Raw genomic sequence first — 72,089 nt, forward strand, 5'->3', positions numbered from 1 at the left:
TCCCTTGTTAAACAAGAAATCTACACAATCACGCTCTTTCTCTGGAAACGCACCCTCCGCCTGGAACTCCCTCCCTAAAGATCTACGTTGCAACCCCTCCTAACTCAGCTTCAAAAAAGACCTCAAGCTGCACCTTCTAAACAAATACTGGGGTCCTTAATACCTTGTCACTGGACACTAATTCTTAACCCTGCCCTGACTGAATAGGTTCCCTCTACTTATTGTCTCACCCCCTTTCCCCCATCCTTTCAATTCTCTCATTTATTACCACCTCCCCCCATTTTTATTTTTGGGGTAGTTCCCACCTACTCCCACCTGCTTTCCCCTTACCCTTCACTCTCCACAGTCGTCCTTCACTTTCACTCACTCCCACCTCTTCATTTACTAACTAACTATGCTATCTACCTGTCCTACTATCTGCGATCTGTTGTTTGACTAATGTTTTCCTAGTTAATTTACCTCATTTAAAAAGAATTCTGTTTAAAATGTTCAAATTGCCTTGTTTATTACCTCATTGTACAAATGTTATATTGCAATTTTACATTACCAAACCTTGTAAAGCGCTCTGATACTCTTGGGTCCAGCCAGTGCTATATAAAACCTTACAAAATAAATAAATAAAGCTAAACTAAGCACATAATTACAATTACATTCCTATTGCATTTATAACACATAAATGGAGAAAAGTGTAATAACAAGCAAAAGAACTGCAAAAACAGAAGAAAAGGTGGTCACACAGAAAAAAAGAGACCGGAAAAAAAGAAAGGTTTAGAAACAGCAAAATGAAACACTCAGAGAACTCAGCTACTGAAAAATGTAAGAAATGCAGAAAGAAGCAAAAGATGTGCAGAAAGAGACAAGAGGGGCGCAGAAAGAGGCAAAAGAAGTGCAGAAAGAGGAAGAAAGGTATAAAAAGAGGCAAGTAAGGTACGGAAACGAGTAAAAGGGGCATAGAAAGAGGCATGAGGAGTTGAAAAAGAAGTAAGAGAGGTACAAAAAGAAGGAAGAAAAGTGCAGAAAGAAGCAACAGTTTTACTGAAAGAGACAAGAGAAGTGCAGAAGGAAACAAGAGGAATGCAAAAAGAGTCAAGAGAAGTGCATAAAGAAGCAACAGAAATGTAGAAAGAGGCAACAGAAGTACAGAAAGGAGTAACAGGTGCAGAAAGACACAAGAGAAGTGCAGCAGAAAGATGCAAGACTGTGTTTTAATGAGTGCAAGGCTAATGCTTGGGTCATTGAAAGAGTGCATAGGTAGTGTCCGAGTGAATGGCTGAGTTTAAGAATACTGCCTGAGTTATTACAAGAATACATGAGTAGTGCCTAAGTGGAGAAGTACTGTTTAGGTGATTAGATGAGTGCATAAGTACTGTCTGACTGAGTTTATGACTTGAAGAATAATGTCTATGTGATAACATCAGTGCATAGGTTGTGCCTGAGTAAAACCATCACTGTAAGAAAAATGCCTGGGTAATGGAATGACTGCATAGGTACTACCTAAGAGAATAGTTTAGTGCAACAGTAGTGCTTGAGTTATTGTATAAGTCTACAGGTAGTATATCAGTGATTTCATGAATTCAGGAGTAGTGCATGGATGATTCTATGAATGCAGAGGTACTAACTGGATGGGTGGGTAGGTGCATTGATAGTGCATATGTGAATGCATGAGTGCAAGAGTAATATATGTCTCCTTAGTTTATTCCATGGCTGGTACTTGAGTACAAGAATGACTCAAAAAGTAATCTGTAGTTCCTTGTATGAGTGCAACAGTAGTACTTGAGGAAATGGACGTGTGCATAGATATTGTCGGAGTAAATTTTTGAGTGCAAAAGTAGTGCCCGGGCAATTGCAAAATTGGAGAGGTAATACTTGTTTTATTGAATGTATGTATAGGTAGTTTCTCCATAACTGTATGACTGCATGGGTAGTCCCTGAGTAAAAGGATGAATGTAAGGGTAATAGCAGGGTCATTGGTTAAGTGCATATGTAGTGCCTGACAGAATGGATGACTGAATAGGTACTGCCTAAGTTAATGGTTTAGTGCTAGAGTAGTGCCTGAATGATTGAATAAGTGCAGGGATACTGCCTGGTTGATTGGATCAGAGCATGGAACATACCTGAGAGAAACTATGAGTGCAAGGCTAAAGCATGGTTTATTGCATGAGTGTATGGGTAGAGCTTGAGATAATGGATGAGTGAATAGATACTGTCTGTAGGATTCTATCACTGCAGAGGTAGTAACTGGATGATTGTATGAGTGTATGGGAAGTTCCTGAGAGAACGTATGAGTGTTAGCGTGATGCCCGGACCATTGCATGAGTGCATCAGTAGTGTCTGAGTGAATACATGAGTGCATAGGTACTGCTGGAGTGAATGTTTGAGTGGATTAGTAGTGTCTGGGGGATTATATGATTTTCCTAGTGACATCATATGTAAAAGAAACATACAAATACATGTATACCAGTGTTTTATACATCTATCATCTTTATAGGTATAACACATGTGACAATACATGTGCAAGCAGACACATACTTGAGTCATAAGACTACAAAGTCCCTTAACCTTGACAGACTGCACTTTCCATTTCATAGAGACACCTAAAATTATGCGGCGTATTTGAAGTGTACATTTCCATAGACAATACGAGCTAACCTAATCACTAATCCTTCTAACAACAAGTCTTAAATCTCACTTTTGTGCTGCAGCTTCACTATTCAGCAACTACTGAGAGTGTTGGGCCTAGTAAATGCAAAGAAGCATGTTTTTCAAAGTGTCTGTTAAAAGTCTCACTATAGTCCTAAAAGCAAGCATGCATGTGTCTGTACCTTTTCCTAGTGGCATCATATGTAAAAGAAACACACAAATACATGTATACCAGTGTTTTATACCTCTACCATCTTAAACTCTCCGGTGCTCAGGACGGCCACCGGCCTTCCAACATCACGGTGGGCGTGTGCGGAGGACGGCCGGGGGCTACCCGAAACACGCCCACTCATTAATTCATCCGCACAGCGGGAGAATTCGCGCAACGTCGAAGGGGTTAATAGGTATAACACATGTGACAATACATGTGCAAGCAGACACATACTTGAGTAATAAGTTTACAAAGTCCATTAAACTTGACAGACTGCACTTTCCATTTTATAGAGACACCTAAAATTATGTGGCGTATTTGAAGTGTACATTTCCATAGACCAATACAAGCCAACCTAATCACTAATCCTTCTTCCAATAAGTCTTAAACCTTACTTTTCTGCTGCAGCTTCACTATTCAGCAACTACTGAGACAGTTGGGCCTAGCTAAATGCAAAGCAGCAAGTTTTTCAAAGTGTCTGTTAAAAGTCTCACTATACTCCTAAAACCATGCATGCATGTGTCTGTACCTTTTCCTAGTGGCATCATATGTCAAAGAAACATACAAATACATGTATACCAGTGTTTTTTTCCTCTACCATCTTTAAAGGTATAACACATGTGACAATACATGTGCAAGCAGACACATACTTGCGTCATAAGACTACAAAGTCCCTTAACCTTGACAGACTGCACTTTCCATTTCAAAGACACACCTAAAATTATGCGGCGTATTTGAAGTGTACATTTCCATAGACCAATATGAGCTACACATGTGAAAATACCAGTGCAAGTACAAATATACCTCAGTCACTACACCGTAATGCAATTTAAATTATGCAGCGTACTACATCTGCACCTTTCCACACACTCATACAAACTACCATAATCACTAATACATCTGCCAATCTACACATGTTACTTTGCACAAACTATTTCAAATATCATTTCAGTACAATAAAACAAAGTACAATAGACATCTGTACATTTGATAACATATTTCAAACATTACACTACAAGGAGAGAAGCACTGCCTCATAATAAATAACACACCGTATAAATTTATAACTCAACTTTGAAATAGTTTTGCAGAACATCAAGTATCACAAACGTATAAAAAGTTTTTCTTTTGTACACAATAAATGTCATGCAGCACTCTCAGCAAGGTGAAACCAGTAATGGCAAACTTTCCCTCTCTTTCTGCACCCAAATAAATGTAAGTAGCAAATCACATTGCTTCCTACATTATTTCAAATTGTGAAACACACTTCTATTGGTTAGACATATTAACCCTTTCTAACTATCTTCAAATAGTGCTCAAACTGGTCCTGTAAATTTCTGGAGTCATGACTCCTTCGCGATGCTCCTTACGGGGAGTTCAAAAACCTATTCCTAATAATACTAGTATACTTTTTCAACACACACTAATTCTACACATACAAATGACTTAGAAAACCTTAATTTAGTAACATATCACTTATATTTAAAGTTTCTATTTCACATTTTAAATCCACTGTAAAGTTTCAACCCTTCCCCCATTCTGCTGAATCCATAGTAACACTTTCTGCAATATTCAACTGTATTGGCAGGTCACAAGTTCACCATATTTTCAAGTTCAGCACACAAACGTACAAATGCAAACACCAGGTGTGGTTGGCTTTTGCAAAATATTACCTTATCCCATCTACTGTACCTTTCAAATGTTTTTTAATAACCAATCAGAAACATGCCTCTTTAGGAAAGTAACATGTATGCTATTTTTGAGTGTACAATGTTCATGAACAGCCAATCCCTTATCGGCTTTTTCAAAAATAGCATAATCTCCACCAATTTAGATACCTCTCATTCTACCAACTGACTAAATCAGCTACAGACATCTTTTCATTACTTCCAGACATCTCTTCAAGATGCTTACAGTATGGATTATAGGGCACAGCTATGTTTTCTGGTGCAAAAGGGTATGCTGAAAACAAAGGTATTGACAAAGACCGAGAGGATTAAAATGGCATCAATTGATACCTTTGGTTAAAACCTTTTTGCATCTCCAAACCCCTGACCTCATGATTGTGCACGGTGGTGACAATGACCTAGGCACATAGTGTGGAGTAGGTCTGGAAATGCTAATGAAGGATACCTTTGCACAATTGATGTTGCTTTTGCCTCAAACGGTCTTTGTAGACTCTAATATATGCCAGAAATGGAAGTGGTCAAATCAATTCTGTCCAAAGATTGAGAAAGCTAGAAATAAGGTCAATAAAGCTGTTTCTGCTTACCACAGAAACCATAGGATGGGTTCCATCTAGAACAACAATCTATGTTTTGATATGGATGACATCTACAGAAGTGATGGAGTACACTTCACAGATCAAGGGAACAGTGTCTTTCTCAACAACCTTAAGCGGACTTACATGTAGCTACAACAAACTCATAATGTAAACAAGGGCTCTTTTTAGAGCCACCCTTCAACACAATAATTAATCTTATTTTTTTTTTTAAACCTATGTACTCTTTTTTAATTTTTTGTGGATTCGCGAACCCGTCGCAAATCTGCAAAAGCACTTTTCAGGGTTAACTTTAAATTTTAAATTTTATATATTTTTACAAACTCTATCAAATGTAATCTTATTATTGACTTTAATCTCACTAACTCTATAATGCAAGTACACAAATGCAACACTACCTTCTAAATTACATACTATTAAAATATTTATTTGAGGTGGATCCGCGAATCCATCGTGACATTACAAGGGGGGGGCGCACTGAAAGCCGCGATGGTGTCGCGACTCCAAACACAACAAAATAAAATACCCCCCTTCTTATTACTCAAAGTCTGCCCTGGGGACCCCATCCACCTAGGCACAGACATTTTCTTTGTTTAAAAACCTGCTTGCCCCCTCCCCCATGGCATTTGTTTACCCCGGAAACCCCAGTCCCTCATGTTGGAGACCACAGGGGACCCCTAATGCCCCGCAATCCCTGCCATCTCCCCGCCTCCTGCGGGAGCCGGCATTGCTTTTGGACAAGGAGAGCTGCTAACATGCAGCTCCCTTGGACCAAAGCAATTCTGCTTTGCTTCATGGAAGTGAAAGCAGGTTTTGTGCAGTGTTTGCTATGGCAGGGTGGGAGCCAGATTGCTTTTCCACACGGGGAGCTGCATGTCAGCAGCTCCCCGTGTGGAAAAGCAATGCCGGCTCCCGCAGAAGGCGGGGAGCCGGCGAGACCGTGGGGGCATTGGAGCTCCCCCCATGGTCCCCAACGGATAGGGCCGGCCCTGGGGATGGGGTCCCCGGGGCTAGAAGTGGCCCCCTCCCCCAAAGAATTTTAAAAAATAAAGGACCCGGAGGATGGGGTCCCCGGGCCAATAGAGGCCTCAGGAGGGAGGCCACGCAGCCCCCTCCTTAAAAAAATAAATATATGTGGCCATGCCCCGGGGGATGAGGTCCCCGGGGCCAGAATTGGCCACGGAAAGGGGGCCCACGCGGCCCCCTTCCCGGTTCGATTTTTTTTTTTTTAAAGGGGTCAGGCCCTGGGGATGGGGTCCCCCGGGCCGAAAAAATAGGAAAAAGAAGGGGGGCAACACAGCCCCCCTTCTAAAAAATGTTTTTTTTAAAGAACAGCATCATGCCGGAGGCCCCGCCCCCTCCCTGCAACACTCTGCAAATGCGCCCTATGGCGTGTGTTAAGTTGGGGAATTAATTCCCCTTCAATACTGGGAGTCCCTGGGGGCCAACTAGCCCACCAGGTACCTTCAGTATGCGCCACAGGGCTGCCGTGCAGAGAGGTGGTCCGAGGCCACGCCCCTTTTTAACCTCTCTGCAACGCAGCTCTGTGGTGCTTACTGGAGGTACCTGGTGGGCTACTTGGCCACCAGGGACCTTCAGGATTCAAGGTGACTTAATAGGGATGTCATAGTTAGAAATTAGCATTTAAAAATCCTTTGCAATTCACTGAAGAAACCATAGGTTTCAGGTACGTAATAGTTAGAAATTAGCATTTAAAAAAACTTAATTAGCTGGACATTTCACTCCATGGAAATTCCACCTTTATAGTTAGTTCAGCTAACTATAACTTGCGCGTATAAAGAAATACCGAGATGAAATGTTAATACGCTTGCAGCGTGAAGAAGAGGTAATAAAAGAACAAAAGACGTTCAAGTTCCAGCGTGACAAGCTGGACTATGAACATGGCCAAGTGTTCACCTTCGCTAAGAAATTTGATACTGTTAAAGCATCTAGGAAAGTGGTACCCCTCTCTTCAGTAGCAGCTGATGTCAGCACAAGCTGACTTGTACCTACATTAGCCTCCGACCTAAACTCTGTTCCAGACAGTGAATCTGTCAACGAGCAAATGAGAACACAGAGGTTGGGGATTACCAAATTCTCCCTGGCACAGGAAGTCGATTGCCTGCGCCAGGACAGGAGGCAGACATTGTGCCCACGTGCACAAGGTGTAAACATCAACAAGACCACAACAGGAAGTGGGGAGAGAGACGACGATGCAGCAAACAGTGCAAAACAAACCAACAAAAAACGTACAAAGAAATGTAATCGCAAGTAGCACTGCAAGACAATGGAAGTGATGCGCTCACTGTTATCAATCTGTCTACAATGAATCTCACCGACGATGAACAAAAGATCTTGTCTCTTGGATTATCATATAGTCCAAAAAGTGACTTCAATTACCCACTAACATGTATTGACATGTTTAGATTCATACGCAACCTTAAATTACGCAAGTACCACCTGATGCAGGGTGTATCAAAAACAAAAGGAAATACCTACTGGTAATATACCCAGCCCCTCCATGTTAACAGCAGGTGATGCAGGTTTGTTGCAGGATCTAATTTGTCTACGGCAAGACATCGATGGTACAGATCTTGGAATCAGTCAGGAAACGCCAGCGTATACTGGGGCATTAAAAACACCTGGGGGGAGGAGCCTAGCGCGCAACCAAGATGGCCGCGTAGGCTTACGGCTCTCGAGGGCCTCCGCAACCTCCCACGTCTATCCTGACTAAATCCTGGTTAATTTGACGGGCTTTTGCTGATGAACTTGCGCTGAGGTGCCACCCGTTTACCAAATTCAGATCGGACGCCGGGAACCCGAATGGTTGCGCTCCGAAGTTTGCGGCCTGCTATTGCCTTGGTCCCGATCTCGAGTTGGTGAGGTGCCCGGGTACGAAGTGAACAACAGCGGCATGCTGGGCTTGACCTGCCACGTACCCCGCACTTTCACTTTCGTTTTCAAGTTTGTTTTCTGATACCGGCTGAGGGACTTTGGTGTTTCAGAGGAGCGCGGATGGCGGAGTGTCTGGCCTGACTTTCGGACTATACACGGGCTTCCTGTCTGCGACTGCTGTGTTCCATTGATTTAACTACCTGGTCCTTGTCCCTGGTGCTGGCGGGTGCCAGCCTTGGTGGCCTCCGGACGATGGCGGCGAGACTAGACGGAGACAAGTCGAAACCTAAGTCAACCCGGAGGGGAGCCTATACTCAGGTCAACAACATGGATCGTTATGCGCAGCCAAAGGGATCCCCTAGTGGCTCGAATAAATCGCCTGAGAGGTCCAAAGAGGTCTCGGGCCCATCGTCAGAATTGACCTTGCAGGACGTCATGGGCGCCATTGAGGAGATGAAGGCTGCTGTGGGCCAGCGGTTTGATACCCTGGCTCATAAACTGGACGCGGTCCTGATCGATGTGAATTTGGTCAGGGCAGACCTGTCCAAAACTAACGAACGGATCGACTCCTTGACTCAAGCGGCGTCGAGCCTAACTGTGGATGTGGCCGCCCTGCAGACGGAGGTCCGTAGGTTGCGGCTAGCCAGTGACCTGACGGATCGTCGACTTGAGGACTCCGAAAGCAGGGCTAGACGGAACAATGTTCGTATTATTGGAGTGCCGGAAAGATCGGAGGAATCTGCTGCTGATCTTTTTGTTGAGGATCTGGTGCTCAATCGTCTCGCGCCCAAGGGACTGAGCAAGTTCTTTGCGGTGGAGCGGGCCCACAGGATTCCGGGTGGTGCGCCCAAAGTGGGTGCTCCCCCGCGGCCTATAATCGCCCGACTCTTTAACTTTCGGGATAGGGATGCTATCCTTCAGGCGCCGAGGGTGGCCGGGCCGCTGAAGTTTGAGAACTCTAATGTCAGCTTTTACCCGGACTTCACGCAAGCGGTTCAAAAACAACGGCTGGGATTTTTGGGCGTCAAACGGCGCTTGAGGGACATGGAGCTGAAATACGCAATGTTATTCCCGGCTAGGCTGCGGGTTGAGTTCCGGGGTCGCTCACTCTTCTTCGACCGGCCGGAGGCGGTTGGAGACTGGTTGGATGCCCTGCCTCGGGGACAGGATCGAGACACTCGGATGGCGGAGAGCGGAGAGGATTTGGTGGAGCAGGACTAGAACTTGATTCCTGGTGATGGACTAGACTGGTGACGTTTTGTACCTTGGCTCAACTGGACACTAGTTAGACACAATATGCCCTTCAAATGCCTGGAGGTTGTGGGGAGATTATTGGGGCCCTTTCTTCCTTCTGGGGTTCTTTTCGTGGTATATGTTAGGGCGACAGGCACACTGCGAGTTGGGGGGGCTGTATGGGCTCAAGCAGGGGTGCAGGGAGGGGGGAGTTGTGGTTTGGGGATTGTGGGGGAGGGGGGTTGTTGGGGACTGTTTGTTTGTTTCGCAAGGCAATGTGAAGTTCTCTGCTGACTTGTCCGGGTTGTGCTTTCCAGGATGTGGGTATCATGCACGGGAGTGGGGTGGGGGGTAGGGGATTGAGAATCCTTTCGTGGAATGTGAATGGATTGGGGGACAGGATCAAGCGCGGGGTGGTGTTGCAGTTTTTGAAACGGATTTCGCCCGACATTGTTTTCCTGCAGGAGACACATTTGATTGGGAACTCCTTCCATGCCCTAAATAGGAGGGGCTATCGCCTTGCTGCTCACTCTGGTTTCACTTCTGGCTCTAGGGGAGTGGGCATTTTGGTTAGGGCCTCTCTTCCACTGGAGGTGGACGAGGTGCTTCACGATGATAGGGGGCGTTACGTGGCACTGGTGGGGAGATGGGAGGGTAGGACTGTTTCGCTCGTTGCTGTTTATGTGCCTCCGGGGTTACAGACGGCTACATTTGCTGATTTGGGGCGTCTGGTCCTGGGACTCCCTGGGGGGTTTCTGGTGTTGAGGGGTGACTTTAACGCTGTTGTATCCGGGTTGGAGGACTGTCGCCCCCCCAGGGATCTCCCTAGGGCTCAGGCCTGGTTGGGTGGCTTTCTGGACACTTTGGGGCTTGTGGATTGCTGGAGATTGATGCACCCGGGACAGGCGCAGTACACCTTTCACTCGGGGGCCCATGGGAGTCTCTCGGGACTCGATTACATGCTTATGCCGGCGATCCAAGCTGGGATGATTGGGGAGGTGCGTCATTTGGCCCGTGGTATTTCTGACCATTCCCCTATATGGTTGCAGCTGAAGGTTGTCCCTGAGACAGAGGGGAGAGTAGTGCCCATTAACCCCTGGTATTTACGTAACCCTAAGATCCGCGCGGAGATGGTCAAGTCCACCGATCACTACTTCCACGATAATGTGGGGTCGGTATCGTCGGCTGTCTCCCTGTGGGAGGGTTATAAAGCGGTGGTCAGGGGGCAGGCCTTGTCACTTATCTCCCATGTTAAGAGGTGCGGGAGAGCAGAGGTGGTTCGCCTGGAAGCTGACATAGCTGAAATGGAGGAGGACTTGGCGCGGGGGGTCACTGACGAGAAATTGCACGTTCTCAGCCTCAAACGATCAGATTATAGAGCGTTAGTCACGGATGCCGCTAAAGGGATGAGTAGAGAGCAGCAAGGACGACTGTATGATGTGGGGGATAAGGCCGGAAAGCTGATTGCTTGGTTGGATAAGAAGGAGAGAGCGAGCAGGGTGGTGCCCGTGGTGGAGAGAATGGATGGAGTCCGTGTGACTGACCCCGTGGAGATTGTTGACTGCTTCGCGGATTACTTCCGCGGGGTATACTGTCCGGTTTCTGTGCGTTCGGAGGAGGATTCTCATCTGTTGCTTAGAGACATCGCACTGCCAACCCTATCGGAGGCTGATGCAACACTGATGGAGGCGAAGTTGTCGTCAGATGAGATCGCTTTGGCCACTCGCTCGATCGCGTCTGGTAAGGCTGTGGGTCCCAATGGTCTTCCCATTGAACTATATAAGTTGCGTCCCGATAAGATAGCGCCGTATCTTCGGGACATGTTTTTCGCGGCACGTGCGGCGGGTTTCCTTCCCCCTGACCAACGTCTCGCCACTATAGTTGTGATACACAAAGAGGGGAAGCCGCGAGATCGCTGCGCCTCCTATAGGCCCATTTCGCTGTTGAACGCGGAACCCAAAATCCTGGCTAAGGTATTGGCTAATCGGCTGGTTCGGGCCGTGGGCGACCTGATTCATCAAGATCAGTCCGGTTTTATACCCCATCGGAATACCGCCCTGAATTTGAGGCGGTTGCACGGCGTGCTTGCTAGAGCGGAGTTTATACGTGAGCCGGCCATCTTGGCATCTTTAGATGCTACTATGGCGTTCAACACTTTGGAGTGGCCGTATATTTGGGCCGTGTTGGCGAAATTCGGGTTTGGCCCTGAGTTTATTGGTTGGGTAAAATTACTGTATACTGACCCATTGGCTCAGGTTGGGGTGAATGGTAGGGTGTCGGCTCCCTTCGCACTGGGGAGAGGTACGCGGCAGGGTTGTCCGTTATCACCCCTTCTTTTTGCACTTTCTTTGGAGCCTCTCGCCGCTTGGTTGCGTTGGGAGCCGTCGCTGCGGGGTATTAGATGGACGCCGGAGTTCGAGGACCGTGTCTCCCTTTACGCGGATGACATCCTTCTGTATCTTACCTCTCCCCGACAGTCGCTAATTGTATTGGTGGATGTATTGAATTCCTTTGGTCGCAACTCTGGCCTGGTTATCAACAGGGCCAAGTCATGTGTTTACGTCCTCTCGGGCGAGGCCCCCCTCCTACCGCGGGATTGCCCTATCCAAATTGCTACACTGGGGTTCAAATATTTGGGAATCTTTATCTCTCTGGATCCTGCGGTCCGCTATGAGCGAAACCTTCTCCCTCCCCTCCAGCGATTGAAGGCCGACGTCGCGAGGTGGCGACGACTGCCGCTCTCGCCGCTCGGACGGGCGGCATTGTTTAAAATGATGTCGCTACCTCGCTTCTTGTACGCTTTGCAAAACACTCTAGATGTCGTGCCAGCCCGTTATTTTCGTGAGGTGGAGGGTCTTCAGCGCCAACTGTTTTGGGACGGGCGGCCGCGGATCGCTCTCGCCAAGTTGACGCTCCCTTGGTACGATGGGGGATCGCCCTCCCCGATATTAAAAGATACTATTGGGCGTCTCAATTGGCGGCGGTGAACCACGGGATATACGGTCCTGCCTTAAATCCGGCCTTCGAGATGGATAAATTACTGCTCCCGGGTGGGGATTATAATAGGGCGCTGTATTCGGTGACCCCGGATGCGCGGTTGACAGGACCCACGCAGGTCGCGGTACGTGTGTGGCATGCGGCAAATGCTGCGATGGGGTGGAGGGATCGCTTGACTCGGGCGACGCCGTTGTACGCCTCCGGGCGGCTGGGTTGTTTGTGGAAAACGAAAGGCTTTGAGAAATGGGATATGATTGGTATATGTAAGGTGGGTGATCTTTGGGCAAAGGAGTCTTTCAAAACGTTTGAAATGCTTAAAACCGAATACAAATTAAATGATAGAGAGTATTTCCGGTATACACAAGTCTACCATGCGGTGTGTTCCGTCTTCCCGGACGCTGCTGCTATCCCCGAATATTCCCCGCTGGAGGATAGAGTGTTGGATGGCTATGTGCCTGACAGCACTATCTCTCTGATTTACAAAAAACTTATTAATGATCGCGCGGACTTGCTGATCCGTCTTCGGGAGGCATGGACGGGCGACGGCTTGGAACTGGACGATGAGGACTGGGTATCGGCGGTGGCCTCCCCGAAAGAGGTGGCGATCCCAGCCCGCTTACGATTTGTACAGCTGAAGATCCTCCATAGAGTGTATGTCACGGGGCCCGGTTTGCTACGTATGGGTTACTCGAGGGATGGAATGTGTAAGCGTGGATGTGGCCTGTCGGGCACCTTTCTTCATATCCTATGGGAATGTTTGGAGGTGGTGCGATTTTTGAACGGTATCCACGCCGTAATGGAGGAGGTCACGCACGTTGCTCTGTTGCCAGAGGCTAGGAGGTGTTTGTTGAATGTCTGGGAACCGAATGACTATAATGTGGCACAGACGCAGTGGGTGACTCTGGGATACATGGTGGCTAAGCGTAACATAGCACAGCTGTGGGGCTCCCCGAGGCCGCCCACGATCGCGGTATGGAAGGAGAATATGGACTGGTGTATGTTTAGGGAAAAGACGGTGTATGTGGCGAGAGGCAAGCCTGGGAAGTGGACGAAGGTATGGGGTCCATGGAATTCATATCGTGGACATATCTGCACCCCGCCTCTGCCGTTAGAGGTTGATATTGCTCTGTCCCCCTAGCCACGCATTCTGCGGGATTGTGTGAAGTGTGTTCCATGTTTTGTCTTCCCGTTGCCCCCCGCTGCCACTTCCTGTCAAGAACTGCTTCTGATACTCTACATTGTCCCGCGTCCTGGGAAGCGCACGCTGCTATTTCGGACTCTCATTGCCTTGAGTGTGTTTTGCATTTAACAGAAAATGAAACTGTTTTTTCCGATTGCTCTTGGCCTATGGCCACGGCCTGTTGCATGTGCTCACGAACTGCCGGGAGCTTCGCTTCTGGTTCATTTGAATGTGTGGCGTTTCATTGCGGGCCCTCGGGCCCAGTAGCGGCCGGCCTCGGTGGTTGTAGGCCCATGTATGTATTTTATTGTGTAATAAAGGTTTCTTTAAAAAAAAAAAAACAAAAAAAAACACCTTTTAAACCTAAGTCCAAGTTCTGTCCAATCATGTTAAGGGACAAACATTGACATGTTTAATGATAAAGTGACACAAGAACTGAAAACTCTTTACCAAAAACAAGCAAGAGCAACCAAGCATTATACCAAGCAGGACAATGCATATTTCCAACTAATGAAAAAATTGCAGGCTAATGATGACTTAATCATCCGTCAATCCGACAAAGGAGAGAACGTGGTGTTGTGGCCGCGCAATCTCTACATGGAAGAGGCGTTGATACAGCTTAACGACCGGGATTGCTACAGGCGCAGCATCATGTTAAATGTCAAAGCTTCCTGGAACAATTTCTACTCAAGTCTCATAGCTTGGAAAAGTGCAGGATTGTTGATTGCCTATGAGTTCAAATTTCTAAAAAATGACCATCCCGTTATGCCTGTGGTATATTTCATACCAAAAATACATAAAGATGTGAACAAACCACCTGGAAGGCATATAATATCTGCCTGCAACAGCATAATAGAACATACATCCAAGTATGTGGATTATCATTTGCAAGAACGTGTAAAGAATCTTCCTTCCTTTGTGCAAGATACCAGGGCTTTGTTAAGAAAATTTACTACAATCAAGTGGCAACCTGAATATCTTTTGATTTCGCTCGATGTTTCGTCTCTTTATACGAGCATCAATCATAGAGATGGAATGAAGGCGATCAAGCATTACCTTGACACTCGACCTATGTACTTTCACCAACACAATAAGACGTTACAGGCAATGATTACAGCTTGCTTAGAACATAATTACTTTCTCTTCCAGAACCAGGTATTCCAACAGGTGAGAGGCATGGCTATGGGGGCATGTTGGGATTTCTTAGTACAGTTGGGAATGTTTATACATAAAAAGGTTTTATTTGAAAAACTTTTTAACAGGCCGAAACGCGTAATGACGGTTGGTGCAGGGCACAAAGCAAAATAAAATAACAGCACCAGCAATTTGGGTCCGCTTCGTCTTTATCCTGACCTATAGGAGTGCATACGAGACGAGTAAAACGAATATATATATACATATACACACATTCACACACTGAAAAAACAAAAGGTAACTATACTCACGCCCCCGCCATGCACAGTTTTCTCATCAATAATTTCACTGCAAATGTTGCAGTGATATTATGAATGATGTCATAGAAAAGGTCATGAGTGATGTATTATGTTGGGTAATTAGCAGTGCATGAGGAGGGCATTAGTTCTAGTTACTTGAAATAACTTGGATAACTATAACTGCTGAATTTCTATGGTTTTGTGTGTGGAAAAAATCTGAACCTAACTATAACATCCCGGTAACCTGTGTTTTTTATTCAGTGAATTTATACGTTTTTTAATGTTATTTCTTAAGTATAACGTCCCTGTAACCTGGGTTTGTGAGTGGGTGTGTGATTGGTTGTGGGGGTGGGGGTGTGAGTGTGTGTGACTGTGAGGATCTGTGAGTGGGTGTTGGAGTGGCTGTGTGGGTGTATGAGTAGGTGTGTGTGGGTCTGTGAGTGAGTGTGTGACTGGTTTTGTGAGTGTGTGAATGAGTGGCTGTGTGGGTGTGTGAGGTGGATCCCCAGGTTCTCACGCTCTCAACAAAAACATTTTTGGACAATTTCTTGCCCATGAGGGGACCCTCAGAGTCCCCTCCATTAGTCTTATGAGGTCAGGGTACCTCAACCATGACCCCTTCGATCACCTACATTTTATTTTCTCTGCTTAACACAATGGTGACTGCAACTGTCCTCTCAGGTTGCAGCCAGCCAACCACGGCACTGCTGTTGGCGCATGGATCTATGTCACTAGATATACATATATCTTTTTACTTTAATAACTCCATAACTACTGAACCGATTTACACCAAATTATGAAAAGCACCCATTCTGGGCCATGATCTAGCTTTCTTTTAAATTTGGTGTCATTCGGTTCCGAGATTCGGGCTGTAGTCATGTCTAAAGTCCTTATAGGAAATTGCATGGGGAAAACAAGTTTTGGGACTCCCCATTTTCTCAGCCCCAGCTTGATGGATCACCCCAAAACTTTACAGAGAGCAGCCAAAAAGACTGGCACACTAGTTTTGAGAATTTCGTGAAGATTCATCGAAAGGTACCAAAGTTATTAGCAAAACAAAAAACACCTGCCCCCTAGAGCTGTATTGTGGGCACCCTGGGTGGGAACCGGGGCATCCCCTTAAAAACAGAAATGAAAAAATTCTGTCTCCTGCCAGCATCGCAATGGGTGCCTGGATGGGGAGCCAGCGGGGGCCTTAGGGCTCCCACCTCAGCCCCCAACATTGGCATATATTGTGGGTGGACAACGGGGTAAACTCTTTAAAAATTGAAAAATAAAAATTGTCAGCTTCCTCTGGCAGCTGGTATGAGCGCTGGCTGAGGAGCCGGCAGGGGCTGCACAGGCATTCAGGCTCGCCTTGCGGCCAACACCATCTGGTAATATTATGGGTGGGCACCGAGGCAAACAAAAAATAAGAAAATAATATACAAAGAATAATAATCCATGACCCAGGGAGAGTTTACCATATTTTTTAAGGCATTCCAAGCTGGAGCTGTATGCACTTCAGCTGGAGTGCAGGGACCTCTTGTTGTGGATTCGATGGTTGCACTTTGTAGTCTGAAAAATGTTTTTTAAAAGACTCAAAGGCCTGTTTAATGTTTTACTTTAAACAAAGCAGTACTGAAAATATAATCACTATTATTAAACATTGCAAAGTGTCAATTTATAAAATATATATTTGATTCTAGTTATTGTTGACTTTCTGACATAGCGAATAGGTCTGTTTTTATATATGCTGATGTACTGACCCCAATAAGCCTGCTGAACTTTTGACCTAGCCTTTGCTTTTTTAGTAAATTTCTGTGGTTGCTTACCGTAAAGTAAGATGTCCATGCTGTTCACCATTGGCCAGGCCCTGCGCCTAATCCCACTGGGTGAATTACCCAAGCCTGTCCCCAGCTGAAGGGTGTGTGCCTGCAGGGAGTTGGATGCAGGTCCTGGCCGTAGGCTAAGCCCTGCACCCAACCCCATGTTGCACACGGTGATGGAGATCTTACTTTACACTAAAAATCAAATAGAAATTTGCTGAAATTACAAAAGGCGAAAGTGACGCCATAGTTTGGAATGTTAATAATATGTTTCTTTACATTTAAAAAAAACCTCAGAAATGTATTGAGAAAACAAAGGTTAAAGAGATATTATAGTTAGGAGAAAATGTTGGTTGAAACATATTGTTTTAAACAAACAAAAGAACTGAAATTCACCAGTTATGGTCATCTCAAGTTACTATAACTTGTGCCTTCAAGTAACTATAAGATGTGATTTGGTCATGCACTGCTAATCACTACGTCACACATGACATGTTATATGACATCATTGATAACATGACTGCAACATCTGACATGACATCATTAATGAAAACACTGTGCATGGTGGGGGGCGCAAGTTATACTTACTTGAGGTAACTATAACTAAGCAGGGCCAAATTCACAGACTAGAAATCAGCTAAAGCCAAGACCTGAAAAAATGTAATAACTTTTTAACAGAGCAACTCTCAGACAGTCACCTCCTGAAGGAGGTGCTCAGGTGGAATAATCGGTCATTTGAGATCAAAGTAAACTTTGGTTTGCTGGAAGCAGCCCAGGACTGCTCACCGCGAGCACTCAAGCAAATCCCTTATCCATGAACCCTATTCCAGCCTGTGCTGCAAACTTTGTAAAAGTTACTTTTGTTCATGGATGCCAAGACTAGGGGATTGTAAATAGACCTCTAGAGAAAAACAACAGGGCACAGTTCGGTTAAACCTGTTTTTATCCCTAGTGTTTAATTACAGCCAGGTGAAAAGCCGACTATGGAGACACAAGCTCATTTGTGACTTCTAGCAAGATTCAAAACTTTTATTCTGAGCTAAAGATATGTCTGTTTGTGTAGCCAACAGGTAGCAGTTTACCCATTTGCCTTCAGAATCATTGGATGAGAATGAGCAAAACTGTTCCTAGTCCAGCAAGTTATAACTTACCAACTCATTTATAATTCTTTAGCCTTATCCAAAAGCCCTGAATATCCAGGAAAGGAACTCAAAAAAATCCCTCAAAGCATGAAATGATATCAAATTCAGTACATACCCTGGAGTTCCATTGTAGGACAGCAACAGTACATCACACCACATTGTTTGCTTTGAACTTATTCAGATAACAGTTCTAGGAAAAGGATGAGGTCTCAGCTCTGACCATGCACTTGAAACTCCCCTTCGCAGGGGTGGTCAACCACAATCCTCACTGTGCCCCAATCTCAAAAAACACTCTACAGCACATTCCTATATCAAAGACAACAATGGTAAGGACCAGAGTCCCAACTATAGGGCAACTTGAAAGGAGAATATCACACCTAGCATATAAATGGCGATTAAGTAAACCAATTACTGCACGGTCTTCACTACCGCGAAATCCCAATTCAAGTGGAATCGGTTATCTTTATGTGAGTCTTGCTGGTTCTTTTCCTTTTATCACTGTTTTTCCAATTTGTTCACCCCCTACTCTCTCATTTTTGGTTTTCTCTCTTTTGCTCTGCTGAAAAATAGTCCTGGTTCTCAAAAATGAGTGATGGTGTCTACCACCTGAAGGTACCAGCACAAATTAAGCAATGATGGGAAACAGGGGCTCCTCTGCACATAAATAGGACAATGGTGGTGGTGCTGCTAATGACAGGGATCATATGAGGAACAGATGGAGGGCCTTTTGAGGGGGCATTACGTGGCAACTATCTAGGGGAGGGTAATGGGGGAGAAGAGTTTGTGGATAGACACCTATTTGGGAGCTCTAAGCATTAGGAAAAGGGAGGTGTAAGGAGAGTATACAAGTGAGGCAGGAAGAGGGATCCTGGGACAATCGGTGCTGTTGGGCCCAAAAAGTAAGGGTGATATGCAAATAAGTTGTTGCCCAGTTTTCTGGAAAGAGTTTATATTGCCCAAGTGACTTATGACCCTCCGGGATGTTATCAGCATAGTGTTGGCCTGGAATGAGTGGATTTCTAATATTTGGTATATCCACTTAAATAGAGGAGAAGAGGTTTGCTGACAGGGACTGTACGGTGTGATAAACACTTCAAGACACAGCAATCAGCACATGTGATGCAACTGGTGAGTGAGAAACACTTGGGTTACCGTGATGTCCAACTCAGAAGCACAGATAAAAGGAGTGACAATGAGAAGGTACAAATGGGGAGGGACATTTGAAGATGTGGAGCAGGAGGACAGAACAGTTGGAGGGACCATAAGGTACAACTGACAGGAGGGGGGAAAGGGGTCACATGGAGGCACTGAGGTAAGCGATACCTGATGCCATGATGTGGGGTCAAATATCCCCAGTGCTGTTTGCTCTACCACCTTTGTCCTATATTATCCTTTCTGGGTACACTTCTGTATTTCTACCCCCAGTGGCCTTTCCCATTCAAGACCACTAGATCAATCTCCCCATATTTTTTGTTGCCCCTTGATCTCCGTCACTAGTGGATTCCTTGACTTTGCTAGTCTCTGGACTCTCCCAATGAATGCTGTACTCACAGCTAAACTTTAAGCCTCCTCAACACTCTAAAAGGAGATCACTGGGGGCAGGGATTCTTTTTTGAAAGGGCACATGCCTTACCCGCACGCAGGAAACAGATGGCTACTGACAATCTCCCTATAATCTATTCAGTCCAATATAAATGATGTCTCTGACTTGCCCTCGAGTAAGTGTGGCATCTATATACTTATGTGGGACATAACACGGCTGGGCCCTCGTGTGAAGCTCAAGAAGCATATTGTGTGTAGGCACCATGGACCTTTGAATAATTCTTCAATAGATCAGTGTGCATGAAGAAATTGTAGTATCTGAGAAAGGGTTAGTCCTGACACATTTAACCTGCCTGGGATTCCAGAGGCAGCCATTTTATTGTATTTGAGGTATCAGGACCGGATGTTGAATACAGGTAGACATCTGTAATCCTCTTATGACTGCTTGCTCACCAAGGAGCAAGCCCATGACTTGTTTGAGGTCTCGCATTTCAATCAAGGGAACAAGTGTCCTGCAAAACAATATGGTTTTGCTGTTTTTTCTCTTGCAAATCATTAATTTCTGCAGATTTTTAATACAAAAACAAAAGTTCCCCAAATCAGCTAAGTTTTAAAAATGTGTTTTGAACTCGGCAAGGGTGATCTTCACTAACTTTGCTCAATATGCCCCAAACGTTATGCACCCATCAACTTATAAACAATCAAATTGCAATTGTATTGTTATGGGCATAGGAGAGTTGGTAAATGATTCTTTTGTGCCTCCTTTTACATTACGGCACTATGCACCAACCGTTCCTCCCTCAAATGTCTTTTCACAGAAGAAGGCCACGCACATCCACTCATCCACTCTTGCGTATATGCTTTTGGTCGTATTGACTTGCATTTCTCTCCCACTTCCCCTCTTCACCACAAAATCAGGTTATTACCTCAACATTACTCACTCACTCGGAACAGTCCTCAGCTGTGTGAGCAACAACAGGCATGTTATCAAGCAGATTTAAAGCCTCTCCGTGCCATTGAGTTTACACTCTCTTCTATCCTCTTCAAATTATGTAAGGCTCATTGTTAAGGCTGTCCTGTGCAAATATTGTACAAATGAGTGCAACTCAAAAGTAAGGCTTTCAGTGGGATTCTAAAGATTTCAGCTGGAATAATGCATCACTAATGTAGGCCACTTTCCCAGCAGACTGCTTGAAAAATGACCGCCCACCCCCACACCTGAAAAAATCCGCAGCTCATGCCAGCAACTTCAACAATATTCTTTCTATGTAAGGTAAACAGAAAGTTGCGTAGCCTCCCAACTCTCCACATTAAGGCCAACTTCTTCCAGGATGATTTCCAATTTGGATTTAGATAGGGTTGCACCACCACTACAAATGGTTGAGAACACACTCCAGTTCATGGACTCTGGCAACTCCTACCTTTTTGTTTTCCTCAACCTTTCAGCAGCCTTCGATACAGTCAACCATAACTTTTTGATTATCATCTCGAAAGAATAAATGTGCATCGATGTAACAGTTCTAAATAGGCTTGCATTTTATCTGTCGAACTACTTCCAAAAAGTTAAAATAGGGAGCTCACTTTCTCGAAAAGTTGACCTTGTAGATGGGTATCACAAATATGCATTTTATTCCCAGAGCTATCTTATGATTTCCTCCCCAAACAACGTTTACTTGCTCGCTAACCACCACCTAAAAATAAAACCAACAATAAGAATTCCTTTTAACCTTACCAAAAAGGAAACCTATCAGTCCAAGCATGGATTGTCTCATTTTTTCACATTGGATAAAAACAGAATATTATGGTGTTTTGCTTCACTTATCAGATAATACAGAATCTGCCACACGGTAGCTCAACCCAACGAAGCAGGAAACATTCACACCAAACAAACAACACCTTTAGAAAAGGGTTTTATTTTACAAAATGCAAGGACTCTCTCTTTTAGAATAAGGCTTGGGGTTTTATTTTACACAATGCTCTCTAACAAAAAGGCTTTCTCAGATGCCAAATGCATAACATTCAAATACACAAAGATATATATATGTTTATATGCAAGCAATAATAACACAATGCCATGAATAAACTAGCAGCAAATAATATGAAACAACACTCAAGAAAAAATAATATGCTGGAAGTCCTGCAAGAGATCAGAACGATATATACACTGAATACATCAAATGATTACTTTGGATGTGCACCTAAACTCACTCACACATCACAAAGACAACACCGCAAATGATCAAAGCCACTGTCCAAACATCACAATGGCAATAATCAAAGCTTAACACTTCAAATGATCAAAGCCACTGGCCAAACATCACAATGGCAATAATCAAAACTCAATACTTCAAATGACCACAGCCACTGGAACCACACATCCCAATAGCACTAGTCAAAACTCAATACTTCACCTGGTGCAAACACTGCATCTTAGCACACTCCTGACCACGGGAATTAAACAGCGGGGGTTAAGAGCCTCAGCAACCAGGGTCCCGAAATGGACGCATCCGTCCCCGTTCGGAGTCCAAAATCTCGGTTTCTAAGTCAGCAATCCTCAGCTTTATAATCTCAAAACACACTAGAAGGTTTGAGAAAAACCTCCCACCGTGCCAGAGGAATCTTACCAGAACTGGCCAGCTTCCAAGCAAGCATTCCTTGGCAGGAAGGAGTTCTCACTCCCCCTTCTCCAATCTTGCATGTTCTAGCCTTTATCTTGACAAAGCTCAGAAAAGCCTTCCAGGGTACATTAAACAATCTCTCTCAAAACAATCCTTGAACGTGTTTAACACAAACAACTTGCAAGCGCTGCTGTGCATGCAGAAAAAGCTCAAGCAAGGCAGAGTCAGAAAACAGGATGACTTGAGGCCATGTCAAAACCAATAGTAAGAACTTCATAATACTCATCAATGTACAACACGATGCACATTTGTGCACAACTGCTTATAGATTCACATACTTCATCTCTTAATGTCCTATAGCATCATATACTTCATCTGTCAGTGTACAACACCGAGCACATTTGTGCATCACTGCTCACAACACTACTCTTCGAGACCAAAACGTACATTCCACATCTCTCTCTCCCTCTCATGCTTTCAAGTGCACATCCCACACCTTCTGTTCTTGGCAAGGCTGTCCTACTCCATGACAGCTCCCACTGAAAGACTGCAAGATTACAAGAAAGAAACGTTTAAGAGAAACAGGCATATGCAGGACATCGTACATTCAGACTAGGATAAAATAACACACCAAAGTCAATTAAAATAATGGTAGTCAAAGGTCATCACAGGGTGACAGACCACAAGAGTGCCTCTAGCACTACATATGGATAATGGCAAATCCTGGGTATTCATCCTCTACAACCGGCAAAGACAAATCTCTGCTGTGGCCATAAGGATGTACTAAAAACTAAAGCTACTTTGGGGCTTCAAGCAGTTCATCCCTGATCATGATTTACAGTCCATATTCCAGGCACTTGTCATCTTTAGCTTCAACTATAGGAGCTCACTTCTCTCTGCACTTCACAAATTTCACTTCCCTCCCTTAGAGCTATGCTGAACATGGCCACCCACTTTGTTTCTCGGTACAAGAAATTAAACCACATCTAGCCCTTAAATGGCACCCCTTTGAAGCAAAACCACATTTTGTGACTGCCTGCATCACTGTGAAAGACCTACACAACGCCCCCCCCCCCCCTAATCTGGCTAGGAAACTGAAAATTAATGAATCCCGACGGGGTCAACAAATGAAAAATTCCTCCACTTTGAGCCTATGATATTTAGCCATTCCCTTTGTGGCAGTGCAGAAATGATCTGGGACTCTATTCCTCTTTCTTTAAGCTCAATGCCAAGTTCGGCTACCATAACAATGAAATTCAAAGTCCTCCTTTTCCAAAGACACTTCAGTTAATGACCACTTCAAGCTCCATGGCTCAATTTCTGTTACTATAATATGATCATATTGTTCTGGTGCTTACTGGTCCTATTGTTTGATTATATATGCGATTCTAACTTCCATTGTTGTGACGGAAAATCCCTTTGCATGATATACGGCCATGTTCCCTTGTCTACAGTGCCAAACTGTGTGTGCAGCTGGTATCCTGCCTATTATTTTGGTCCTAGCATCACCCTAATCTATGTGTAAGGGCAGAAGCCTGGCCCGGTCCCTGATCATAATTGTAAGCAAAAACCCTAGGCAGTCATACGGTTCAATTAATTTAACAACTCATTGTGCAAACAACATCATATATTAGGAACTCAGTGCAAATACAATCTAGCTATATTAAAACATATCTAAATTTTATTGAATTTTTTTTTTTTTTAAAGAGTTTTACAAATACAGTACAACATATTTGCAACGTAACAGAGATCACAAAAATCACAAAAAGCATGGCTGACTGAGAACTGATCCATCCGGCGTAGCGTGAAATCACACATAGACCCGCATATCCTCACGTGATTCTGTGCTTGTAAAATTCAGAGTGGATACCATAGAGAACCGTTTCTGAGAACTAGATTCAACATTGGGCTTTGATCCATACAGACACAGAATCCATAGTCTTAGGTCTCCAAACTTCACATCTACTTCCCGACCTGCATCAGTCGCTTCGCATATACATAAAGACAAAGTTGTGGCACTCTTGAAGAAGGCGCTTTTAGTGCCGAAACGCGCATTGAGAAGACCTACCTTATAGCCGCTTTTTCATTATGTATATATGTATGAATTAATGTTGTACCTTACCCTTCACAAATCATCTGTATTTTTTTTGTTCTTTGTGATTTTTGTGATCTCTGTTACGTTGCAAATATGTTGTACTGTATTTGTAAAACTCTTTTTTTTAAATAAGTTAATTAAAATGTAGATATGTTTTAATATAGCTAGACTGTATTTGCACTGAGTTTCTAATATATGATGTTGTTTGCACGATGAGTTGTTAAATTAATTGAACCGCATGACTGCCTAGGGTTTTTGCTTACAATTATAATATTGCCCTGCCCTAGGAGTTCTAGCGCCATTGCAGGGGTCCTTGATACTTGAACCGGTCCCTGATCATGCAAGGTCATGGGCCTGTTCTACGACCTAAAGGGATGCACCAAGCATGCCCTCACAATGGGCAGAGAACTACTGTACCGGCATTGGGTATAGATCATAAAGTGGCTGTGTCAGCATACCATGTTTTGAGATTGATAATGTGACCAGTCCTCTGTATTTGTTTCACAAAGCTGTGGCTTGTAGGCTCCTCTTTAGTAAATTTCTGCAGGTATACTAATTCCCAGAACCTTGTGCCGAGATCCTGTGTGTATCTTGAATGCATGTGTAATGTGCATGTAGTACATGTGCAATAGTAAGACTCGATATGAGTGAGTCTGAGTACTGAAACCTGTAGGATCCATTTTGGATGCCCCTGGTTTGGCATGGCACAGGATGAGGACAGCTTCCCCAGACTGCAGAACACTAGTGCCTACATTCCTGAGGCTGGAGATCAGACGCTGAAGTGAGGAGGATGGAGACATTTTGAATTTCTAGGAAGATTTTGGTTAGCAATGAGCTGGTCATTACTTCTGCCTGTCAGTGTCTTTTGGTTTATGGTAGGAGTGAGGAGTGGTATTGCAATTTCTGTTGTGTAAGGTGAGGAATTGTATAATTGAGGCCCGCTCTTTTGTCTATCCCTGATTGCTGCTGCTTAGAGGCTGATGATAGCCAGATGCCGACTCTTCACAATTTATTGTACCCATGTTATGGGTGCTCTATTTGAGGCAGCCCTAGTGCTACCTGCTGCGAGAAGCATCACTTTACAAAAGGCCTAGTGGCTTGAGAAGGACACTTGAAAACAGATGACTGCAAACCAGTTCTCAAGGTTGAGACAGTAGATCCACTTCCTCTGTCTGGAAAAGGTCTATAAAAGTAGGACCCAAATCACTCCACTTTGTTTCAGTTTAAAGACCTTCATGAAAAAGGTATGGAGTTTTCTATAGGCTACTCAAAGGACTGCTGTGTGATTAGCAGTTGTGTTTGCTGGAGAAGATGAGTGTCCGCCTACTGTGATGAAGCTTGCCTGCTGAGAGAGCGAAGGAGCCTGCCTGGACCCACAGGAGGATAAACCTCTGTTGAAGGACAAGCCCAGCATGTCAGTGGACGGAGGGACACCTAGAGAAAGCTGATACCCTGACAGTGAAGCTAGGAGCAACCTCTTCTGCAGAGGGTCCACCACTCTCAGAACATCCTTGCGGGAACCACAAGAAGCCTGCATGAACACAGTGGCCCTGTCGAGCTGCAACTGACTTTGTGATTGTATCCTCCCAGTCAGGGCTGCGACTGTCTTGGCGATCATGTCTGCCCACTTGGTGTTGCAATTGCCTTCATAGTGGCCCAGTCATGACTGCAGCTACCTTGGTGATTGTGTTAGCCCACTTGCTGATGCTACTGCCCTGGTGATTGTATTGGCCCAGTCGGACTCCTACCTGATTCAGATAGGGCAGCAGCCCCAGCGGGCTGCATCCATCTCACAGCCCAGATAGGGCAGCAGCAATAGGGTCCAGAAATGTACGGAAGCAACAGGGCTGCCAATTGGCTTTGGACTGGACTGAGCCTGGGTGATCAGATTATATGAAACTCAGCAATGCCTGCTCATTGACTTCAAAGGACTTCCGAATACTTTCTCCAAATACCACAGCCTTAACTTGTTGGGGGGTTGGCTAAGCCGACAATCTTCGCTAATCGAGAGCAAGAGACTCTGACACTAACTTCCAACAAAACGAGGGCTTAAACATGCAGCAGGCATGAATTCATTGCATATTTAATTTGTGCGGCACCACATCTGCAACTGTGGCTGATTCTTATTGCTTTCAGAATTGCTGCACCTGAAGCCCGCAAGAGAACAGATTGTGTTCCATTTGTAACCTGTATTGATTGTGTGCTGCGTGATTCGAAGGAGTGGATTGAAAGGATGGATGATATAGCAAATGGGTTCTGCCCATTTAATCCCCTGGATTTTGAATACCCCGTTTTGGACTTTTACTGTCTCGCTAACACTCACTCACTGTAAATTCTGTGAAAATGGACTGAGACAGCAAACCACTGAAATCTGCCTTTCAACTAAGGAAAGGCCATCTCTGCACAGCGAGGTATAGGGCTCTGGGATGATAACATACAAACACATGAGCACAATCATGCGCACGGGCTGACAGAGTCATACCACCATCAAACTCAGCCCGGTTCCTGCACACAAGTAGCCTGACTCAGAACAGATCTTTCAGGGGTTGTTGCTGATGCGGTGAAGGCCTTATAATGTGAATGGGCATTGGCAGTGAACAGCTGTAATGATTACTGAAAACTCTGCTTGCTCTACTGACTTACACATTATGGGTGAAATCTGCACGAGAGCACAATGTTGCCGTAAGTTGGCCATGGGATAGCAGTCAGGTATCAATCTTAGAGTAAAAATATACCCCAAATGCAGACCCACAGTCACTTAAGTGATACGTGTTTCCTTATGGCACTTTGAGAATTGTCATATGTCCCTGGCTCAGCTCACCTCTGACCCCCTCCCACTGGCCCAATTAATTATCTTATTGGCCAATGTGAAGACATTCTGTTTATTATATAGTGTGATGTGAGACCTCACAATCTAATAACGTCACAACTCCTTCTTGTGTTTGCTTGTAAAATCTTATCATTTCTGCATCTGTTCTGATGATGCTACATTCAGGAAGCTGCCTCAGACAGTCGTATTTAATCTCAGCATTCTGTCTTGCGTGTCTATCCACAGCGCCGAGATACCTCTTCGGGGTGAGTCACGCTATAGTAAGCTATATTAACATAACATCCAGGGCTGTGATCAAGAGTCGCGAGAACCAGTCTGTGCGCGGCTGCCTTTTCACCGCACTCTGTTTACTGAAATCTCAAGGATTAAAGAATAACTTGACCTTGAGGGATTCAAGCACCTGACCTGCTGCTCATAGGAGACATCAGGGGCCACATTGTAACTCAATTGGTGGTTCTCGCGGTCACGGTCACTATTACAGGATTGCGGAAGCCATGTTGCAGGTGTCACTACTTACAAATGCACAATGTTAGCACTTTGCCCGAAACATACGTGTTGACCGCCAGCGCTGTGCGTGCGGGGAAATCAATGCGGGGCATGTTTGATTATCACAAACTCATCAAATGTAATTAATATATGGCATGCCTCCAAGAAGAGTGATACTTTTCTGTAACTAGCAAATTGCGAAAACTTTGAAAACTTTTTTAATGAAAACTTTGCACTTCTGTGGATTCTCTCATCAGGGATGCCAGTGCCGCGCTCCCCACGGATGACGCCGCCTATTTATGCGTGACATCGGCCGAGGCTTCTTGGCAGAGACGCGGTGGCAGCCGGGAAGTCGTGTCTGGCGTTCATTCTTTGGCTGCCTTTATTCCAGGCACCGCCTGCATTGGAGGTGAGCGTCGGGGTGGGCGCGCTGACTCAGACCAGACTAGGCTTGTCTAAAGGGGGCCACGAACCCACGGGTTACCCAGGGTCTTTTTACAGCGCTGTCTACATCCAAACGGGGCTGATTGCGCTGCACAACAGACGTAACAGGAAACAACCTGTCGTAAACCAAACCGATGCACAAGTATAAAGACTTAAAGAACCGGTTGTATAGGTTCCCAAGGATCTGCTATGGTTAGTAATTGAACCAATCTCTGCTGGAACAATCTTCATACAAACCGAAAACTCTCTTCGGGGCATATTTTCAAGCCAGGCGATAAAATTATCGCCGCTTTAGCGGCAGAAAACTGCCGCTAAAACGGCGATAATGGGCTTGATACTCAATTGGAATTCCATAGAGCATATTATCAAGCCCCTTACTTGAATGACAATAATATTACCGTCAGACATGCATAGTGCTTGGAAGTGGTGGGAGCGTCGTTCGTTTTCTAGATGTTATGCTGTAGTTTATAATTTACAAATTGATTTCTGGGCAAACAATAGGAGCCTCGACTTGACGTGGCTCATTTCCGCACCTCCCGCACCGGCAGGTGAGGGCGGCCGGAGACCAATGTTAGGTCCGAGAGGTGTGGAGGTATCCCGCTCCTGGTAATTTATTCAGAACTGTTTGTAAGGCTGCAGAGTTAAAGCAACTGTGCAGCCTTTCGGGAGCGTCCTAAATAAGCCCCCATTAACTAATGAGGATTATCATAGCGTTTGCACCGATCCCAAAAGCAAACAAGCATTGGCGAAACTAATAGGTCTCGCCTACTCGAGAGCCAATTGTCAGCGTTTGTTAAGCCATGGTCCCCCACCCTCCTCCCCGGTGTGTGTGTCAGCCGGGGCTGAGACAACTTCCCAGGCACACACACAGACAGTTTTTGAACTTATCGCAGCCGCACTCGAGTACTTCACAGGTCTTTAAAAGACCATTTACGTGTTAACGAGACTTTAATGTTTTTCACCCCTTCAACTCCAATCTGCCTATTGCTGGAAAAATGTGCCCCCCCCCCCCCCGTAATTTGTCTCTTGTTGCGCCCCTGCGTGCAGTGTTTGCAGTTTGCATTGTTAAGCCGCTTCCAACCCCAAGACTGAGAGTTCCGTACAATATTTGCTGCTGTTGCTCGGCCGTTTACAAGACTAAACAATGGATGTTTACATTTCAGATTTCAAACTCTAGCCTGTTAATGTGTACCAGCACAATCAAAGGCTGAATTTAAGAATAAACACTGGCCTACGCACACGCTATGCCTATTTCTACTTGTAATCCGTATACATTACATTGTAAAGATAAACAATAAAAGGACATAGTTCATTGAGCTCTTTAAATAATCGTAGTCGTTGTTGGTGTTCTTGTGTCCTTTAGTTCAAAGGATTTGCCCAGCCACCACGTGTTTTGTGGTGGGGAATTACCCAGTTGACCTCTTCAGGGCTGTCTGCAAAGGTATAATTTCTTGTGCGTTCTTCCCGCCGGTTCTACTTCCGTCCCGGCTGTTTTTGAGCTACTTCTTGTTATCTCTGCTGCTGATGTCTTCTGTCGATAGATCAATCTTCACTGTGTTCTCCTCGTATAATGATGCTCTCTATTTCTTGCGTTTCTCCCTCCAATGTAAATAACGGCGTCCAGTTACTTCCTTTATTCTAGGAATCGGAATAGCGTGTGCGTAGGCCAGTGTGTATATTGACAACTGTGGGCCTTTGGGGTCCACTTAGAGAGCTCAGGGTGTTTTCCCCCACCTAAAGCACCGCTCAAAGAGGATTAGTACTCAAATCACGCATACTCAAGAGGCGCCAACACCCCACAGCAAAGAACACCCCACCTGCAATTTTTGTTAAAAATAAGAACGACGCCAGAGCTGCTGACTGTAGAGCTGGGGAACCAGGTTCGAGTCTCGGCGTAGGCTCGAGCATCCTGTGATTCTGGGCAAATCTCCCCTTGCCTACCAACAAGGAATGTGTATTTTGAGTAAAGTAACTGGTGCTCAAGTAAAGCGCTCCAATACCTTGGGGTCAAGTTAGCGCTATATAAAGATGCAACAAAAAAAAATAGAGGCACACTGCCTCTGCCTTTTATCTCCGGCCAGTATGTGTGCTCTTGGGAGCAGGGCGACGACCTTGTGTTAACTGGCTAGTATGAAAACATATTCACAGAAAACCACAGCTAAACGATCTGACACCACCATGTTTGTGTTTGGAGCAAAACAATTACGTTTCCGTGTATTACTTGTGCGAAGCAGTCAATGCTCTGCTCCCGTGGTGAGGCACCGCTGTTTGGGTTGTTTTTCAGTTTGGACAAGATGAACTTTGAATAGTTTACAGAGAATCTCCGCCGCTCAACAACACTGCTGCCTTCACACATGTCCCAATACGCACGTTTACCGCGCCCTTTGCATAAATATTTTACTGCGCAGCAGATAAAGCTATGCTACAGTGGAAGGGCTACATTTTAAGCAACGTAAGTAAATAGCTTGATCTGTGGGTCGGGTCGAGATCGCTCTATTTAAAAATAATAATAACAAAATAAATAGTACTTCAATATATGGCGCAATGAATGGAATTCAATTTGTACCCGGTCCATGACCTCAGAACACAAAGGAAGTGACGCATGAAGTAACGCCTTGCAAGTGCTGCCGTATAAGAATGCAGGCAAGACGAGTCACACTGTTGCCAATGTACGGTAAGTATTGGGTGTATTAAAAAACAGTTTTTTGAGATTTTTTTTTTTTTAGACACAATAGGTTCACTAAGCAACAGTGCATGCATGCTGCCTGCAGGCCAGAACTAACAAGCATTGGCATAGCCTTTGGGACCTTATAAGTGTTTAGCCATGCAACAGTTGAATAACTAAATACTTATAAGGTCCCAAAATCGAGACCTATTGGCTATGGAAAGCGGCCCTGCGGCTGCGAAAGTGAAAGTGATCGCGATCAAACATCAAAGCGGACATGGGGCCGCGAAAGTGAAAGTAATCGCTGTAAAACGCGGCGCGCGCGCCCGCGCACATGCACTGTAGCTCTAGGCTGGCCTGGTAGCACTTTTTGGAGCCCTCTCAATAAGTCTCGCCAGACCAGCGCATGCGCTGGGTCAGGCGAGACCTAAAAATCATTTTCAGGGTAGAAGGCAGCCGACAGAAGACAGAATAGGTATTTCCACCGATGGGTCAGTGGGCTAGAGCACTGAGCACAAAGGGCATTGTTTCATTTTGTGTTTTCACCACCTTCCCTCGATGCTCCAGCTGACGGCCAGTTGTTCGCCAGGGTGACAGTAAATTAGTCCGTCCCCATGGCGGAGGGACCGCCAGATTTATAATGACTCATAAGCCAGCGGTCATTTATAGAGCATTGGCAAGATTTGCCAGTATGGCATTTCCAGTCAATGCATTTTGCTGTTTGGTCAGGGCTCCGTCATTATGACGAAGGCCTGACCCAAACAGTTTTCTTTTTTATATTCAAAAAGAGAATCCCGTTGTGACCGAGTTCCCTCTCTGCCAACATGTAAATCAGGCTCACAGTTCCTAGCAAGCAAACATTACAGTGGAAGTCAGCGTTCACTGTAACTGATGTTGAGTGTTTCTTGAGTGATGTCTCTTCTTACATAGCAGAGCATTCCACCCTCACCACAACTACACTGTACAAAAAGGAAAAATAAAAAAAGAATAATAAGAGGTTATTATCATTTTAGTTTTCCCCGTTGCGGCATCTTTGTGGGGCGGGGCTGCTCTCAGAGCAGGGGGAGGAGTGGTTTGCACCCCCTATGTGAGAATGAGTGCTTACATTCGGGCAGCCAAAAACAGTCATGCGTACATACCGTTTACTCCATGCAGGCTGCATTACAGCCTGCGTGGAGAACATGCCCACCCCTCCAGCCCCTGGCTGAGCGTCATATCACGGTGCTGAGACCAATCACAAGGCAGCATTGTGATTGGCTGCAGGGTGCCTAGAGGCCTGGTGCTTCCTATCTCCCTCCAAGAAGCCAGGAAGAGGATGTAGGAGAGGTGGCGGGCAACCGGCCTGCTGGCCGGCCAACCGGGAGGTAAGCAACTTTTTTTTCACATATTACCCCCGCCCCTTCACACCACCCCACCCCACTACTGCGAACAGGTCGCAGCCGCCACTGCCAGTACGGTAATTTATAGAAGATAAATAGCAGTTTATCCTCCATTTCAAATGTTTATTATATATTTGCTGCTACCTCCCCTCAACCCCCCAGTTTAATTTTAACACGAGAGATGATGTTACAATTCAGAGAGCTTGCAATCTACTACCAGGGGAGCTTTTTTATGTTTAACACATTGGGTACTTTTCCAACCCTGGCGCGGAGCTGCTACTTTGCTTCATCAATCAATCAACATTTGTAAAGCGCACATGGTCACCCGTAGGGGTATCTGGGCGCTGCGACTCCTTAGAAGACCCAGGTCTTGAGTCTGTTTCTGAAGACTGCCAGCCAAAAGCCATACGATGCCGGAGGGGGAGGTGGTTCCAGGTCTTGGCTGCGATGTAGAAGGAGCAGCCACTGCTGCGGCTGAAGTATGGGGTGTGTGCGAGGGCGAGTGAAGAGGAGCGCAGGTGTCTAGTGGGTGGGTGGAAGTTCAGCTTCATGGAACAGAAGCTGAATATGTCCTTTTATGAGGTTTAAGAAGTACCTCTGCAGAATATCCCTGCTCTGTGATTGGGGCACTTCAGTTGTTTACAATAACAATGCAGGCAGCACGGGGACGTCTGTGACACAGATTCATAGCAGCAGTAGCATAGCAGGGACGCTGTGAGCCCTGGTGCAAGCATGGAAAATGTTCCCTCTTTCACTGCTGATAGGGTGGTAAATGAGAGCATTGCTGGATTTTAGTGCCCATCAGGGCTCCATGCCCCGGTGCCACTGCACCGGCTGCACCATTGGTAGCTACACCTTTGCATGGCAGGACCGCTTCAGCCTCTTTCTAATTCCTGTTAATAAGAGATCAGACTGTGCAGTTTATACATTTCAGGCGGCCGTGGCCTGGATACTGCAGGAACAGTTGCCACATATTAACCCCGCCCACGAGTTTCTGTATGCGGCTCTGTGCGTTCCACACTCTTTCCTGCAATATCCTTTATTTTCTTTAAACAATGTTCACGTCTGTGTTTCTTTTACAATAAGACATTACAGTAAGGAAACAGTTAAGACAAAGTATTTTTACGATAAAAATGTATTTTGTAATTTTGCAAATGTTTTCACAATCTTTATTAAATTCTGATTTACTTTTTTCATCGGCTTAACCCCATCCAAGTGTACTTGGATGGGGTTAAAGTCAACGTTTGCAAGATCCCATACAAATATAATCTTTTCCTGATAAAACAACCTTTTAATAAATCGCAAAACATATCTTTATTAATTTACACATTCTCACAATCATTAACTGAACTGTACTTCACCCTTCCTTGAAAGCAATTGTATATACAAACAACCAGGCGTGGCATGTCTCAAACACAAATTAGTCAATGCAGAGGATCACTTATTCTCACAATCACTCGTTCATTAACCAAAACATAGATTAAAACACACCACGTACAGGTGCGATGCATCCATTGGGGCGTTGCCCCCCGCCCGCACCCGCAGCTCCCTCGGCGGCTCTGAACTTAAGTAAACTCAGCTTACTTAAGTTCAGAGACGCCGAGGGAGAACTGACAATCATGTCAGTCAGCATGACGTCGGACCGCCCACCCCTTCAGAGTCTGATGGGGGTGGGCGGTCCGGCGTCATGTTGACTGACATTCATGGTCAGACCAGGGGCAGCAGGCAGCAGCACAAGTGCGCATGACTGGTGAAGGTCAGCAAATTTTTCCCATTAGGAAAGGCTCAAACCTCGGTCTCGTAATCGGCAGGCGAGCGGCTAGTAATCCTGCTAAGCCAATCGTGGAGCAGCGCCAGTATTGGCTGAGAGGGGTTGTGACGCAGCTGTTCCTGTTCAGACTGAAGACAGAGCGCCAACGTGGAGCCCCGGCCCGCCTCACCTGATGTTCCCTCCCCATTGCCCCGAAGGAAAGCCTATGCTCTGATGATCTTCGCTCAGTGGTTCTTTCTCATCTTTATAGGTGAGTGTCGCTTTCATTGATTTAGTGGTTGTACATAAAGTTGTTCAACAAATGTTGTCTGAGGTACCTGGAGCCTCTTCATACTAGTTGCTTCCACACGCTTAGAGATGTCTGGGTCAATAAAGAAAACATCCTTATTTTGGCTAGAAATATGTTTTAAGCACACATTCGTGAGACATGTTTAGAATAAATACATGTCTTTGAACATTTTCTATGCACACTGCCATGAAAATGTCTCAGCCTGCATTGTTTTAATTGTGACTGACTTTCTTCCATGGTCTGTCGCCTCAAGATACCGGTAAGGTACAGGCGACCTTTAGGTCCTCCCTAAACGTATTCCATTTAGGGAAATAGCAAGGAGTTTAGAGGGTGTCAGTGTTCCCTTAATGGGTGCACGATGGACACATATCTCCCCTTCCATTCCGCTGCACGGCTCTGCGTGTACTCAGTCAGAGGCTGGGTTTCATGATGGCTCTAAATGCCCAAATTCACTCACCTCATGCAGTTACACCTGGGGCGGGGAGACCCAAATCCTGGTTGGAACCACCTAATTACAAGTTTTTCAATTCAAAATATATTATTAAAATTTGATGGGAAAGTGGGTGGTTTCCTGCTTTTGTTCATGGTGAAGTCAAGATATTATTATCAGCATGGTCTTGGTTGCCAGAGACTCTTCTGATGCCTATAGATTCTCTCAGATGCCAGCTGTTTCAGAAGCTGTGGCTGTGTGTGAAGAAGTATGGCGGTGTGCCGGAGTATGGCTGTGTGCAGGAGTAAGGTTTGCCCAATGTACACAATACTCATCCCAGTAATTAAGGGCTCCGTGATCAGGAACGGCAAAGGCCAGGCAGTGCTTTGTGTCATTAAGAAACGTAGAGAGGGGAAAGATCAATAAATTTAGACCATAGTGTTTTTCATTTTGTTTGCTATGTGGGGATCAAAGATTACGACATTGCATGTTACTCCTAAACATGGAATTTATAAAATTATCTTAATTTTTATATTTCTATAATTTACATTCATTGCTTTCCCTTGAAGATTGGAGCTGTCTCAACTTGGAGGTTTAGTTGTGATATTTTTATTGTGAAAGGAAATGAGTATAAGTGCTGCTTGGAGAATTGTCTGGCCTTTGTGCATGGTTGAAAGGGTTGGCAGTGCATGCACCTGCCCTTTTTGTGCCATAAATCACTAGGGCATGTGTCAATGTGTCCATGATAATATTCTTGCTTCAGGCACAAACCTTACACCCAATAGTATATTGGTTTCTTTTTGCGCACCTAGGATGTCAGCAGAACAAGCGATAGACAGTTTTGCAAGTCATTGTCTTTGTTAGAACAGATTCACAATTGTGTTATTAACCTTCCTGCTTTCTCAAATTTGCTTGAAAATGCACCATTTTCCCACTCTTTTTTCGAAATTTTCTTGGGGGAGAATCCCAAACCCCTGTAGGTGGTTCAGGCTCGCTCGCTACAGTGCTGTACGACAATTGATTTACGACTCACCACTTTTAAATGTCACCAGCCACCACTGACCACGTATAACAGTACAATTTATGCAGTAGCCAGACCTCTTGGCTTTATCAATTCTTGTTTTCCTCCTGAAGTTGAAACCAATTCTTTGGGTAACAACTCTCTCCTATCACTCCTCTCTCTTGACATCCAAGGATAGTTGAGATCCTTATCTTCCATGCTGTATTTTTCCTATCCCTGGTTTGCTTCCTGACTGCCTGCCTACTACATAATGCAATTTCTGTCAGTTTTTTTTCTTTACAGTATGTATGTAAAGCGCTCTGATACCTACGGGTCAAGCTAGCGCTATATAAAACTTTCAAAATAAATCAGTGACAAAAGACCACTTTGTTGGTGAAAATACAATTTCCGAGTACCTTTATGTTATTTGCGTCAGCTCACTGTTCAAAGAGGTACTGATTGTGAGTTAGTGCAATAAATACAAATCAAAAATATGTAACCCGTTCAGTTAGCTTCTAAAAATGCGGCAGTTACCGCACGCTGAGCAGGGATATTTCGTACCACGTGCCCAGTTGTACCTTGGTGTGTACTTCTCCCCCGCTAGCATCCATAGTTGCTGTCATTTGTTGCAATCTAGCGCCCTCTTGCGGCACACTTAGGGAACTGCCTTGATTGCACCAACGCTAAGACTTACACTAACCATCTCTAGGAGTTTATTCCTACATGTTTAATTAAAACTTCAACCACCTGTGCATTTTATTTCCAGTTACGTCACAAACTCGAGTGGATGAAACGCTTGTGAAGCTGCCCCCTGAAGCCAATCGTTAGAGAGGACACACACTGCATTAACTGTGACCCTCGCCTCGGCTGTGAATCGGCGTCTCTTAGAGGGAACGCATCAAACTGGACTTAATGCAGCACAAGGTGGCATCTCTGTGGTAGTATTTCACGATTTTGCACTTTTAACACTGTGCTAGTTGAGTAACATTTTACCCATTTAGAGGGTATTTCTAATGATACTCCTACCCGGTTTATTATATCTCAAATTATTAGGTATCCTTTTTTGCAGTTTGATAGCGTGCTCACTCAACCACAAGGTAGTGGAGCGCTTTATATGACCAACAGTTACTTTACACAAGGACACATACATTTCTTGTTTATATTCTAGGCACGGGGAAATTATGGGCCAGATGTACAAAGCTATTTTTCAGTCGCAAATGTCCTGATTAACTGAGTTGGCCTGTTTGCAAACGAAAAAAGGTTTTTTTAAATGTACCATGCCGTATTTGCGATTCGGTAACCTATTACCAATTCGCAAATAGGGTTTGCGACTCGATATGAGAAAAGGAGCATTTTTAGGGTAACCCTTCCTTTTTAGGAATCGAAGTGCTATGTGTAAATGTTTTAGGTGGTAGCCCATTCCCAAATAGGAAGGGGTGCTTAAAGGACCCCTTCATCTTTGTGAATGTTTGTAAAAACATTTTTAAAAGCAGACAGTGGTCACACAGACCCCTGCCTGCTCTTAAAAAATGAAAAGATAACTTTTAATTTTTCTTTTTGAAATGCATCCCGTTTTACTTTAAGAAAACGGGCAGCATTAAAAAAAGAAAAAAATAGCTTTATTGAAAAGCATTCACAGACTTGGTGGTCTGATTACTCTACAGGCCACCATCCCTGTGATTTTTGAGATTCCCAGTGGGTCCCAAACCAAGACCTACCTTATGAATATTAATGAGGTAGGTCTATTTGCGACCCATTGGGAATCCCACTATGTGTGAAACACACATTTGTACATGTGTGTCTGTGATTACCAAATACCGAACCGCTATTTGGTGCAAAATCTTCCATACGGACATCTGGCCCTAAGTGATTTGCCCAGAATCACAGGATGTTGAGCCGAAGCTTAGTCTCAAACCTGGTTCCTCAGTTCCAAAGTCAGCAGCTCTGGCCGTTACACCACATCCTCCAGTAGCGGCCCGTGGTGGGAGTGCTGCCGGGTGCTGACGTGGGGCGGGGGAGGGGCAGGGTGGGTGGTAGTAAACTGCGGAATACGGCCGCACAGAGGTAAGTACACAAACAAATAAATAAAACGAATTTCGTTGCACGTGCTGCATCGCATTTGTTTGAAAAGGTGCAGGGGGAGCTGAAGGAGTACGCAGATCCCCCACAGCACAAAGATGGGAAGTTCCTACCCTCAGTCTCTGGGGGACTTAAAAGAAAGAACCTCTCAAGGGTTTTCCATGGTTTGTAATGCTTCTCCAATGCTGGATCTTTTGTTCTGCAGCTGGGAGCTGAAGCTTGGGACTGTGCTGAAGTGTGCAAGGTTAAACATGGATGGTCACTGAAGTGACACCCCCTAGAGATGGAAAGGTTAAATTTCACAGTGGTGCATTTAATGATGTTGTTTCTTATGGGGACTGAAAGTCACATGTGATTGTGAAATCATAAACTAAGTGGGGTTTTGTTGCCAGCCATTCCTGTTAGAGTGCCTAGCTGTAAATGCTTAATCCTGTGATTATAACTGTGATGCCTTTGAAGGGCTATAATTGCATTGCGTTATAACTAAGGCTCCCCGTTTTTCATTCAAACAGATTTTGACATATAAATACAGATGGAAAAATATTTTTCTTCCAACTGTATTTATAAATAGAAACAGAAAAATACGATCAAATCGGATTCTCGGATTCTGAGAATTGTTTGGCAATCCATGCTGCAGCCCAGGGTTGCCTTGCCCTGCCCCTCTGCCTGACTGCAATGTATGCCTGCCCACTTTAACACCTGCTGGGCCATTAATCTTTGGTTGGTACGGAAAAATGAGTGCCACCCAAAAAGGTCAGAAAGACTGACTGCATAAGCACATTAGGGAAATTAGCTTGCATTAGGATTCGGATACTTTCAGGCCTTAAAATTTAAACTTTCCTCCTTGACTTGGCGAGGCCTTAAAATTTAAACTTTCCTCCTTGACTTGGCACCACAAGAAGAAACACAAATATTGCTGAGAGACAGAGACAACCGGGGCATATTTATATGCCCTTTTTCAAGTTAAATCATTTTTTTCACCATTGTGGGAGTAATTGTGTGTGATTACTGTATTAAAGTAAATTGTTCAATTTACTAGGCAGTAGAAAGTAAAATAAGGCAAGTGATACACGCCCAATGTTTTCAAAGCAGAGACTGCCTAACTTATGGAAAATGTGTTTTGCATTAGCGAAGGACTTAGTTTAAAAAATGTGAATTAAAAGCTGCCAGCTCATGTGGCCTCAGAAATGTGAGGAAAATAGTGCCCGGCAGGACTAATGCAAGGGCCTTTAATTTATTTCTGAAATGAGAGCTTGCTGCTTCAAAGGAGGTGGTTTGCTCTCTCAGCTGTGGATAGTCCGCGCGCACCACAGAGCATGCTGCAGGGAGGAGCATCGAACTGACAATAGGGATAACGAGGGATCCAATACCTCTAATTTATCCCAAAAGAAGACCGCTCTTTCATGCCGTCTTTAGCCAGGTCACTGAAAGTGCACAGGTGCACTCGTTTAAATTCAAATTGTGTTTACATCTAATAATAATGGCTAGTGACAGTGTCTTCAATAAGGTAACACAGCAGCAGCTCTCTAATATTACTGAAAGTAATTTCTCTGACACCACTGTTACTTGTATTACAATGGCAAAGTTTCAGATGACTGTATTGTGTTTACTTAATTTGGCACATATAAACATATAGCTAAACCTATAACAACCGTGTGCACTGTCTATTTAAATAAATGTGGAAAAATACTAGCTGCAACGTCTTTTTTTTCTTGCGACAAAAATAAATGCGGATATATACAGATAAAATGACATAAAAATAAATATGGATAAAAACAGACGGAAATGTAAAAAATCAAATATGATAAGTACCTGTGATTCTAAGGGATGCTTAGACATGTATTCTTGCTACTGCATTAGTTGATGAACAACCCGACTGTCAGCCGCTGTGATTCAAGTGTGTATATTGTATGGTCAGTTTGAGATGCTCAGTCAGGGCTATGTGTCACAATGGCAGGTGTTCCCATTCTAAATGCTGGGTGTGACAATGGGGTGGGCCGCCACTGGGATGGTGACAGTGGGCAGGGCCCTCACTCCAGGTTATGGTCAATCCATTGCATTTGGGTGCAAAATGATGTGCATACATGGGAGTGGTGGTACTAGACCACACCCCCCCTGTGGGGGGGGGAATGTTATGCAAAGTCACGAAGTAATTCCAACAGCTTATGTAAATTTGTAAATTGATGCATAGTATTGAGTAGTGTGTATGTGTAATAACTATACTCTTCCTTTTTATAAAGAAAATTATAGACTGAACAATCAATTTTTGAGTGTTATTTCTGCGCACTTGTAAATGGCGATTACTAGCCCACACCACCTCCCGTGAGTAAGCCTTAGACTGCTCTGTGACGCTACCCTCTGAGAGTCAAGCGCTACAATGGGGTGTTTGGTTCCCAGTGAAGGACAAATGTAGACATATTGTTTGTGCAGGCCTCACAAATAATGCCTCATTTTTCAACATTGGTGTCTAGCGGCGGGAAACATAGTATCCCATTCTGGTACGCATGTTTAGCATTTGAAAAGTCCAGTTTTGCCACACATTACCTATGCAGTAATGAGCAAATGATAGAGCACAAGCCTCTGAGAAGGGTTCAAAGGTTTGGTTATGTGAACTAAAAGTATGGGAAAGGAAAGCCCCGCTCACATATGTCATATGAAGATATTATGTTTTAAGTGTTAAACTGTTTTGATATGACTGAGTTATGTTGATTATAATGTGATGGCGGGGGATGGTGCTTTCCAGGAAATGATTGCATATGAGTGTTCTAAGACATATTGTACCCTTTGAACCCTAACACTACACCTGCATGAGGAGGGTGTCTTCTCAAGAGGTATAGGTACAGCAGCTAATAGCCACATCACAGATTGGGGTGTAGGGGTGGATCGGACTTTGGTGGGACAGGAAAAGTAGGAGGTCCTGGGAAATTCTTGCTCTTTTTAAGGGCAAGGTAGGTTTACACAGAAGGGGCCACAGCTAGCCTTTCCCCGCGGAAACTTTTCTTGCCATTGGCGCAGGTCAAAACTACTGGAAGGGTGAGACAGGAGGTTTCTTAACCCCGAGTAGTGACACTCCAGGGGTACCCAGAGTGGGAGACCCCAAGAAACCTTTCCCATGGTGGGAGAAGGGTGCAGTAGAGCTGTGTGTCCGGAAGGCCCCCCAGGTTGACCGGTGTGGAGGGTGAGCAACCCAGGGGTGGCCCATGGTAGTGGGTGGCCCCAAAGGAGGGTAGTTCTTGAGCTAGGGTGAGTTAGGGCCCCTAGGCACTCTAGGCGGGCTAAGTAACTGACCCAGTGGAGATCTGAGATTCCAGGTGAAGGGTTAGTTGTGGAGCCTAAAGTGTCAGGGTAGGGTAGGTGGGTTACCCTGGAGCTTGTGTTGTGATCTTGAGGTGGTGGCTGGGGCGATGCCTGGCCAGAGACCAGTTATGTAGGCCCTGGGGGGTTGGACCCCAGGACTGGGAGCATGGGGGTGTTCCCCTAGCTTGATGCAGGAGGTGGACATCTGTCAGTTAGTACCCCCTGAAGACAGGTGGGGCCCATCTTAAGTGAAGTGACCCTGTGCTTGAGAGGAGGGTGGTGTGGGCCAGCCGGGATCTTGAGGGTCCCTGGCTGATTGTAGTAGTACCACCCTGAAGGCAGGTGGGGCCCATCTTCAGTGAAGAGGCCCTGCGCTTCAGAAGGGGTGGTGCAGGCCACCCAGGGATCATGAGGGTCCTTGGACGGTCTCCCACGGTACTGCAGGGAGACCAAGGAGGGCTCTGAGAGGTGGGCCCCAGTGTAGCTGACTCAGGGCTCACAGGCTCTCTCAGGATACTCCGGGAGGAAAACACGTCTCTCGGAGGGAAAGGTGCGTAGGCCCTGTTCTCACAATGGAGTAGTTTCCGCAGGGTGCTACCAACTGGGGGAATGAACTGCAGTATGTCTGATGGGGTACCCTCAGTGTTCCTCCCTGGTACTGGTGTGGTGGTGAGACCGGTCTGAGGTCCTATCAGGGATTTAGGCCAGGGGCCAACAGTGCTTCTCTGTAAGGGAGAAGCATGAGTGGCTGGGCTTTCTTTAGGGAAGACAGTCATCCAAAAGGGGGGTGGCAGTTGAATTACCCCAGCTACAGGCTGAGGGTGAGGGTCCGTAGAGGTTGCATCTTTAGGGTGCAAGGACCAAGAGAAAGAGGGTACTGGGTGGAATAATCTCCAGAAGAGGGACCAGCTAGGGACCCAGGGGATGGGGTTTAGACCTATCCCAGGTGACCGCATCAGTGCTGAGGCACTTTTCCCTTGTCCAGAGAGGTGGTAGGGATAGTGTTGCATGACCAAGGGCAAGAGTAGGCCTAGTTAGGGTCAATCCATGTAGACCATGAGTGACCTAGATGCATCCACCCTAGGGCTATTAGGGTTCCTAAGGGAGTCTGGGATCCCTGTAATGAGTGGAGGTCTTGTGGCTGGAAGGAGTAGGTGGTCTGAGCGTATAACTGGTGAGTAGGGGGGGTCTGTTCAGAACCCCTTATAACTGGTTATGCTGACTAGGGGAAGAGTACCCATGCATAGTGTCTATTTCTTCCCCGTAGGAATCAGCTGGGTGCGGGGTGTGTTAGAAGGTGGTTCTTACCATCTAAGCTGCCCGGATTGTTTGCTTTTTGAAAACCTAATTTATGAGCTTTTACTGTCGGAGAGTCTCATAAGCTGGGACTCACCCACAGTGAACTCATGATGAAACAGACTGCATGTGGATTGCACCGTGTCCCCCTTGTGAGAGAAGGCCACTGTGCTTCAGCCGGAGTAAGGGGCACCATACTGGTTACATGTAGACATGTGTGCACATGCGTGTGCACCCGTGGAAGGGCTGCATGCAGGAGATTCCTGTTGAGCACATCCCAGGAGCAGGTACAGATAGAATGGTGTGTCAGGAAATATGCAGCGTTGGGTGGTGACATGGAATAGGCTTTATATTGTGGGGAGACAATTGTAAGGGAAAGTCAGTGTGCGTTACTGTTGTCACTGGAGGAACACTCCATTACTCTCCCATGAAGACAGGGACCACATAGGGTAGTTTCACTTCTCTAGGGCCTACAAATTCTTGACACGCTCCAAAGCACACTGTAAGTTGTATAAAAAGAAGCATTCTGCTGACTCCAAAGCCATATCTTCACTGCTTATGGGCCATCCAGAAATGTTATATTCCTCTGACTCAGCTCATAACCAGAGCCTGGCCGGGTGTGACCTTGCCAGGCTGGATTAATTACCTTCTTCCCCAAGCTGTAGCTAACCCTTCACTGCAAGCATTCCAAGGGCGAAGGTCTTCTCTCCAGGAGGGAGAGATGGGGGTGAAGCTGTGTGTTATCCATCAGCAGCTGTCACCCGGTGCCAAGCACAAGGCCTGCTCCTGGCCCAGGCCATGAAGTCAGCAAGGGGTGAAGGGGGTTTTTCAGAGACCATTTGGCATGAGACCCCTGGACGCCGCCATTTTGAAGTATCCCAAAGGCCTGTGCAGGAAGGAGGGAGCAGGGGCAGAGAGGTGATGTGTCGCTGCAGGATAGGGCAGAAGGGCCTTCCTGCCAGCCCCCTCCAAATTATTTTAAAAGGTCTTGCACAGGAAGAGGAGCTCTCTCTCTAGGGTGTGGTCTTACTAAGGAAGACAGGTGCTGGAGTCTGGCACTATGGGCAGTTGGAAGGAGGAACCCCCTGACTGTCCCAGGACTCTGGGCTGCGCCTTTGAGGGAGTCCACGGCCAGTGAGGAGAAGCCTGGGCCTCTGCACAAGGAGAAGAGAGGCCCAGATGGAGAGCCAGGTGAAAGGCTGGTGCAGGGAGGCAGTGAAGACAGCTCCTTGTAGAGTACACCACCTGGAGACCAGGAGGGTGGTGAAGAGGGCTCCTGGTGGCTAGGGCTGGACACCAGGAGCACGAAGAGGCCCTAATGGTGGAAATTGGTCCCCTGGGACTCAGATATGCCCCCCAGAAGGTAGACAATCTTTGACCTCTACACTGACCGACGAAGCGTGTGAGTCTCCGCCGCCGGTCTTGGATGTGCCCCCGGGGTGGATCTGGTCCTGGTGGCTATCCCAGGAGGAAGTAAAGTTAGGGAGCGCTGTTGTGCTCCCCATAAAATTGCCACCAAGGGGGGGAATGCCATGAGCCCACCTTGGCCCCCGATGACACCAGAGGATGGAGAGCACCGTCATGCCCCCGCAGAGATATCTGTTGTGCCCGGGACCCCCAACTCTAAGCCCTTCCGAAGATGAAGCCGGGGAGCGCCGTCATACTCCCTGTGAAGATCTTGGGGCCCGGATTCCCTAACTCTGGGCCCTGGTGAGGAGGAGGGGGGGTGCTGTCGCACTTACCCTCCGGTGGGAGAAGACAAGCCAGGGAGCCCCGTTCCCAACCCCGAAGAACAGGCAGAAGATGGCCTGGGAGGGGCCCGGGAACCCCAACTCCGGACCCCGGTGTGCTTAGAGAAGAGGGGGAGTGCCGCTGCACTCCCCTGCAGCAGCTGGAAGGTGGGGGGAGTGCCGTCGCACTCTCCTGAGGCCCTGCTGGACCAGCGGCAGTCTCCGTGTCTGCCCTGCCCGTGGCAGCATGCAAGGGTCCTGGCTAGTCGGGGAGCCGGAGAGGGCAGTTGTGGGTGGGCTCACCAAGCTGCTCTCCAACGTACATGCAGTGAAAGGGGTCAGGGTGGGACCGGGCCCCCAACAAAGGTAAGATGGGGCATGAGGCTGCCGTTCAGGACAGCCCGGCTTTCCCCAGAGTAGCGGGAGAGCCGCTGCTCTGATATGCGCGCTCTTCACACAAAGTGCCCCATAATGCCTTGCAAGGCATGGGGATTACTGTGTATTTTGGGTGCGAGGTGGCCCTGGAGGAGAGGTCACCCCCCTTTGTTGCAAAAGGTGCAGAGGGAGCTGCAGGAGCAAGCAGACTCCCCCCAGCATGAAGATGGGAAGTCCCTACCCTCAGTCTCTGGGGGACTTAAAAGAAAGAACCCCCCTTGGGTTAGCCATGTTTTGTAAAGCTTATCCAACGCTGGAACTTTTGTTCTGCAGCTGGATGCGTAAGCTTGGGACTGCGCTGAATGGTGGAAGGTTAAACATGGATGGTCACTGAAGTGACATCCCCTAGAGGTGGAAAGGTTACATTGCACAGTGGTGCATTTACATGATGTTGTTTCTTTTGGGGACTGGAAGCCACATGTGATTGTGAAATCATAAGCGAAGTGGGGTTATGTTGCCAGGCATTCCTGCTAGGGTGTCCGGTTGTAAATGCTTAATCTTGTGATTATAACTGTGATGCCTTTTAAGGGCTTTAATTGCATTGCGTTATAACTGTTACCAGATATAAGTACCTGTCATTCTAAGGGATGCTTAGACATGTGTTCTTGCTACTGCATTAGTTGATGAACAGCCCAGACTGTCAGCCACTGTGATTTAATGGTTTATACTGTATGGTCAGTATGAGATGCTCAGGCAGGGTTATGTGTCACAATGGCAGGTGTTCCCATTATAAATGCTGGGTGAGATATCGGGTGGGACGCCACTGGGATGGTGCCAGTGGGCAGGGCTCTCACTCCAGGTGATGGTCAATCCATTGCATTTGGGGGCAAGATGATGTGCATACATGGGAGTGGTGGTACTAGACCACACCCCCACTGCGGTAGGGGTGGGAATGTTAGGCAAAGTCACAAAGTAATTCCAACAGCTTATGTATATTTGTAAATTGATGCCTAGTATTGAGTAGTGTGTGTGTGTGTGTGTGTGATAAATATACTCTTCCTTTTTATAAAGAAAAGTATAGACTGGACAATCAATTTTTGAGTGTTATTTCTGCATACTTGAAAATGGCAATTACTAGCCCACACCACCTCCCTTGAGTAAGCCTTAGACTGCTCGGCAATGCTACTCTCTGAGAGTCAAGCGCTACAATGGGGTGTTTGGTTCCCAGTGAAGGACAAATGTAGACATATTTTTTGTGCAGGCCTCACAAATAATGTCTAGTTTCTAAACAGTCACCAACATCAAAAACATTGCCTACTACAGTATCCTGTGAGGTTCATTGTAACAAAATATTTGCTTACAGCCTTTGGGGTATTTTGGGTAGTTCACACTTAGGGCTCCATTACTTCTTTCCACATAGCGTATCCATGCCAAATTTGCGTTCTTTTTTTCCAACATCCTCTTGATTCTAAAGGTACCCAGGGTTTAGGATTTCCCAGGAGGGGACTGAGAAAAAAGGCAAACTAAACCTACATTTTGAGTTTTTAGAAGTACAATTAGAAGTCATCTCTCCTTGTTCTGGTGCTGCATATGCATGGAATGTGTGTGAGTACAAGTCAGGCTGAGCAAACTTGTCTGGAAGGCTTCTGAAATCGGAGGCAGTATTGAGGTATGCTGACCCAGTGCAGCGTAAGTCTTTGAATGTGTGTGTCAGGAGTTTAAAAAGAGCTGTGGATGGGGAGTCGGTTTAGCTGTTTGAGGTGCAGGGTGTGTGTGTGTTAGGAGCTTGAGGGAGGAGGCTGCCTGCTATGTTCTTTTATGGTTTGAAGTCATCCGCTTTGTTGAGTGAGAAAGTGATTCAGTATCGGGGTGAGTGTGGCACCAATGGGTTTGAGTAGGTAGGTGAAGATGAAAAGATGGCATGTGTATCTGTACTACCCTATCTGTCTTCTACTTATACAATAACCCTGTGAAAGCACACCTAGCCGAAGCCTTTTCTACCTGTTCAGGACTCTGTCTTCATCAAAGTCCTGACTAATCTTGTACACTTGCCAAGTGAAACTATACGAATGCCTTCCGCCGCTAGCTAATTTAAGCTCAAGAAAACATGTCTTTCATCTGCCTTGAGTGCACTCACTGTGTTAGATCCACCTCCTTCCACTTTATGGATGCAAGCTGGGGGTGTCTGAGAAAGCCTTCCAAAGCCTACAACCCTCGAACTGAGTGAGCATGTCTAACTTTGAAACTAAGGCAAACATGCTGGCGAATAGTGCCTAAGTTCCCTACAGTAATAAGCCGAACATGTGTGTCGTGTGGGACTCATTCACCAACACTGCTACTTGCTTTGTGTGCACACTCAATTAGTAACTTGTATCATAATCAATATTATTGAAAATGGATACAGGACAAATTATCTTGCCTGATGATAATTTTCACACTTTTAGTATTACGCATTATACATTTCAGTATGTATCCAAATCAGTACAGACAATGCAGTGCTTGGACAGTGAACTAATATGCATGCAACAATATAGAACAAGACAGTGAACAGATTCCAAGATTGCATATGATTTTATATCAAACTAACGTAAGCCGAGATCCTGCCTGCTCATATATGGTATCTCCTGGTGAAGCATAACATGTTTTGAAAGCAATTTAGGAATGGGATATCAATGTTTCAACCTGTAGTTAGTCTTCGGGCCTCATCCAGACAAAAGCCATCTGACTAAAGTTCCATAGAAATCATGGAACCATGGGCCCTTCAATAAGGGATCACTGACATATCGATGCATACAATATCGAAACACAAAAATATTGGAAAGTAAATATCATGAACAAAAATATTGACTTCCTATACTTAACTAATAAAACCACAAATATAGTGAATACAAAAATCATTAAGATCGATTTTCTACTAATATCGACAACACAAATATCATCACCTTCAAATAAACATTTAAATATAAAAAACAAATTAAAAAAATATATTTTTATTATGTCAGAATTAATCCGACCACAAACCCCATTGATGATCCAATGGGCATACATAATATTGTTCATTATTATATCCTACAAAAAAATTGTGTAACAACCTGGTGCAGGGAGAATAGAAGACCAAGAGCTCAATCAATGATGAACTCATAATTACAGTACGAGAGGGGCAATGCATAAGACATGCAGCATAAAAAAAGAAAAATACGTACATTCAATCTACACAAGACCGTGACCATTGATAAACCTCAATCTACAGATCCCAGTTGAACCGTGCCATATTCTGTCAAACCTCCTGAGTGATTGAGTACTCCTTACTCTAGCCAAAGCCTGTTTGGAGTCATGTATTTGCTGGATGGTTCCCCATGACTTAGTAACCCACGGAGGGACTACTGAAACCAAGATCTGGCAATATAGAGTATGGCTGAGACTATAAGTATAGACAGTAGGCGTCTTAGCCCAATGTCGAACTCCATACTGTATCCCAGCACTATTTCTGTAGGAGTTAACTGGAGTTCATATCCTAGACTTGCAAAAGACAATTGAGACATCTCGCCCCAGAATCCTTTAAGGGCAGGATATGCATGTAACATATGCAGAATATCTGCTGCTTGGCATACATACTTGAGGCAACGTTTTACATAAATCTATTATTTAAAATAAACATAAAACATTTTATACAAGTTTAAATTAAAAATAAATATATTACATCAACAAAATATTTACAATTCACTCCAATAAAATATATAACTAAATTCATAACTATACAACAACATTTTTCCATCAACTACAAACATTTAAACAACTTAAATACTAATACTAATATAGATATAGATATATATACATATACTACTGATTTTTTGAACAAGGTTAAAGATATCACTTGGTGTTCTGACTACTTGTTGGTAGTGATGGATTTTGAATCCCTCTATACGAGTATAGATCATAAACAAGGCACGAATGCCACGAAATACTTCTTGGAAAACAGGGACTTTAACATGTTGGAGCATAATACCATGCTTCTAGAGATGATTGAATTATGTTTATCCACTAACTTTTTTTTTTTTTTTCTTTTCCAGAGTGACTTTTTCCATCAAGTGCGCGGGGTGGCCGTGGCCATGGGGGCTTGCTTCTCCCCTAGCTACTCATGCTTGCATGTGGGTTGGTGGGAGAGGAATGTCCTCATGGTCGCTCATAAGCACTGGTGGAGTCATGTAGTCCATTATTGGCGATACATTGACAATCTATTTTCGGTCTGGAAGGGTTCCAAGGAGGATGCCATGATATTTGTTAAAGACATTAATGTGAATGATTTAAATCTTAAGTTTACTGTTTCTATTGACAGCCTCTCTGTTGAATTTCTAGATGTCTTGGTGTATATAGACAATGACAAACTTTGTACTAAGTTACATAGAAAAATTACTGCGGGTAATTCCATTCTTCATGCTAATAGTGCACATCCTCGGCACTTAATTAACAGCATACCTTATGGCGAATTCATTTGCAATCGAAGAATTTGTAGTTCGGAATTGGTCTCCACTGAATGTCAGAAGGCAGCATTTAGTAGATTCATGGATAGGGGTTATAAAGCTCATCTCTTGACCCTTGCCCTTAACAAGGCCAATAGTAAACCAAGAGTCAATTTACTGCAGCCTAGCACTAAAAATGTAATTATGATTTCAGAACCTTTGGTACAGTCAATACGCTTGATTACAACGTTTTGTGCTCAAGAAAATGCCATCAGCAAGATTATTTATTCAGAATGGCCCATCATCTTAACTGACAACATTCTTGGCCCTATCCTTCCTATTCTCCCGTCCATTACCTTTTGAAAGGCTCCTTCAATGAGGGATGCCCTTGTGAGACCAATGCTTGTGCCTAGCACTAAAGGCACTTGGCTAACTAGGACAGGTTTTTTCAAATGTAATTCTTGCCGAGCGTGCACTTTTGCTACCAATAGTACGCATTACAAAACAGCTTTCAGTGACAATGAGATAGCTATCCAAGGGCATTTAACCTGCCGCACAGAATATGCTATTTACAAACTCAAATGCACATGTGATTTAGAATATATTGGTAGTACCAAACTTCCTGTGCATAAGCGTATTCTTCAACATGTGAGAGCTATTGTCAATTCTGACCACAACTACCCGGTTGCTAGGCACTTCAAATCCATCCATGAGAACAAATTAAAGGATTTGGAGTTCACGGTCATTGGGTCAGTTGCCAACCCCGGACGGGGTGGCAATCGTGATAAGTTATTGAGACAACGGGAGTCCCATTTTATTCTAGCTCTCGATACAAGAGTCCCCAATGGCCTAAACATGAACGAAGATCTGCATAATTTTCTATGATTACTGTATTACATTCATTATCACTTTTTAGGTACATTGTCTTACTGTTTATACTACACATTTTAATTGTTGTCAATTTCTCCCCTCATTTGATATGTTCCCTCTCATTGACTTGCTGCTATTGCTTTTAAGATCATTAGTATTTTATAGCTCTATTTTACACTGTTCCTGCACTAGCACCTTAGTTTTTAGATTTTTTACAGACTATTTATTATCGGGGTAATTTTATGTATAGAGTGTGTTAAAAAATATATTTTTTTAGGCATTTTTCTATTATGAGATTTTAGCTATTTATGGCGTCCAGCAGTTTTTATTGTTGCACTGATATTGCTGAATTTCTTGTCACCAATGTTCTACCTCATGTCTTTTTGGATTTTAGATTTTTTTGACGTTTTTAATTGGTGATAAGATTATTCTCTCAGTTTATTTTTAAATGTACAATTGAATGTGATACGTGCCTGTCGTTACATAATATTGGGAACTGTGTGTGTGTCCTTATTCATTGTCATATGCTTTGTTATATTCAGCTACCTCTCTATGCACTTTACCTCCTAATTGTCTTTTGTCTCATTTTTTTAATGTCCGTAGTTTTGTATAAGGACTGGTATGTTCTGTTAGATGCAATTTATTAGTACCATGTGGGCATTTTGCATGGACATTTGTCCTTTATTTGTTAGATTCTCTACATTTTAGGTATCTTTAGAGGCGGAATATATGCACTATGTATTTATTTTGACTACCGCCCGTCTGCTACCTATGTGTATTTTTTGACATTATTCAAACCTTTATTATCAGTATTATCTATTTTTTGCATCAGAATTTTTATACCTTTTATAACCATCATGCCTGGGCATTTTTTCGGACATTTTGAGACTTATTTTGTTGATAGTTTTAGTCTTTTTTCTATTTTCACTATATTTTGGTGTTGTCTCTCTATTTATTTCGTCATCACAATGCAATGCATCATGTGATCAAGCTCCCTGCGTGGAGCGAAACGCGTCATGGAGGACACTGGTCCTGTGATTTACTGACATCTATTTGGGAAAAATTAAAATACCTGCTTCACCCACTCCTTGCAGTTGTGGGATTCTGTTATTTTCTTCGGAGGAGAGAGGTCCGTACCTTCATTTTCTGCTGAAGTGAAGAGCAGAGAGGGACGTTTTCTACTACTAATATATACATATATATATACATATATATGTATATTAAAAACGATCACTCTACATATTTAACATAAATTAAACTTAAATTAGCGTTCATATATAAATGTTAATCTTTAAATTGAAATGTATGTTTAAAAATGCAAAAATATACATTAAATAAACTTTGAATACAAAAAAAATTAGAGAAATGTTGCATGTCTTTATTTTATAAAAATATGTAATTAATAATATTTATTTAAAAAATCCAACTATTTTTGTGTTATGCCTAATCACCAACAATACAAATTAAATAATACAAACTATTTCTACTAGATACAAATCCAATTTAAGCAAAGAATTTCACATAAAAAAAATAAAAAAAATAATCACACTCCATTATAAACCATTTTTAGGAAAGTGTCGGGCACTAAAAAGGGATAACATTTACTATTCCCCACTCCAATCTTTTCTAAGTTGGGGAAAAGGTATTGTTCCCACTACAATCAATACCAATTTTAGGAAGGTATTGGACACTAGATGGGTGAAAATTAATATTCCCACTCCAATCTAAAACATTTAATGCATGCTGCTACAGACTAAACATTTTACATATACAATCATCACTCCATAGTCACACATTTTTGAATCTATAAAATAAATGAACATTTACATAAAAAAGACACTAACCATAACAACAAACCTATATATTCATATTTAAACATTAACATAAGAGAATATTTGTATCACTATTAATAAATATTATATTTTTTTACATATTTGCTACCATTCCTAAACTTTGAACCATAAAGTAAAAAATAAAATCATAATCCAACATTAATAAATCAGAAAATGTAAAACAAATTTTTACAATAAAAATTAAACAATATTTCTACAATGAGAATTGTTTACCTAAAAATATTTGAATTATTTTAATAAAAGTCTTTTTTACAATTCTAAATTTAATATATATATTTTTAAACTTTCTTCAAATAATTCACTTTATTGAATTACATTTTCATTAATATAGATATTTAATTATAAATTATTATTTATAAAAGTGACTACTATAACAAAAGAAAATACATGTTTTTCACAATTCTAATTTGCATATCATTAAAATGACTAACATGAAATACTGATTAAAATATCTACTTGCCAACAGTAGTGGCTGGCAGGGAATGAGGGTAGAGGGGTAGGAGAATGGCAGGGGGGCAAAATAAATTTAAAAATAACACTTACCACTTCCACCAGCGCGTCTCTTCTCTGCTTCTCGGCGAGTCCGGAACCAGGCAGCACCTAGGCTCCCCATAGCCAATCACAACGGTACAATGCAGCAATGTGATTGGCGCTCAGATGGGGGCTGGGGGCCTAGACATGCTTCCCACCAGGTTGTGTAATGCAGCCTGGTGGGAAACATGCAAAGTGCGCATGACTCTTTGGCCGGCCCGAGATGGCCGGCTAAGCAATCATACGCACTTGGAGTGTGCAAACCACTCCTCCCCCTGTGTCTTCAGCTCTGCCGCACCCTAACCCAGCCCCGAACCTGCGAAAAATAAAATGATAATAACTATGTTATTATCGTCTTATTTTTCCTGCTCAAAGAGCAGTGGTGCGACGCTCGGAGCCGCCCCTCCTTACCAATGCGAATGGCATGCTCTGACAGCATCCCAATGTATTTCATGCGGTCTATTCACTCTAAATAGTGGGTTACAATAGAAGGCTCCACATTGTGAGACTCTTTTGACACGTTAATCTAATATACAACCTATCCACTGAATAGGAAAATTAGGTCTATTTTTGCAGTCCTGATGAATTGCATTTGATTCCTTTGTGAGCAGGTCATGGCAAGAAACATGTAGACCTCCTATAAGAATCCAGGATTTATTGGTGTCCTCTTGGATTCAGTGCTTGTTTTTATTCTTGGCATGAGCTCTTATTAGTTCCCATTAAAGTGCTCCCTTTTTTTAACCGATAGCAAATTTTAAACCACTTATTTCTCCAATCTACAACCCTTTCTTCCCTCACTCCAATATAATGCAGGCATTACTCAGCTTCCCGAGTATTAAAAGAAGTCCAGCAAGGAGCAAAGCCCCATGATGAAGCATGCCACTTCGCTGGGTGAGGGCTTGTGTATCAGATATAGGATGTTTCTCTTGAGTGACCTGTAAATACGCAATTACACAAAATATACACAAAAGTGAGAAAGTTCAAACCCCTTTTTCACTTTGTAATAAAATCCACCTTTAGGGATTTTTCTTGACATACCTTTGTCTTTGGAACAGCACACTCTTTTGTTCTTGTTGATACCATATATGAACAGATAGGATTTCTGCCTTCGTTTGTTTGATATAAAATCATAAACAACCTTGGAATCTGTTCACTGTCTTGTTCTATGTTGTTGTATACATATTAATTCACTGTCTGAGCACTATGTTGTCTGCACTAATTTGGATACATCAAAGCGATTAGTTCAGCACTCAGCAAAGTATGATCAAAAACAGTTCACAATAGTAAGCACATAAAAAAGATTCCCGGATTCCAAATTTTTTTTTTGTTTCAATTGATTCTTTATTCAGTGTTCGTTAAAATTCAAAGGACCATAGCCAACGCGTTTCATCTTGAGAAGAGACTCATAAGAATCACAATATATTTTCACAGTGGATAGTCATTTCATCAGTCCAAAGTTCAAAAGAAGAATCGCATGTAATATTTGTTTCCATGGATACGGCGTGGTAGCCGGCGACGTGTGTGCCCATCTATTTCAAAGTCACACTGGTACCACTAGTACCCCACCAGTGGCATCCTTCAACAACGGATCCTCACCCACTGCACCTAGTGTGTGTGGGTGGACTCAACGTGGTTTGTAAGCGACGCTCTTACTTAAACCTAACTGCAAGTAAAAAAAAAACCTTCAGGATCCTAATTCTTGTTTATTAATAAGGTGCTTCAGCTGGGATAAAAACACTGTGATACTACTTATCTGTGGGTATGCTGATGTTGAGGTCCCCACAAATAATTACGGGGAGTGGCCAAGTGGCTAATTCATTATTTATATTAAGAAAAACTTCTGGGTCATCTAGCATGCTGCCATAGATCGAGCAGATGGTGAGAAGGTCCCCATTTTCACTGCAACATTCTGTAATTACCCATCTCCCATCTCCCTAGTTGATCTACTGAAGTGCGCCTAAATTGTATAGTACTGTTAGCTGTCAGGATCGCGAGCCCACATGTACGTGAACTTTGTATGGTTTCCCCCACCAGAGTATATCCAAGTGTTTTGAGTAAATGCTGCTGAGATCTCTTGATGTGAGTCTCTTGCATGCAAATTATGTCGGCCTTCAATAAGCGTAGACCATCTGCAGTATTCCGAGTCTTTTTGGGGTAATTTAGGTCACAGATATTAATCGTAGCAATACGGAGTTTACTTATCTAGGATGCAGGGAAAAAAAGCGAAAAGAAAAGAATAAAGGAGAATCGAGACATTTCAGACTGTGTTGCCAACCCTGCCTCGCCCTTCTCCTTCCCATCCTGGCCCTCCCTCCACCCGCCACCTATTGCTGAGGTTACCTGGTCCTGCCCGGGTCAGGATGATGTCATCTGAGCAATCATAGCCCTGTGCCTCCGCCAGGCTGACCGCCCATTCAGAACCCCCCCACAGTCCCCCCCACTGTCCCCCCACAGTGCCCCACAGTGCCCTGAATGTCCTCAGTGCAGCATGATAAGGAAAAAAGAGAAAAATATGTTCAGCCCCCCTAAGAGGGAAAAAATGGGATCTAACTTTGAGACATTGAAAAAATGAGCTCTACCATCAACTATCTACTGAGAGTTTTCTAAATTGCTACACAAAAATGCAGTGTGGAAGAGAGGAGAAGAGAAAACAGTTGAGTAGATAGTGACTTTGTAGTTGGATTCATGATAGACAAATTTTAAGTCTATTATCCATTAAGTCTTGTTGATATGATTCGCATTTTGGCCAGTGATTTCCTGTAAACACGCCTGGGCCTGAACTTCAGAGATGAAGCTCTGTATGGAGCCCTTGTAGACGACCTTTAGACGGGCTGGGTTCTGTAGGTAAACTTCAGCTCCAAGTTGCTGGAAGGGGGTGAAGAGTTGCTTAAGCATCCATCTACGCTCGACAGTGGCATGAGAAAAATCGTGTCTTGTGACTCTCACAGGTTTCAAGAAGATGGACAAGGTCTCTTGTTAAAATTAATAATTTCACTTTCTATAGAAATTTCTCTTTGGCTGATGCAGATCTAGTCAGTCCAAATTAATAATAGTATAGGTGAATATAGGTGGCCGGCTGTTTAAGGATGATAAATAAAGAAGAGCTAGTGATCTTTCAGAATCAATAGCATAGTCATAGCAAACTAAGGGTACCAGGAAAAGCTCATTACTGGGGCCATCGGGTGAATGATGTCACAATAGATCTAAAAAACAAACCAAACCTCATTAAACAAAGTAACATTCTAGAATGCTTATTGTTGGTGATTGCCAACAATGCAGACCTGCACAAAAAGAACTGTTAATTTTATTTGCACTAGATGGATTCTTTAAGAGGGAAGGAATAGTTACTTTATTTTTTTTAAAGCTATGGGCAAGCTTACAAAGAAATGGAGAGTAAAGCTGGTACTCACCAGTTTCCTTGAGTTGGTAGAAATAATTTGGAGTGATGAAATGAACAAGAATGTTACTGTAATAAAATTCTGTTTACCCCTTATTTTCTCTGTTTTAATCATCAGGCATTAGTGACATGAGAAATCGGACCACAAGCTTGAGTTTCATACTTCTGGGATTTACCTTCAATAGAGATATTCAAGATGCGCTATTCGCTTGCTTCCTGCTCGTCTATATCACTGCGCTGCTGGGAAACATCATGGTCATAGCACTCATCACAGTCACTACAAAGCTACACACACCCATGTACTTCTTCATCCTGGTCCTGTCCTGTCTTGATATTGTCTCTGTTACAGTGACTGTCCCCAGGATGCTGAAAGACCTTTTGGTACAGAAGAAACACATTGCATTTTTTGAATGCCTTATCCAGGTCTTTGTCATTCTCTTGCTTCCGTTCACAGATGTCTTAATCCTCACTGCTATGTGTTATGATCGCTATGTCGCCATCTGCCAACCTTTAAATTACACCCTACTCATGAACAGAAGGTTTTGTATCCAAGTTGTTTCCTTTTCGTGGATAGGCGGTGTTGTGTTTTCTTTTGTAAACACCTTTCTTCTATCTCAATTATCGTTTTGTGGAGCAAACATTATTGACAATCTACTATGTGAATTTCCAGCATTGCTGAAACTGTCATGCACCAATACTCTGCCCAATGAAATTGTGCTCTTCACATTGGCTGGGGGTGTGACTTTGGTGACCTTTGTGATTATTTGCTTGTCCTATGTGCACATTATCAGGATCATCCTGAAGATCCCTTCTTCAGAGGGAAAGAAGAAGGTCTTTTCCACCTGCTCAGCACATCTGATGGTGGTCTTCCTGTTTTTTGGGACAGGTGCTTTTACCCATCTGAAACCTTCGAGTGCATCAATGAGGCAAGATAAACTTGCTTCGCTATTCTACACAGTTTTTGCCCCAATGCTAAATCCGATCATCTACAGTCTAAGGAATGAAGAAGTCAAAGAGGCCTTCAAGAAGGCAATACATAGAAATAAAAGATACACATAGTGCTCACTTGTCTGGATGTGATAGTGGCTAGCTATAACGCACTTCCACTTAATCAAGATTGCATATTCCATTTTTAGAATTCAAACCTTATCCTACTTTTGTTAACACTAAAATCGGTGCCTTTTTGGCACAAAGGTGATCAATCCTAGTTCGAAAAATACGATTGACAGCTTGGACTATCCTTTGAGGAGAACAGTTATGACTACTCGGATGGTTAATTTACGCAGCACTTCTTTTACTGGTCTAATTTTCTGTCGTGATATATTGTGGTTTCTGTCCAAAGTACTCAGATTTACAAGTAGGTTTATATGTGGGGTATAATGTAAATGCAGATTTTCCAATCTAGTAGTGATGAAAAGTCTTAATTTTATTAAAGACATAGAGGTGAATATCTTGCTGTCTTTTTCAGTGTTCAATCAAAGAGCAGTCATGTAAAATTCAAAAACTCCACTTCTCAACAGCCTCAGGGAAATGGACAGCCAATGACAAATAATTGAGAAATCTCCCAATTAAAGTGTGTAGGGCCCTGCAATACTCTTGATTGTGAGCAGTATGTCCTTTTCTCTTGTATCTGTGAGTCAATTAGGAGTGATGAAACAGGAAGAATGAATAAAAGAATCAAAGAAGCTGCTAGAAAGTCATGAATCTCCTGGGAAGTATCCACAAAGCATTGTTAAATTTCTTAAAGTGGCTGCAGGAACTAAAATGAATAGACATTTTTAGGGCCGACAAAATTATTAAAATCCTTGTAGAGAAATAATACTCGGCTCAGTGTCTTTAATAAAAACAAGACTTTCTGACCCATCAAGTTAGGAAAACTGTTTTTTGAGGCAAGGTGAGAGGCTCTCATTATGGTTTTTTAAAGCATGTTTGCAAAAATCAAAGAAGCACTAGAAACTATTTTATATCAAAACGGTTGCAAATAAGTGTCATAGTCCTGTCCTCTGATCTGAGAATTTCCTCAAGGCTTACCCATGCTCATAACGCTCGTTGCCTTGCCACTGACCTGTGCACTCTGGAACTGCCCTGATCCCTGCTTGATTTCCCCCGAGTGGCGTGGACGCTCTGCTGCATTCAGGGAGGACGCTGGAGAGGCTCTGAAGACCGGGACTGCGAGGACCAGGGTGCCTGCCTGCTGGCTAGTTGATTTTGCACACCTGACTCCTCTTCCCTGCCCCGCCTCCTGCCACTATATAACTTCTCGCGGCCCCCGCTCGTTGCCACTGACCTGTGCACTCTGGAACTGCCCTGATCCCTGCTTGATTTCCCCCGAGTGGCGTGGACGCTCTGCTGCATTCAGGGAGGACGCTGGAGAGGCTCTGAAGACCGGGACTGCGAGGACCAGGGTGCCTGCCTGCTGGCTAGTTGATTTTGCACACCTGACTCCTCTTCCCTGCCCCGCCTCCTGCCACTATATAACTTCTCGCGGCCCCCGCTGCGCGGGAGCCGCTCGTTGCCACTGACCTGTGCACTCTGGAACTGCCCTGATCCCTGCTTGATTTCCCCCGAGTGGCGTGGACGCTCTGCTGCATTCAGGGAGGACGCTGGAGAGGCTCTGAAGACCGGGACTGCGAGGACCAGGGTGCCTGCCTGCTGGCTAGTTGATTTTGCACACCTGACTCCTCTTCCCTGCCCCGCCTCCTGCCACTATATAACTTCTCGCGGCCCCCGCTGCGCGGGAGCCGCTCGTTGCCACTGACCTGTGCACTCTGGAACTGCCCTGATCCCTGTTTGATTTCCCCCGAGTGGCGTGGACGCTCTGCTGCATTCGGGGAGGACCCTGGAGAGGCTCTGAAGACCGGGACTGCGAGGACCAGGGTGCCTGCCTGCTGGCTAGTTGATTTTGCACACCTGACTCCTCTTCCCTGCCCCGCCTCCTGCCACTATATAACTTCTCGCGGCCCCCGCTGCGCGGGAGCCGCTCGTTGCCACTGACCTGTGCACTCTGGAACTGCCCTGATCCCTGCTTGATTTCCCCCGAGTGGCATGGACGCTCTGCTGCATTCAGGGAGGACGCTGGAGAGGCTCTGAAGACCGGGACTGCGAGGACCAGGGTGCCTGCCTGCTGGCTAGTTGATTTTGCACACCTGACTCCTCTTCCCTGCCCCGCCTCCTGCCACTATATAACTTCTCGCGGCCCCCGCTGCGCGGGAGCCGCTCGTTGCCACTGACCTGTGCACTCTGGAACTGCCCTGATCCCTGCTTGATTTCCCCCGAGTGGCGTGGACGCTCTGCTGCATTCAGGGAGGACGCTGGAGAGGCTCTGAAGACCGGGACTGCGAGGACCAGGGTGCCTGCCTGCTGGCTAGTTGATTTTGCACACCTGACTCCTCTTCCCTGCCCCGCCTCCTGCCACTATATAACTTCTCGCGGCCTCCGCTGCGCGGGAGCCGCTTGTTGCCACTGACCTGTGCACTCTGGAACTGCCCTGATCCCTGCTTGATTTCCCCCGAGTGGCGTGGACGCTCTGCTGCATTCAGGGAGGACGCTGGAGAGGCTCTGAAGACCGGGACTGCGAGGACCAGGGTGCCTGCCTGCTGGCTAGTTGATTTTGCACACCTGACTCCTCTTCCCTGCCCCGCCTCTCTCCTTGCTCTCACGACAGCATAAGACTCCCGCTCGGACGCGCCAGCGGGACGCGCCCAGGGCGAAGACCGGGCAAAGAGCGGGCCGTTTGAGGCCGTTCGAGGTCTGCGAGGTCTGGTCGGGGCTACCCTCTTTCGTTTTTTATTCCAACAGTTCTGTGTTGAGCCTAATTGCCATACTATTTATTATTTGATTCCCACAGTTAAGTCAGGGGGTTGTCGTTGTTGTGGTTGGTAAGCTATGTCTACCAGGTTAACACGGAGTAAGGCCGCAAACGGCGGCCCTCCAATCAATGGTCCTATGGACGATTTTATTACTCGTACCAACACAGCTATAGACCATGAAATTTCCAAACTCCAGACTCGTGTTTCCCTGGAATTGGCATCTGCCAGGAGACTGTCCCAGGTAATTGATTTGACAAAAAAATCCTCCCTGGGCCATATAGCCACTGCGGTCACCCCGGTGCGTTCAGTAATCCCCCATTGTGTAGTTACACAAGTTGATGTTCATCATTCCCCGACTTTTCCTCCACTACCCCCCACTTTAGAGCCATTGATTCAGGATAGCGTAGTGAATCCCCCCACTATTCCTCCTAGGCATGACGCTAGTTCTAATAATTCCATCTCTATAATGTTTCCATCTAGGCGCACTATTAGTAAAGATCACCATTCTAAAAGAAAATGCACCTCTCGGTCTGCTTACTGTCGTAAGAAGGCCAAAATTGCGAATGCACAACACCTAAATTCGACTAGTGTTCCGGTTTTAAATCCTATTGGAGGGTGTGTGTCCAGGGAACAACCACATTGTGAGGGAGTCAAAGAGGGGTTAGTTTCTGCTCTCTCGACTGACCCTACGGCCACTGAGGCAGAGGTTGAGGGCTCACATGCAGGGAGCGTGGATAGGAATGATGGGGAATTTATAGGTTTAGTTTGGGAAACCCTTAAGAAACTTCTTTCCCCTCTCGATCTCAGACTCTCACGTATTGAGAACAATTTGCTCGAGATGGAAAAGAGCATTATTGCTCTGGCCACTCTCGGCCTGAGAAGTCTTGAAAATCAGGGCTCTCCTGTTGTCGAGCCACCACCCCATGTTTTAATTCCTCAAGTCCCGCAAGCCTCCCCTCTAGTACCAGCTACCACACGATCGGTTTCTAAATTGGGGTCTGTGGGTGTGGATCATAGTACCACCACCTCCATACTCAAGGCTCCTAAGTATTTCATCCCTCAGCCACCAGTTAAACCTAATGCAGGTGTTCCGCATAGTCCCCCTCCTAGTGAAGTGGTGCTACATCCAACTAAGAGCCCACCTATTAAGAATAATTTTAGAGGGGGTTATATTGATCTCCCTCCAGAGGCCAATGACTATGTGGTTGTGTTGACGGGTGTCCCCCAGTTAGGAAACGGCCAACATGAGAACCACTGGTCTTTGAAGAATAAGACAATTCATTGGCTTAATGCGAACAGACCAATTCCTATCGGACAGAGAAGCAAAATTCTGATGGTACGCAGAACCCCCTGGGTAGGTCCCTCAAGGAAATCTAGTCCCGGGGACTGTATAGTGGTGACCTTTGAGGACCCACATACGGCACATTATATCTGCTCCTGCCCCATTGGTGAAGGATCTCTTGTTACACCTAGGCCATTGTCCTTTTTCTACCCACCGCGCCCTAGATATACAAGCGAAGAAGACTGGTCCTTAGTTCACCACCATAACTGGAGGAGCCATCCCAAAAAATTCCAAGATTCCTTCACAATCTGGAATGGCTTCCCCACTTCGAATCGGTTTGCGGGGCTTGAGGAGGTAGATTGACTCGCACGCCATCCTGTTCCCCAAGTTCCCTTACCACAGGTTCTGGGGCACAATGAATCTTTTCTTATGCCGATTGAACCTCCGGTTGTTAGCCTTCCAAGTCTAGAGGGTACGTTTACTCCTTCACCGATAGAGGCGGGTTTGAACACGTTATGTACTTTTGATTCCCTAGTAGCAACGGATCAACTGGACCCATCTTGTATGATTCCCCTGCCTCCAATTCAGAACGTTCCACCAATTAGGAAGTTGACTGATGTAGAAATGGCTCCCCATCACCACCAGCTTGACCCACTGCCTAAGCTAAATAGATCTGTTGTGGGGAGGGCAGGACCTGTGTCCAATTTGGTTACATTAGATAACCCTCCAAGGCAGATTACCGCAGACGACCCCTTGCTGAAGATTATAAGCTGGAATGTGGCAGGTCTCGCTCGTAATTTTGAAATTCCTGAATGGAATGCTTTTTTAGCCTCCTATAACATCTGTCTTTTGCAGGAAACGTGGTGCCTCGAACCTAGGCATAGAGTGGGCTTTACGACCTACTTTGTTCCAGCTTCCCATCAATACGGATGTAAAGGTCGCCCGTCAGGTGGCCTTCTTATATGGGTTAATATAGCTTTAGGTTTAAGCGTAAGCCAAAAGTCTACGCACTCTCCCGATCTCCAGTGGATAACCATTCTATGCCCAGGGGGTAGGAAGCTGGAAGTTTTTAACCTTTATTTAAGAGGGGCCAGGGGCGGGTTATCCACTCTATCCTCTATAGGATTAAGCAGCGATCTAGCCGCCTGCAGTATTGATTCTTATGTTCTTCTTGCAGGCGACTTTAATTGCTGCTTTGAGCCATTGGCTAGGGAGGATATCCTGAACAGTTGGGATGAGGACACAAGGAGAGGTATTCCCACCCTGACCATAGATCCGATTCCTAAATGGTCTCAGAGTGCAGTAGACATCAATGCACTCTGTATGGAACATGACCTAAGACCAACTAATGGTCGATCTAAATCGGATCCCTTGGGTGCGCACACCTACAACAGGATGGGTCACACTTCCAGAATAGATTATGTTGTGTTGAATTACAATTTGTGGTCACTTCACTATGATATGGAGGTTATTGCGTCTTGTGATAGTGACCACAATCCTCTCTCCCTAACATTGATTTCGCCCTGGCAGGTTGGGAATTCAGTTAAGATCCCCTATAAGTGGAAAACCTCCCATGAGCTTCTTCCCTCGTGCTGTGGCAGGCGTTTAAAGTGGGCTAAAGTAGTAGCGGATGAGGAAAGGTTGGCACAGGCAGGGACCACTATGGTAGCGGTGGGGCCGCGCCTTGATGCCCTGGGTGTCACCAGTCAAACTGTTTTACCAATATTCACAGAAACCATTGCGGTGTTAAGTGATTTGTTTATTATACCCCAAGCCAGCGTGAAGGTTTCCGCGAAAGGTGCTCCTAGGGCAAGAAATAAGTGGTACTCTTCTAAATGTCGGGCTGCCAAGGGGGAACTCATTTCCGCAGTGAAAAGTAAGGTTCCAGGCAATATTAGATTGGCGAGGAAATTCTATAAAAAAGTTGTGGCGGAGGCGAGGGAGGCCCACGATTACAGTTTTTGGTGGGACCTAGTGGAGGCAAGCGCCAGGAAGGACTCCAAGGGGTTTTGGGATCTGCTGAGAGCTAGGGACAAACCTCTTGATTCCCAGTTTACTTGTAACATTCCGGGTGATCTCTGGTTTGCCCACTTCTCCAAACTGTACTCTGTCCATAGTGGGGAATCCCACCTAAACACGGGCCCTCTCGTCAGCTTACCAGCCGAGATTCCCATCATTGCCTGCCCCTTCAGCACTGAGGAAGTTGCAAGGGCAATCAGTTGTATTGTATCTAATAAGGCTGCTGGAACGGATGGTATTCCGGGCGACTTGCTGAAAAAATATCCATTACCGTGGAGTAGATTAATTGCCACACTTTTGAATGAGGCTGTGTTGGGAGGTTCTCTCCCTGACTCATGGAGGGGCGCTGAGGTCGTCCCTATTTTTAAAAAAGGTTGTCGGGACGACCCAGCCAATTATCGCCCTATTAGCCTGCTTGACTCATCTCAAAAGGTTGCGGGCAAAGTAATACTAGGCAGGATCCTGCAATGGGTTGAAGAAAATCAGGTTCTGTCAGATTTCCAGGCAGGTTTTAGATCAGGGATGGGCACCACCGAACAGACGTTTCGCCTTTTAATGATATACTGGAAAGTGGTCGTGCTGGGCGGGGGCAGCTTGTATTTAGTCTTCATAGACTTGCGAACTGCCTTCGACCTGGTCCCTCGAGTCCAATTGTGGAATGTCTTAGGTAGGTTGGGTTTACCTCCCTATTTGTTGGCCTTGCTCATAAAGTTCCATGATAGCAACTTTGCCCAGATTAGATGGGGTACCCAGGGGGAGAAGACATCTCGTATTTCCGTAGATAGGGGCGTCCGCCAGGGATGTGTGCTTGCCCCCACTCTGTTCTCTCTTTATGTTAACGGAGTGGTGGACCATCTGCTCCAACAGCCATCAGATGCACCATCCTTGGCTGGTAGGAAAGTTCCTACGCTCCTTTTTGCGGATGATACCCTCCTAATTTCAAAGTCACCAGTAGGTATCCAAAAGTTGCTTTCTAGCTTTAAGGCCTTTTGTGATACCAAGGGCCTGTCTATAAACATAAGCAAGACCAAATTCCTTGTTCTTAACCCTCCCAGGAAAGCGGTTGTTCCTCCTACCCTGGACTCTGTCTCTCTTGATAGAGTCAACGAATTCGACTACCTAGGTATTCGACTGTGTGTTAATATGAGTTGGAAGGCGCACCACCAAAAGGTGTTTTTGACCCACAAGAGGGTCGCAGGGGCCCTGCTCAAGGAACAACGTGCCTCCGCTTTAAAACCTATTGGGGCACCACTTGATATCTACAGGGCAAGGGTGGTGAGTGCAGTATTGTATGGTGCGGAACTGTGGGGTACACAAAGAGTTGACATCTTGACACACCTTGAAAATAATTTCCATAAAGATCTTATGAAGTTACCCCACAGCACCCCCACAATTCCTCTCTTGCTAGATGCAGGCACACGCCCAATTTCCGAGCAAGCTAGGCTACGTCCCCTTTTATTATGGGCCAGGATATGGAACGTCCCTGAATTGAGTAGCTATGCAGATGCCCTCAGCGAAATTTTATCCTTATCTGGCTGGTATAAGGTAATCTGGCTCAGGGAGGTTAAGCGACTTCTTTATGAGCTGGGCTTAGGAGAGGCTTGGGTCAACAGAACAGCACCCTCAAAACAAATGCTTAAGAAGATTTATTGGCTCTGGGTGGATAATGAGAGGTTGCGTAACCCTAATCATTGCAAATCTGTCGCCCAGTTCCTGCTAGTTAAGGAGATCCCTTTTAGAGAACCTTACCTGGACTCAATCCTTAACCCGGGTGACAGAGCACTATACTTTAAATTCAGGGTGGGTGTTCTTCCTCTAGGATTTTTCACGTCTACTTGGAAACCTCCATTCCAAACCATTCCTTATTGCCCCTTTTGTGACTCAAGGGTGGAGTCTATAGCTCATTTGTTGTTTGAGTGCCATGCTTACTCTGCACCCAGGTCGAGATGGTTGAAGCCTCTATGTAGGAGACTAGGCACAGGATCACATTTGGAAGCTTTACGCATATTGCGTTCAGATGCCTGTCCCTTTTTTGCCTGTTGTATGGCTAAATTTTTGGGTTGGGCTTGGAGGATAAGAACTGCAAGGAAACAGTTGTTACAGTAATGTGTTCTTTTTATAACTTTTTAATATTAGACAGTATATGGAATTTAATAAGCTTTTACCTTGTAATAGTAATGTATTATTTGTTATTTATTGTGCGATATGTGTTGTATTGTTGTGCTTTTATGACAAAACTGTCGAAATAAAGCTATTTCACTCACTCACTCATAACGCTCTGAAAGCAATAGCACCCCCTAGTTGATTGGGCATCAAAACACTCAGTAACAATACAAGACAGACTCAAACATTCGTATTCTTGTACCAAAGCTTGATAGGGCATGAGGTTTTCTGAAGAAAGTTCATAATTGAGTATAATATGAGGTGATCAGCCTTTTGGTTATCAATGCATAAGCTTTTAAACATTGCACGATACACAAGTCTGGTTGATCTGGAAAGTAAGGATATTCCACAGTCATCAGATTTTGTTTTACTCCTAAGGAAGATGATGAAATGAAGTGAGGTAGGAGAACATTGTCTTGTAAAATTATATAAATCTCAAAGAGCAGAAATGATTTTAAAGGATACAAAACACAAAAGCACTGCGTTTTACAGGTAACTTGAGAGATAGGACTTCATTGCCAGGCCAGTAAAGGAATTACTTCAAGAGTAAAGATGATAATACTTTGGAGGAGGGTGGTTTAGAAAACTGAACTACAGGGTTTTTTCTGTGTAGTGTTATTTTGACCCAAACATATTTTCATAAATTTCCAACTTCCTTAATAACTTTTTATTTAATCTCCTTCTTTTGGTAGTGTATCAGTTTCCATTTACATATCCATTTCTAATCACACACACACACACACATGTACATATACCGGTAAACTAGCTACATCACGCTTTCTTACCTTTTTCTCTCCGTTATTATTTCCCTTTGGCAATCACCACTGGTTAGTTATAGTTAGGACCATGTTTCCATAGGAAAAGCAATTTTTGATTTGTAATAACTTTGGCCCCATTTGATGAATCTTCATCTAACGTTCGATAGCAAACATTCATTCGTGGTGCTCCTTCAGGTGGGGGCTGACAAAAAAGGGAGGTCCTCTTTTCATTTTTCCATTGGAAAATTAGACACAGCTACAGCCAAAACGGCTCAATGGAATTACACCAAATTTGGCAGAAAGCTAGATCTTGGCTCAGAAAGCATGCTTTTTGTAATTTGGTTTCAATTCATTCAAAATATATGTATTTATCGTGCTAGGAGGATCAGTGGAGCTGACAGATCACTAGTTAAGATCAGATTTGTTGCCACCACTTCAAGAAAGATCTGGCGGCACCCATTTTAGGACTCGGGGAGACATTCCACTGTCCTAGATAAAAGTTTTCAAAAAACAAAAACAGGGAAGGTGTACCCTGCCCCAGTAAGCCTGGTCAGCGAAGGGGTTGTTTCCCCAGATACCCCATGGGGACAGAAACATCATTTTATTTAAACTCTGGCCCACGGGTCCAAGGAAGGTCTGTAGTTCTGATAAAAAAATGTAACAAATGGAGGTCTCCCGCCTTTCATTAACCCCCACGCCCGGGTGAGCCGGGGCAACACATATTTTTGGGAAGGGGCACCTGGCCTTCTTTCCTGAGCCTCTAAGAGGCCCTGGATGCCATCCTTCGGGGCCAAATCTATGATAAATGGAGAGGGAATACAGCTCCATCCCTGAGCCTTCGAGAGGTTCGGGGACCCAATCCCCCTGGCTGCATTTAAAAATAAAGGGGAGAGAGAGGCTTGAAGCCCCACTCCTTTAGCCGCAGTAGGGCCCTGGGGATCCATTATCCAGTTATTTTTTTATAGGCGAGGGCATGTCTCTCCCGCACCCCCACCCCAAGCTGTTGATCCCGCCCAGAAAATCCATCCCCAGGGCATGATATTGTTGCAGTGTGTCAGGAAAAAAATACTGCTCTGGGGCAGGGGCGGGGGAGAGGGGATGGGAGCAAAGTAATAGAGGCAGCTCCCACCAGCAACTGGTATGATGCTGGTTGGGGAGCTGGCAGGGGCTGCGGGGTCTTGGGGCTCCGCCTGCAGCCCCCAACAAGGAAGACATTGTGAATGTCCAGAGTTGGCACAGGGGTAGTCACAAAAATGTATATAAAACAAACAAAGCCTGGCTCTCACCACAGACGTAGCTGGGGAGCTTGTAGGGGCCACAGGACTCCCTTTGCATCCCCTAACAATTTTTAATGTGGTGTGGGTGCCCCAGGTGCACACCATGGCACCCACTTTAATACAATTAAATAAAAAAATGCCCACATATATACCTGCTCCTGCTGGCACTGGTGCTAGAGAAGGAGCACTCCATAATGCCCTGTGAGGGCCTTTTACTTATTTTATTAGTAGTATGGTGGTGCTTCTAGAAGTGTCAGGAGAACCACCAACCATTTTTTAAATGCTATAGGGGGGCTGCAGAGAGTGCAGCAGACCCCCCAGCAACATAAAAAAATTAGTAAGTCTCCTGGGTTACTGAATCCATGAACCCAGGAGACCATACCATATATTAAAGCTTTTCAAGGTGGAGCTTTATGCTCTTCAGTTGGAGTGCAGGGACTCCTTGGGGTGGCTTGTATGATTGCACTTTGTGGCCTAAAACTATTAAAGCCAATAAGCCCACTTTTTATACTTTGGTGTTCTGACACTTTGACAGAGTCACTAGGTCTGTCTCACTTAAAATTATATCCTTTATATTGTTACATTGCATAGTCAGCTGTGCATGCATGCAGGGGTTGGTCGCTGCTGCATTGCCAGGCCCTGTACTCAGCCTAATCTACACTACACATGGCAATGGATATCTTACTTTATGTTAAAAAAAATATAAATCCACTGTAAAAGCCAAAGATTAAAGTGATGTAATAGTTAGGAATAGTAACTGTAGCTTATTTAAATGTAAAAAAAAACATTAGAAATTCTCTGGAAAAAATGGACGTTATAGTTAGGTGAAAATGTCAGTTAAAACATACCATTTTAAATGAACAAAAACACTGACATTTACCATATATAGTTATCTTAAGTAACTATTAGGCATGCCCTAAGGTAACTATAGCTTGGTCCTCGCCCTGAACTGTTAATTAACTCACATATTACATCACTCATGACATGTTACATGACACCTTTGATGACATCAATGCAATATCTGAAATTACTTAATTGAAAGCATCACTGTGCATTGTGTGGGCGTGAGCTATAGTTACTTTAGTGCATGGGTTATAGTTACCACAGGATAACTATAACTGGTGAATTTCATTGGTTTTGTTAATTTAAATTGGTATGTTGTAAATGACATTTTCACTTAACATCAGTTTATCCTTTGTTTTTTCAGTGAATTTCTAAGTTTAAAAAAAAATGAAAGTAAGATATAATTACAATTCCTAACTATAATGTCACTGTTCAGTGAATATATATGTATATAAAGCACAATGGGCCTTATTACAATATAGGGTGGACACACGTCCGCCCAATACCATTTGTGGATTGGGAACCACCAGACTTTAAGTCGGTGGTTCCGACCGCAATATTTGGATGCGATCGCCCATAGGGCGGTCGGAAACATTGATTTTTCAAGGGAAGATTGTTCTGCGGGCAGAAAAGACCTGCAGCACAAGCACTCATTGAAAAATGAATGCTATCATGCACCATAGGTGCCCCGTGTGCCCCAGAGCAGAGGACCAGGAGGGAAGGTTACCCTACTAGGGTCCCCCAATGTCACTTTTCGACAGCCTTTCCACATCTGAGCTGTCGGAAAGCATCTGATGGTCCCTCCGCCTGTTGCCTCCGACGTATGCATTGTAATGTGTCGGTCGCACAGCAGCAGCAGATGGCAGCCGGGCCGCAACAGACAAGCCTTCGGTTGCATTCTGACTTCCATCTTTCCAGTGTGTGTTGTGATATGTGAGTCTGAGTTTTGATAAGTAGAAAACTTTGGAGCATATTCTCAAGGAGGTATTGCCGAGTTATCAGCCAAAGTCGCGATAAATTTATCGCCCCATTCACAAGCTGGTGCTAAGGGCTGATATCACCAGTTTTCCCGCGATAGCATCCTCAAAAAACATCAACACCAATGACCCCGGCAACTATCGTTAATGAGATGCAGAGTAGGCGTTCCCGAGCATATCACCTGAAGTCGCAGAATCACAACACCTAACATACAGGTGTGGCCAGAAAAATGGAGATCATACATTCATATCATATAATCCAAATAAAACGTTTATTACAGATTAAAAAAAACATTCTTGAAGAGGCACGGTGGGTCTTCTTCTGGCATTCTGTAAGTCACAGCTTGCAAGACAGAAATACAGATAAGAAGGTGTGTCATGTGCCCATCAAAGTACAGAGAGAGCGAATGAGATAGAGAGAGAGGGGAGAGAGAAAGAGAGGGAGAGAGAGAAAGAGAGGGAGAGGGAGAGAGAGAGAGAAAGAGAGGGAGAGAGAGAAAGAGGGAGATAGAAAGAGAGGGAGAGAGAAAGAGAGGGAGAGAGTGCCAACACTGCAGACCCAGGTCTCACTGCTCACCTGCAGCCACCTGTGTGTCTCCAACCACGTGCCGGTACACAGTGCAGCCCCCCAGGTCCCTCATCTGAAACAGTTGCCAGAGACATGAATGGCTGAGTCCATACAGTAGCACACGCCATCATCGCTTGCCCCCCACTGCGTACACAGGCTGCCGCAACCCAGCCCTTCCTGCAGCCCAGCCGAGATTGCCCACCCCTGCGCAACCAGGCCTCCCTGCTCACCTTCTGCCACCGGCGTGTCTCCAAGAGGGCCCACCATGTGCCGGTGGGAGCCCCAAGCCTGGGGCCCGCGACCATGGCACCCTCCATATCATGCAGCCCCGCACAGCGGCCCACTAGGTCACACACTTGATTCTGGGTCTTGATTTCGCTATGGCAGAGAACATATCAGTGCACCCGGCCTCATCGCAGGCTGCACACCCGCTCAGCCCTAGAGGTGCCACTAACTCTGTGCACCATGAGGCGATGCCACGTGGCGGTAGGCCTACACTGCCCGCTGGCTTAGGGCTACACTGCGGTCCAGCAGGGCTCACAATAATGCCACCATTCTGGACTGCCTGGATGGTGCATCATCGCAGGCTTCACACCCGCTCAGCACTTAAGGTGCCCCTATCTCAGTGCACCGAAAGACACCGTCCCGTGGCGGTGTGCCTGTGCCTGCCGCAGTGTACCAGTGCCACCAAGTCTGTGCACAACAAGCCATGGACCCTTTATAATTGAGTCCCGTGGTGCGGACGCTATCATCCCACCCCCGGCACTGGGCAATGTGCTGTGCCCGGGCCCTAGGCCCTCAGGCAGAAATGATAACTACACGGAGACACCTACTTGCAGAGTGGAAATGGTGTCCAGCACGAGCGCCAGGCCCTTTTTATTGGCAGGGTCACATGTCCTGTGACGGCTGTGCTGGATGGGTGTGGGTGTAAACCAGCTGTGAGGGAGTGGCTGTGGCATGCTGACAAATAGACCTGTTAGCAGCAGTTCCCTACAGGGTAGACCTGGGACATGTAGTGTTGTCGTGCCCCCCTGTGAGCGTAAGCAGAGTGGGCTGGCTTGGCATTTGCCAGTCCAGCATAAGGGTTTGAACAATGACCCCCGGGCTCTGGGCGTGGTTCCGTTCTAGGCTGGACAAGGAAGTAACTAGTGTGTGTGTCTCCATTCCAGTGTTTCGGCGCCACCCGGTACGCATTCGGCAATGTGTCACCCTGTGACCCAAGTCCCACAACATGAGCAACATGGCCATAAGGGGAAATCATTGACCCTACATGCATCCATACCTCCACACTTGCAAGATCATAGACATGACACATCGGTGTGAAAATGATTGTTTAATGCACATTCAGAGGAGTGTTGCAGCTGGAGCAGTACAGGGTCATGCAAACCCCACTTTACATTGATAGCCCTTGGAGGGCCAGCCAGTACATCAGTAGAGGAGGAGTTCAGTCTGCAGTCTGATAGCTGTGTCATTGGTGACCAAACAGAATATGGCAGTCCATGTCGAGGTCCAAGGTGAGTGTCGCAGAGTGCATCAGGGGACAGTGGACGGTGATGATGCAGAGGGCAGAGCCAAGCATATGGCAGAGATGAATGCTACCGCTTCCTTCTGACTATGAGAGCAGATTCATCCGCATCTTCGTCCTCTGCTGTTACATGTGCCTCACATGTGGGTGGTGGTGTTCTGTCTCCAGCACTGTGTGGCAGTGACACCTCAGGGGCCAGAGGTGGAATGTCCGCCGCACTGTGTGGCACTGACACATCAAGGGTGGGGGATGTGGATGGAGTGGTAGCAGCAGCATGCATCAGTGCCAGGCCTTGTTGCAGCAATGCCATGAGAAGGGTATTTATGGCATTGAGAGACCCAGTTACTCGCTGGTGTGCAGCCGTGGCAGCCGCTCTTTCCGCACGCGTCCGCTCCATGTTCTCCATGAGCCTCCGCATGAGTCCCAACTCCCAGGCGAGCTTGCTGGAGCCACTCTGACTAGCCAGTCGTTCTTGTTGCTGAGTCAGGAATCTAGCGATGCCAGCCATGGTTTGTTGGAGGGCATGGAGCGGACTGTGGGTGTCCGTTAGGGACCGTGACTGGTCCCTCACGGGACTTAGAAACCCAGGTATGGTGTCTAGTTTGTCTGCCATGCGGTCGAACCCCACCTGTACCTGTTCAGCCAGCTTCTCCTGGCACCCCAACACACAGCGTTGGAAGGCCATGTGTTCGTCGTGGGGGTTCTGGGAGGCAGCCGTGGTGTTGGGTGCTGCTCGCTGTGTGTTCTGTGCAGGGGCGGGTTCTCCACATAGCAGCTGGGCTGCCCTGCTCCTGGAAGTGGGCTGTGGAGGCTCTCCATGAGCTGTTGGAGGGCGTCGGAGTCCAAGGTGTGATGGTCCTCTTCATCATCAGAGAAGGGAGTTTGGGATTGCTCTGCAGGAGGTGTTGCATTTCCCTCTGCAATGTGAAGGGGAAATGCAGTTTAACATTGTATTCACATGTATATTGACACATTGTATATGTTTACATTCAGACTGTGTGACTGTGTACATTGTGACTGTTTGGGAGGAGCTGCCTATTTGATGTGGGACAGTGGACATTTCGACAACATCACGGATGTGTGTTTGTACTTGTACATTGTCAACTCACATTTCCCTGCGATGCCATATGTGATTGGCCAGTTTCTGCTCACAAGCCGCACCAGTTGTGTCCTCGTTCTGTTGTGGACTTGTTGCGGATTGTGCCACATCGTTGTCAATGTTGATGTGCTCTGCATGTGATGTGTGTGTGCCGAATTTTGGGGGAGTCGCCCCTGCAGCTCTGATTTGGCTGCCCCTTATCCCTTACATGCGGTGTGCCTCTGACTTCTGTGCTTATACAGTGCTGAGATGTTGCATACTTGGGTGCATTGGTCTCTTGGTGGGAGTTGGGGGTCTGGGGCATGGTTTTTCCACAGAAGTGCTATGCTTACTTTGTGCCATTGTGCCCATCTCCCCCCGTCCCCCTAGTCCCTGGTCGTTACTCACCCTGTTGCTGTTGTGTCCGGTCATGTTGAGCGGTGTCCGGTCCCCCAACTCCTTCCACCGTCTCCCCACTGATGACTGTGGACACCATTTCCTCCGTCACGTCCAGCTCCTCCTGTGGCGCTGGG

The 72,089-nt window shown here is 45.2% G+C and overlaps 1 protein-coding gene across 1 annotated transcript; it reads left to right on the forward strand.

Moving 5' to 3' along the window:
- The first annotated feature begins 27,731 nt into the window (after positions 1–27,731).
- LOC146856178 (olfactory receptor 1G1-like) lies at positions 27,732–56,587 on the forward strand. The gene is made up of 2 exons (XM_085650707.1): positions 27,732–27,800; positions 55,376–56,587. The coding sequence occupies exon 2, from the start codon at positions 55,387–55,389 to the stop codon at positions 56,314–56,316; it is 930 nt and encodes a 309-aa protein (XP_085506833.1). The 5' UTR covers positions 27,732–27,800; positions 55,376–55,386; the 3' UTR covers positions 56,317–56,587.
- The last annotated feature ends 15,502 nt before the right edge of the window (positions 56,588–72,089 follow it).

This window comes from Triturus cristatus, chromosome 4_1 (genome assembly GCF_964204655.1).
Source record: "Triturus cristatus chromosome 4_1, aTriCri1.1, whole genome shotgun sequence".
NCBI classification, from domain to species: Eukaryota; Metazoa; Chordata; class Amphibia; order Caudata; family Salamandridae; genus Triturus; species Triturus cristatus.

Bases quoted from the DNA above. Each gene is read 5' to 3' on its own strand.
- LOC146856178 (XM_085650707.1), top strand. From the start codon at position 55,387: ATGAGAAATCGGACCACAAGCTTGAGTTTCATACTTCTGGGATTTACC.